This window comes from Vulpes lagopus, chromosome 13, assembly GCF_018345385.1.
Source record: "Vulpes lagopus strain Blue_001 chromosome 13, ASM1834538v1, whole genome shotgun sequence".
Lineage (NCBI taxonomy): Eukaryota > Metazoa > Chordata > Mammalia > Carnivora > Canidae > Vulpes > Vulpes lagopus.
The window spans coordinates 36,232,515-36,303,112 of NC_054836.1; the positions used below are offsets into that span (position 1 = coordinate 36,232,515).

General features: G+C 40.2%; 1 protein-coding gene and 1 pseudogene across 1 annotated transcript; both read left to right on the forward strand.

Annotated features, from left to right (window-relative positions):
• Nucleotides 1-27,618: 27,618 nt before the first annotated feature.
• Nucleotides 27,619-32,584, forward strand: IL6 (interleukin 6). Its single transcript, XM_041728119.1, has 4 exons — nucleotides 27,619-28,006; nucleotides 29,101-29,214; nucleotides 29,911-30,057; nucleotides 31,254-32,584. The coding sequence occupies exons 1-4, from the start codon at nucleotides 27,860-27,862 to the stop codon at nucleotides 31,419-31,421; spliced, it is 576 nt and encodes a 191-aa protein (XP_041584053.1). The 5' UTR covers nucleotides 27,619-27,859; the 3' UTR covers nucleotides 31,422-32,584.
• A 16,120-nt stretch (nucleotides 32,585-48,704) lies between these two features.
• On the forward strand, nucleotides 48,705-50,841 carry LOC121474566 (annotated as a pseudogene).
• The last annotated feature ends 19,757 nt before the right edge of the window (nucleotides 50,842-70,598 follow it).

The window sequence follows — 70,598 nt, forward strand, 5'->3', positions numbered from 1 at the left end:
TTGGACCAGTTACATTTTCAGTGCTAAATAGCTAGTGACTATCATGTTGGATAGCATGGCACTAAAGAAAGACTACTGCTATCTTGATATATGCAAAAGAGTGAAACTGGACCACTCTCTTATACCTGTACAAAAATAAACTCAAAATGGACTGAAGACCTAAATATGAGATCTGAAACCTTAGCAACATTTTTCAAGATATGTCTCCTCAAGCAAAGAAAACAAAAGCAAAAATAAACTATTAGATTACACCAAAATAAAAAGCTTTTGTACCCTACTGAGTGGGAGAAGATGTTTACAAATGATATATCTGATAAGGGGTTAATATTTAAAATATATAGAGAACTTATACAACTCAATGCCCAAATAATCACAATAATCTGATTAAAAATTAGCAGAGGACCTGAATAGACATTTTTCCAAAGACATACAGATGGCCAGTGGGCACATGAAAAGATGCTCAACATCACTTAACACCAGGGAAATGCAAATCAACACAATGAGATATCACCTTACACCTATCAGATTGGTTGATATAAAAAAGACAAGAAATAAGTGTTGACAAGGATGTGGAGAAAAGGGAATCCTCATGCACTGTTGGGGGGAAATGTAAGTACTATGCAACCACTGTGGGAAACACTATGGAGTTTCCTAAAAAAAAAAAACATAAAATAAAAATACCATACAATCCAATAATCCCACTACTGGGTATTTACCAAAAGAAAATTAAAACACTAATTCAAAAAGATATCTGCACTCCTATGTTTATTGCAGCATCATTTATAATAACCAATATATGGTTATATATATATATATATATATGGAATATTGCTCAGCCATAAAAGGAATGAAATCTTGCCCTTTGTGACAACATGGATGGACCTAGAAGGTATTATGCTAGGTGAAATAAGTCAGACAGAGACAGACAAATACCATAAGATTCACTTATATGTAGAATCTAAAAAAACAAAACAAATGAACTAACAAAAAACAGCAGGACAATCATAAATACAGAAAACAAACTGGTGGTTGCCTGAGGGGAGGAGTGGGGGGATGGGTGAAATAGGTGAAGGGGATTAAGAGGTACAAACTTCTAGTTATAAAATAAGTAACTCATAGGGATGCAAAGCACAGCATGGGAAATACAGTCAAATAATATTGTAATAACATTGTATGATGACAGATAGTAACTACACTTACCATGCATGGTGAACATAGTGTAATGTATAAAACTGTTGTACACCTGAAACTAATATAGAATTGTATGTCAACTATGCCTCAATAAAAAAAATTAATTAAAAAATAGAATACTGCTGTCTTTTGATTCATTACCGACTTTGTATTATGGGCAAACAATGGTCTTGCTCTACTAACACAGCTTTCTCTCTCACAACTTTGTATACATTATACTTTTTGGCTAACTCTTCAATATTTACATTATATACCCAGGCAAATGTTAATGACAGCCAAGCACTATAAGGTGCTATAATAGTGTTTCCTTTCTTGTTCTTTTGTTTTCCTTTAATTTAATAATCACCTTATTTTTATTAGCTTAAATATCCTTATATCTATTATACTAACTCTTCCACACTGTCCAATGGCCTTTCAGTAAAGTGTTCCACTGGTCAATCCCATCATGGACTGTGTCTATTCCCACAAGTCTCCCATTCTCTTTCCTTCTTTATATACTCATTTTGATCAAATTCACATTCTAGTAGCTTTATACAGTTAAAAAGATTAGTACTATGTTCAAACTACCCAAAGAAATCTACAGATTCAATGCAATCCCTATCAAATCCCAACAGTATTTTTTGCAGAAATAAAAAAATTCATTGTAAAATCATATGGAATCTCAGGAGACCCCAAAGAGTCAAAACAATTCTGAATAAAAATTTGGAGGACTCACACTTCCTGGGTTCAAAATATATTATACAGCTACTGTAACCAAAAAAAATGATGTTGGCATAAAGACAGACATACAGATCAATGGAATGTAATGGACAGCCCAGAAGTAAACTCATTATAGTCAAACATTCTTCAACAAAGGTGTCAAGACCACTCATTGAAGAAGGGACAGCTTCTTCCACAAATGGTGCTGGGAAAACTTCATATCCACGTGCAAAATAGTGGTTGAACCCCTATAAACATACACTGTACACATGGGCAAAGGACACAAATAGACACTTTCCAAAGATGATCTACAAATGGCCAAAAAGTATATGAAAAGAAGTTTGATGTCACTAATTGCCAGAGATAATGCAAATCAAAACTACAATAAAATATTATCTCCCATTCATTAGGATGGGTACTATAGAAAACCACACACACACACACACACACACAGAAAATAACAAGTGTTAGCAAAGATGTGGAGAAATTAGAACTCTTGTGCACGGTTGATGTGATTGTAAAGTGGTGCAACTGCTATGAAAATAGTATAGTGGTTCCTCAAAAAAATTAAAAATACCATATGATCTAAAAACAATACCATATGATCCAGGAACCCCACTTCTGAGTATATATCAAAAAGAATTGAAAGCAGAGTCTCAAAGAGATTATTTGTATACTTGTCCTTATAGCAACACTATTCATAATAGCCAAGAAGTGGAAGCAACCCAAACATCCATCAACAGGTAAATAAATAAACCAGATGTGGTACATACATTAAATGGAATATTATTGGCCTTAAAAAGGAAATCCTGTTACATGCTTCAACATGGATGAACTTTGAGGACATTATGCTAAAATGACCTAAGTCAATCACAAAACAAATGCTGTATGATTCTAATTACATGAGGTGTCTAAAGTAGTTGAATTCATAGGAACAGAAAGTAGAATAGTGGAGGAATGAGGGAAAGGGTAGTTGTTATTTAATGGCTATAGAATTTCACTCTCAGTTTTGTAAGATGAAAAAGTTCTAGAGATCTATTTCACGACAGCATGAAATACTAACACTACTAAATGGTACACTTAAAATGGTCAAGACGGTCAACTTTATGTTGTGTTTTTATCATAATAATAATAATTTTCTTAAAAAAAAAAAGACTGATACAATGGCATAAGACTTAGTGATGACAGCTTTCAATCCTCTTCCTGAATCATACTGTTCCAATCAGTACTGCTTGCCCTCTACATTTGATGTGCAATTGTTGTCCTGGGATCTCCCTCCACCACTCTCTAGGAGATTCCCTTCCCTTCTCTGCAGTGTATTCCATGCCTTCCTCTTTCTTGGCTTCTTCACTCATCTATATGGGGTGTATCCTCTAGGAACTTCCTGGAAAGGGGGACTTTTTGTAAGATTTTTAGATTTGCCTGTCCAAAAGTATCTTTTTTTTTTTTTTTTCACCTTCTCACTTGACTCAAGGCTTGGCTTGCTATAGACATCTAGGTTGGAAATAAACATCCTTCATATTTTTGTATTGCCCAGTCTTCTAGCTTCCAGTGCTGCTGTTGAGAAGTTCAGAGCTGTTTTAATTGCTGATCACTTGTATGTGACCTGTTTTTATCTGTGGGATCTTGTAAAAACTTCCTTATCCTTAAGGTAATGAAATTTCATGAATATGGTGGACGCATCTTTCATTCATTGTAAAAAGGCAATCATTGGGCCTCTTAAATATCAAAATTCATGTCTTTGCAGTTCTGAAAAATGTTCTCTCCTCCATGTTCTCTGTGTTCTTTTTCCTTCTGAAACTTGTACTATTGGGTTGTTGGGTTTCCTGGACTCATCCTCTAATTTTCTTTTCTTTGTCCCATTTCAACTCTTTCTCCTTTTTGCTCTACTTTCTAGGGATTTCCTCAACTTTTCATTTAAGCCTCCTTTTGGGTTTTTCACTTATATGTTTCTAACATCGGAGGATTATTTCTGTTTCCAAACATTACTTTTTATAGCACCTCATCCTTCTTCAATGAAATATTTTCCCTGAGGACATTAATGTCAGATTTTCTTCCAACTATACAATTTGTTTCTTCTGTTGCTTTTCTGTTTATTTTGGACTTTCTCACGTTAGATGCTGTTCTCACACAGCTGATTGTCTACTCATGTTCAAATGAAAGTGAAAAAAGGGCTGAAGGGAAGCTTTAAGCTTGAAGATGGGGCTTATTGACTTCTAGCTTCACTGTAGAGTGATCTAGCTGATACGGTATCCATATCTTTGTGTCTTTGTTCTTCCACAGGTCAAGTTCCCTATGGTATACTCTTCCAGCCCCTACCGAGGAGATGAAGTCCTGACTGCTGACCTCAGGGAAGCAAATGGGAAAAAATCTTCAGTATGTGCATTATCTATATATAATCCTTCCTTTTCCAGTATAGAGTCTATGCCTTCACCTGTGCCTTGCATTCCAAGCCCCAGACAACCTGATCCCCACATCCCTAACTACACTCTCCTCACAACCCCAAAACTCATGTTCCAGCTGTAAGCTTCTGAGCCTTTGGGCATCCTGAGATAGAACAGGTGGCTCTCAGTTTTCTCCATCGCCAGTATAGGGTTCAGCCTTCCTGGGTCTTTATCAGTTGCCACTCTTCCAACTGCCTTTTTGCTTCCAAAATGTTAATGACTTCTGACTCCTTTTATTTGTACCATGTTTATAAGTTTTCACCTTAAAAGAAATATCTTTCTGTAGTTTTAGTGGTTTTGGAAGGCAGAAAAAATATGTTGTCAATCTACCATATTAGGTTAATACCCAGAAATTGCCAAAATAAATCTATTTTTAAAAAGAAGAAATTTGAAGCAAGATATATATATTCCCACTTATATGAGAGAGATAAAAAAGATAAGACTATATGTAGACTGATAGATGTATAAAAGACTTCTGGATAAGGGTACTCTCACTTTTCACTTTGTGCCCCTCTACATTGGTCAATTTCCTTTTTTAAAAAACATGAGTATAATTTGTAAAGAACTTATATAAATTATATTTTAAAGACCTAGCTCTATGAAATAAATTATCTTAACCAAAGAGAGCATGTCATAGGCCACCATGAGCCTCCTTGAACCCATTACCTGCTCTAGCTTGTCAATGGTATCAGAAAGGGTTAGAATCAGTCCTGCAGCTAGAAAGCACCAAGCTCTAGGTTTGGCCTCAGGAATCTTAGAAAATACACCCCCCACTTAGGTCATTCTGCTTCCAAGTATAGAAACAACCCATATCTTGACTTCTGATCCAGAAAGAGAATAGTGTTAGGAGACAGACCAGGCCAGACAACCTTAGGTCCTGGAGTACTTCTGGCTAGACTTGCCTACTCCACTTACCATGTTCCCCATCTGTTCCCCTTCCCTCCTCACTCCTTCCCCTAGCTTGAGCACACACAGTAGTTCCCAGCTAACTGTATCCTTAACACATCTGTTTGATTCATATATCACACATGCAAAGCTGCTCTAAGTCTGTTCCCATGGAGCCTTCATTCTTTAAGAAAACAAAACAAAAACAACAAAAAACATTTACTGGTGGTAGAAAATCATAATGATTAACTCATCCATACTGATTTGGTTCTACTATAGTTTCCACTCTCAACTAGCAAATTACTTCACCTCTTTGAGCCATAGCTTCTTCCTCTCTGACGAAATGAAGATGATATAAATAGCTGCCTTCGAGGCTCCTGGGAGGATGAAGTGAATTGATCCTTGTGAATGGCTATTACACACCTATCCTGTACCAGAAAGGGATATACACAGAAGTCATTAAAATAGAGATTCCTGCTCCCATGATCTAGTAAGAATGGCACAATTTGGTTAAAAAAAGAAAAAAGACACAAATAATAACACATGGTGCTAAGACTTACAAAGGAAGAGTAAAAATGTAGTATAAGTTACAACGGGGACCAGTCTCTCAACTACTTCTCATAATTAAGGCAGGAATTCAGTGGTTACACAACAAAAGACACTCAGAAAAGCTTCCTCTTAGCCAATACTTGAAGCATGTTATATATTCTTCTACTTAGGATTACCTTTTAAAAGAAAGATCTTGTTTTTTAATCATTGGAGTGTCTCAATTAAACAAGCAGACAAATTCCAATGTACGTATGCCTTGGAGAAAAGGAGAGCAGTGCATGTTATTTCCTCCCCCCACTAAAGCAAAAATGTGCCTATTTGTTCACTACAGCAATAATAGACTTGCTGGCATTGCTAAGTGTAAAGGCACTGCATGCCTCGTCTCGGATAGTCCCTAGTTTCACAATGCCAACTTTCTGGTTCTCGGGGACACTCCCAGATGCCCCAGGGAAGATCTCAGAGCCTCCCCACCCCATCTCTGCCTCAGGCCAGTAGTTTGTTTGGCCTGTTGAACACACACTTGGTGAGGTGCCCTACACCATAGAACCCCAACATCTACCAATTTAAGTCCTGTCCAGGTATAAGTTATAGTTGAAAGCAATTAGCAATAATGATTTATAATAGTATGAAATCCCTGAGACCAAAAAGTCTCAGGGGACAACTTTATACTATTATTCCCACAGGTAAAGGAATTCAATGGACGAGCAATAGCTATATATTTCCATCTTCTTTTCCTGAGTTATCTACTGTTCAAGCCTTGATGAAAACCATGATAGTCTGTGGCCTCCAGCCTATCTCTGTCTCTTGCTTTAATGGTCAAAGGGATTTCCCCAGCAGTTCAGTAAAAGAGAGAGAGGAAGGGTAATTTACTAAATACTTCCCTTCCCTATAGTCATGAGGCCCATGCTATTTCCTATCTGAGACACTCTGCTTAGAAAGTATCGATAAAGATAGCTGAGATGGCATGTAGAAGTTACCCTACAATAAAGAGAATATAAAAGACAAACACACATATACACGTGCCCAGCTAAATGTAAGTATATAAAAGATAGCCTTGGGAGATTGGAGCTAGATGAGGTAGATCAAGGGGAGATTTAAGGAAGAATTGAACCTAAGTTTCATTCATTCATTAAACAAATATTTATTAAGGATATATGTGCTTAATGGTTTATGTGCCAGGCACCTAGCTAGATACTAGGGGAACAACATCGAGCAAAATTAGTCTTTTTATCTATTCTCATGGAGCATATGACAGGGAGGGAAAGACTGAAATTAATGAATTATTTATACAAATGAGTGTAAGAATTCAGACTGTGATAAACATACATAGAGGGGGGAAAATGGTTCTAGGGGCTGCCTGTAATAGGAACTTGACAAACTGGAATCAGTCAGGAAAGGTTTTCATAGGAACATGAAACCTTCAACTAAGATCTAAAGGATGAGTAGGAGTTGACTAGGTAAAGGAAGAAGGGAGAAAAAGAGTGTTTCAGGCCAAAGAGCAACTTGTGCAAAGGCCCTATGGTGAGGAGGAACTGACACATTCAGAGAACTGGAAGAAGGAGCACAAAGAGGAGAAGAATGGTACGAGATAAGACTAAAGAGCCAGACCATGCAGAGCACTGGAGGGTACATCATGTTGTATCTCCAACCTAATAGCCATAGGGTATCATTAAAGGTTTTTAAACCAGATGAGAGAGAGAGAGAGAGAGAGAGAGAGAGAGAGAGAGCAGAATCACATTGTGGAAAGTTCAATCTGAGACCAGACAGAAAGTTACAGTCCAGGTGACAGATGTTGGAAAATTGGACTAGGGTGGTAGCCTTGAAGACAGACAGAGGTAGATAAATTTGAACATGATTTATAAGGGAAAATTGATAGGACTTCCAGAAGATTCCATATGGGATGAGAGAGTGGAAGGTACTTGCAATGACTTCTAGGTTTTTCCCTGGAGCTTGAAGAAGAGGGGAGTAGTACTGGGAAATGTGGGAGGAAGGAGAGGCAAATAAGGTGGTACACCTTGGAACTGAATGGGTGGGTTTGTCTAGGGTCTTTCTGTCTGGAACTGCTTTATGTTTGGAGATCATGCTAGAGGATTCTTATCCCTTCAAACCCTTGTAGGCTGTTGCCTTTATAGGCAAAATGCTTGAATCCAGAAGCAGGAAATTCTGGAACAGTTTTGGACTTTGCCACTGATTAGTTTCATGGTCTTAGGTAGTAAGTCACCCCATACCTCCAGACTTTAGTTCTCTGAAAGGTCCTTACCACCTCCTCCTATATCAGAATCTCCTGAACTCTTATTGAAACGCACATTTATGGACATTTGTCTCCACTGAACTATGAAAAAGCATAAACTGAAAAGAGTTCCCTCAGGTCATACAGGTAGTAAGAGCCAGAAGAAGGGCCCAACTCCAGGTCTGACTCCAGGTTTGACTCTAGGTCTGACTCCAGGCCCAAAACTGTAATAGATGAGTAATAGAGGAGAGATCGAAGAAGGTCCCAAACACCATATCTGCAGTATCGCCAGTGAATGTCATGATGTAATATGGCCAGATTTGGCTGTAACTGTCCTTCCAGCCTCTAGTTAAGCAGAGCCACAGCTAAGTTTCATTATTTCATCATTTCCTCTATTGACCCCAAGCAGGCACCACCGCACCCTTAACCAGAGACACACACAAGACTCTGACATTTTACAAAATAATCCTTAAAAGAAGCCTAAAATTTCCCTTTGCAACCAACTGGAAGAACCAAATCTACCTCAACTCTACTCTGAAGCTACTTTTCAACCCAGATACCAGTAACATTTTTTAAAAAAACTTCAGGATGTTGACTCTATAGAAACCATGACAAATGTGTAACTGAACTTTTAAAAAATGAGGTTGACATATCAGCCCGTCATATGATTTATGAGATGCTTTCAAGAAAGTCATGTGAAATTAAAGGGGGCTCTTTAAAAGCATCAAACTCCCAAGAAGAAATTATTTCACTGGGACAGATTTTTTTTTAAATTATCCACATAAATAATCTCCAAAGTAGATCTGAATTTTTAGAGCACTTAGAGCTTTTGAAGGTCTTCATTTTTTCCTAATGGTTTCTGACAGGCTTGGTGCGTTTTTCCAACTAATCTGGAATAAAGTCTACTGTTTCCTTTTGCATTCCCTTCATTGTCTCACACATTTTAAACATCTAACATAGTACCAGACACATAATAGTGGTTCTGAGAGTAAGCATTTATCAAATACTAAATACTGCACATGTATTATCTATTATCTGATTTGATCTTCACAACAACCCATATAAATGGGGAAACTGAGGTCACAGAGTTAATGAATGGCGGAGCTGGAATTCTCACCCAAGTCTGTATGATTCCATCCATGAACCTTACACTTGGTTCCAAATACACTGGCACTTGCCAAATGACTCATCTCTTCCCTTCCTGTTTCTTCCTCTCTTCCTTCCAAATGTATTCTCATGCTCTCTTAATCGCTTATAACCATTTTATAACATAGGGATAAAAGCCATTATCTTAAGGAAAAACTATGACCTTCTTATCAGTAGATGAGACTGAAAGTGCTAGAACTTTTTTAGATAATCCTAAATTCACAGACCAGTTGGTTCTGCAATTCCACTGCTAGAGATAGAGCCAAAAGATATATTTACACAAATATGCAAGAACACCAAAACTATGTATAGTAATGATCATTACAGCACTATCTGTATAGAAAATTACTGGAAACAACCTAAACATCTTTCAGGAGAATACTGGCTAAGTAAACTATGTTAGTTTTTAAAGACTATTATGTAGCTATGTAGCTCTTTTTTTTTTTTAAGATTTTATTTATTTGAGAGAGAGACACAGACATAGCGAGAGAGAGCACAAGCAGGGGAAAGAGGGAGAAGCAGACTTCCCACTAAGCAGGGAGCCTGATGTGGGGCTCCATCCCAGGACCCCAGGATCATGACCTGAGCCGAAGGCAGACACTTAGTTAACTGAGCCACCTAGGCGACCCTGTTAGGCAGCTCTTTAAAAAGAATAAGATAGATATGTGTTTGTGTGTGAATATGGAACTATCTCCAAGAAATACTAAATTGAAAAAGAAGAAAGAGAGGATTATATGTAGTATCACCTTGCTTTGACTAGTTAAACTAAGATATGCACATGTTATGGGTACCATTTTTTAAAGAATTTCCCAATGTATGTATGTTCCCTTATCAGCAAGCTTATTTATCTCCCTGAATTCTCACCTAGTGTTTAGTCTAAGGCATAGCACTAGAGTTGACATGCAGAAGAATATGCCAGAGGAGAAGTCCCTAGCAACAGGAAGGAGACAGAAAATAAAAGCCCAACCTTCAGCTTAGTGGGCTCTGGAAAGGAAAGAGAGGAGAGGCAGAGGGTCAGACGTATGTTATGAAAATCCTCCCTCCTAAGCCAAAATCCCAGACAGTAAGTGTTAGGTTGAAGGAAAAGTTGAAAGTAAAGGGTCTCTTGTTCCTTTCCACTTGACAGGTGGGAAGATACTGCCTTATACAGTTCTCCATACATTGTATCAGAGATAAAAATCCTTCAAGAGATGTTTAGGCGAAAAAGGGCCTGAATCTAGTGGCCCAGGGCTCTCTTAGCTCCACGTGTTGTGAGAGTTCTGCTGTACTCTGGAAAGGGGCATAGAAGGTACCTGGTAGTGTTGACTGGTCAGCTTACAAAGGAGGTCTTCAGGGAAGTGGTAAGTTGGGAAGGGTGAAAGTGCGGGACTGCCATGCTAAGACCCCTCAGGCCAGTCCCAATGAAATCCTAGACAGGCTGCCAGCAGGGGGATCAGCTGAGGGAGCCTCCCAGCAGCTAAGTGTGGCTTCAGGAGCAGATACTAGCAGCCTGACCACATGGACAAAATATGACCCACACTCCCACCATAGGACCAGTAAGTTCCCAGATAAATTCCCCAAGGTGTCATCTTGGACAGACGGCGGGGAGTGGATTGCCAAAGGGCCAAGTGTTTCTTTGAAAGCAGCCATATCAAAACAACAGGAGACTGTTGAAAGCAGAAGAGACTGAGCTCCCATTACTTGACAGAATTAGGCTTCCCTTCTGCCCATTGAGGAAGGACTTATGAAGGAAAAAGATAACCTGTCAGAGCAACACAGAGGTGCTGCCTTTTGTAAATCCAAGTGCAGGGACTAAGTTTATCTGTGACTACTCACACAAAAATTTTATATATTGCACAAAACTTCCAGAACTCTTGGGGAGTTCTCTGGGGAGTGGGATAGGGGTCAATGGGTATGCAGAAAGGGAAAATTTACTACTTTTATAATAGAAAATTTAAAAACTTTTAAAATAGTTATCACCAGAAGCACTTCTCGTGATAGAAAATTAAATAATCCACTTTCATTTATACTCTATTTCTGCATTTAAAAGGATTAGTATTTTGCTGGAAACAAATTATTTCTTCTATTTTATTGGTCACTGATGAGCTCTCCAGGGCCATATCCAAACCAAAAGGGACTGTAAGACTACATCACATTGAAATCTGATTGAAATAGCAGTATCAGATTAACTCTTATATCATCTATCTCCAAAATAATTCCCCCAAATGAGGAGCTTACAGTCACAAAAGATTCACGTGGTCATTCATTCATTCAATAACTATTTTTGAGAGCTTATTATATACTGTATACTTTCATAAGGACTGGGATACAGTGATAAATTAAACAATGCCCATGCTTTCCAGAAACATCCATTCTGGTGGGAGAGATGAACAATGAACACGCATTCAAATAGATAAGTAATATATCTCAACTAGTGTTAAATACACTACAGTAAAAATAAATGAGGACTGAGCCATCAACCCATCCAAAGATATAGAGGAAACATTATAGCATATTACTATGAAAGAAGCCAATCTAAAAAGGTTAATACTATCTGATTCTAATAATAATGATATCTGGAAAAGACAAAACTGTAGAAACTGTAAAAGGATCAGCAGTTGCCAGGGAATAGGGAAAGGAAGGGATAAATCGGCAGAGTGTAGAGGACTTTTGGGGCAGTAAAACTTCTCTGTATAGTCTAATGGTGAGTACGTGTCATTATACATTTGTCCAAAATGATAGAACATACAAGAGTGAACCCTAATGTAAACTATTGATTTGGGATACTAATGTATCAGTGTGGGTCCACTGGTTGTTTAACAAATGTACCACTCTGGTAGGATATTGCTAAAAGCGAAGGTTATGAGTAGGGGTTATATAGGAAATCTTTGTCCCTTCCACTCAATTTTACTATGAACCAAAAACTGTTCTAAACCCTGAAATATACTTTGTTGTAAGTTTTTTTTTTTTAAGGTAAATTAATCAAGGTAAGGGAAAACTGGAAATTCGTGGGGTTTAATTTGAACTGAATTCTCATAAGACTCTTAGTAAAAATTTTTCACTTAAAAATATTTTTAGAAGGTAAAATTGCTCTACTTCCAGTACTGTGTCTTTAAATGTTCTTTAAACACAAAATAGCAATAGAGAAATAATGCAAGCATGAGTCCTATAGATTAACAAATAGTGCAAATTATGGGATAGGTGTGGTGGTTAATTTTGTGTTGACTTGCCTGGGCCATGGGGTGCCCAGATATTTGGTTAAATGTTGTTCTGGATGTGTCTGTGATGGTGTCTCTGGATTAAATTAGTCTTTGAAGGGATCCCTGGGTGGCGCAGCGGTTTGGCGCCTGCCTTTGGCCCAGGGCGCGATCCTGGAGACCCGGGATCGAATCCCACATCGGGCTCCCAGTGCATGGAGCCTGCTTCTCCCTCTGCCTGTGTCTCTGCTTCTCTCTCTCTCTCTCTGTGACTATCATAAATAAAATAAAAAAAAAAAAATTAAAAAAAAAAATAAATTAGTCTTTGAATAAGTAGACTGAATAAAGCAGGTCATCCTCTCCAGTGTGGATAAGCCTCATCCAATCCATTGAGGGCCTGAATGTAACAAAAAGGCTGAGCAAACTAGTATTCACCCTCTCTCTGCCTTAATGCTTAAGCTGGAACACAGGTCCTCTCCTACCCTCAGATCAAGATTTATGTCAATCTGGTTCACAGGCCTTCAGATTCTGGAACTGTATCACTGGCTCTCCAGGGTCTCTAGCTTGCCAACTACACATCTTGGGACTTCTCAGCCTCCACACTCATGTGAGCCTATATATATATTCCTACTGTACATATATAAAATATATATTCCTATTGTGTATATATATATATATATAATCTCCTGTTGTTTCTGTTTCTCCAGAGAAACAGGATACAGTAGGATACTTACCTGAGGTTCTATTGGAACTTTGAGTCAATGGAGGAAAACATGAGGTAAGTATTCTTATAGTCAGTGTTACTTTGTGAAATAAGGAAAGGGAGGTCAGAGGTCAGAGGTCAGAGGTCCAGCAGTGGGGTGAGGATTTGGCAGAGCTGGGTCTCAAACTCAATTTCAAACCCCAATTCTACAACACTCTGCACCCACACACATTATATGAAATGGGGTTTTATTTAAATTCAAATATATTAAGTGGGGACAGAGGGATATCAGAGCTTATATGTCCTTCAGTTTGGCTGGAGGATGGTTTCTCTTGCCTTGTTTTAAGTATGTACCTGGGAGATCTTGGGTCATAAAGGGCTGCTTTTTGGTTCCCAGAACAACAAAGAGGAATTCCCTTGGTAGATGCATCTTAGACTTGGTACACCCAAGAGACTGTTAGGGTTCTTGGGTCTCTAAAACTGAATTCACCCCCAATGAGTGAACTGTTCATTGCCCCAAACCAGACCTAGGAATCTTAACTTCTTAGAAAGATGAGTTTTGGAATCAGACAGACTTGGGTTTAAATCCAGCTTTGCTAGCTCTCAGCTGTGCAACCATCAGTGAGTTAACTGACCTCTCTGAACTTTAGTATCTCATCTATATAATATGTAGATTATTGATTTGTATGAACTGATTTGGTCAACACATGTTTCTCAGGCATTTCCTATGTGCTAGACTAGTGCCAGCCAGATGCCGGAGAGATAAAGATGAACAAGGTAGAGTTCTCTACTCTCCAGAAGTGCCTACTCTAGTAGAGAAGGCATTACATAAATTATCATTCTAATGCCACATAATAACTTAATAGACACATAAAGAGTGGCAGCATCTCACCTGTAGTAGAAGCTTCTATCACTAATCTGTGTCCTATTATCCTTTCCTTCCAGCCTCATGAGAGACTACACTCCTGCCCCCCTTGTAGTTAAGCAGGGCAGTGTAATAGGGATGGCCAGTGGGCGAAGAATGGGAGGTAACAGTACATTTAAGTGCCAGCATGCCACTGTCTGTATTTTCTACACCTGCCAACTGGACCGGGAGTGCCAAGTGTCACAGGATGGTGAAGCCTCCATCAGCTCCTTCATGCAGGTCACTGAGGGGATCTGCTGGAGAGAATGATGATCCACACCTGAAACACACTTGGGCCAAACAATACGTGTGTGTTAAGCCACTGAGTTCTGGGGGTGATAATTCACTACCACAGGGTCCAGCCTTATTAACTCAAAAAACCAGCCTGCAAAAGCCATTCTGAAGGAGCCAGGGACTGAGTGCTAATTGGTGAGGGAGAGAGGAGCCAGGAGATGAGGGGAGAAAGGACCATCAGAACAGAGAGGAAGGCAGAGCAAAGGCAGAGAGGGTTGCAGCGACTCGGTAAGGTGGGTAACAGCAAGTAGTTGGGGTGTGCTAAGAATGTGGAGTGACTGAGGGAGCATGAGAGAGACAGGAGGAGGAGGCAAATGAGATCCTTGTGGAGAGCTTCGAAGACCATCTTAGTAGCTTGGCCTTTCCCCTACAAGAGGTGGGACCCACACAGGGTTTCCAAGCACAGGGGTGACATGTCCATCTGGGCCATGTACAGGAGAGCCTGGGGCACAACCAGAGGCAGGAGACCAAGATGAGATTAAACAACTTATGGAAAGTACCTTCTGTAGCACCTGGCAGACAGAAGTACATCACTTCCCTTTTCCCTTCCCTGCACGTATATTAATGCTGTTCCAGAAACTAGCCAACTCTGTAGCTTGGAAATCTTATTTGAGAGCTCTTTAGTGATAAATGCTTCATTATGTAAGAATTTATATACAAGGATTCTCTCTCCTGTAACCTTGCCTGTAGAGATGGTAAACTGAAAATAACCTGGGTGTTCATCGAAAGGAAATTGGCCAAATGAATCATGGAACATGCTATATTATGTATTATTAAAAATCATAAAAAGCTATGTTAACTGACCTGGATAGGTATTCATGATTTTAGAGTTAAGTGAGAAAAACAAGTTGCAGAGTAAAATGAATTATATGATTTCATTACCTGAAAAATAAATAACCCAACCCTGTAAGTGTAATTATGGTGCCTGTTTGTATCCATTCGTGTGACCCTGTGGCAGGGTTTGTAAGGTGATACAGCTGTTAATGGTGCCATCTCAAGGGGCTGGCAGTCTTGCTATAGTTACAATTACTATGTGCTACTTTTTTTAAAAAGATTGTATTTATTTATCATGAGAGACAGAGAGGCAGAGGGAGAAGCAGCATCCCCGTGGAACAGAGAGCCTGATCTGTGTATCTCGATCCCAGGACCCTGGGGTCATGACCTGAGCTGAAGGCAGATGCTCAACCGACTGAGCCACCCAGGCACCCGAGTATATGTTACTTTTATAATTTGTTTAAATTAATAGAGAAATGAAAAAGAAAACATCCAGGGCACCTGGGTGGCTCAGTTGGTTAACCATCTGCCTTCTGCTCACGTCGTGATCCCCGAGTCCTGAGATGGAGCCCCGCGTGGGGCTCTCAGCTTAACGAGTAGTCTGCTTTCCCTCTCCTTCTGCCTTTCCCCCCTCTCCTGCTCTTTCTCTCTCTCTCACTCTCACTCTCAAATAAATGAATAAATTCTTTTTAAAAAGAAAACATCCTGGAGAACTGGAATTAGTAATACCCTTCCTATGGTGATATCATCAACTGTAGAAGATCCTTTTTCTGGTTGAAGTTTCTTCCTCCCACTGGAATGTTTTTAACTTAAATGTCCTATCTCCAAGTTCACTGTGATTACTAATTCCAATGAATTGGACCTAGACTCTCAGAGGATTTGAACAGATCCGGGCCTTCAATGCTAATTATTCCATGAGAGGAAGCCCTGCTCATTTTTAGGAAATGAATGGGCCTTCCCATCAGGATAAGCAAATTACTTTGGGCTGTGGGGGAAAAGGAACCAATCTTCCAAATGGGTTTATTGGCATTAAAAGACCAAGGACATGCCAATCACGCTGAATCATTGAAAGTTCTTTGAGGGCTGGGGCCGCAGTCCTAGCAGGTGCAGAATGTTAACCTAAGATATAGGATAATTACGTTTAGATCTCCCAGGTTTTAATTCACCAGCCTTTTCCATTGGGCGCTGTGAAAATAATAACCCCTATCTCTCCAGACACACAATCTTAGGAGATACTGGCATGCTCAACCTAAAGTGTCTATGGGAGATCCAAGTGGAAATGTCCACCAAACACGGAAAATATCTAGACTGTTAGTCAAGAATGCAAGGTGGATCTGAGCCAAGGACATACACTTGGGAGTCATATGTATAGAAGAGAAGGGGTAAGTAAAGCCATAGAAGGATGAGCTGGCCAAGGAAAGCACAGAAGTAGTCCTTGGAACTGTTTAGCATGCTCATAAGATATGCAGTTTAGAGAGGTGGTTAAGAACACTGAGTCCCTTGGCTCTACCCTAATTGGACACTCTTGGGCTTGTTACTCAACTTTTCTAATTCTCCATTTTCTCATCTGAAAACTACAGCTGATAATCACCGCTCCCTTAGAAAACTGTGGTGAGGACTAAGTGAGATGATCTATGCAAAGTATTCAGAGCACCTGGTGCATAGGGAGCCTTCCAAATGTTACCGATCTGAGAGATCAGCTAGGACAGCTGACTGAGAAGCAAGAAAGAGAGAAAGGACCAGCAGGGAGGCCAAGTAGGAAGGCGTGGTCAGGAGCTTCCGGCTCTGACAGTGGAAAAGTAAGGTTAGCACTAAAATGCTCCCTATTTTAGCAACAAAGAAGTCACTAAGACCAGGCCAAAGTTGTTCAGGGTGGAAGCCAAACAGACTGCTTCCAAAGCAAAATAGGCAGCATTACTAGCATTCCAAAAGATCCAGGAAACAAGGGATATCTTTTACAAAGTTTAAAGGAGGTAGAAGTATATTTTAATTTAATCAATACCTTTCTGAGGATCAAAGTAACACAGGACCAATGAAGAAAACCTGCAAAACAGTACAAAAAGATTATTCCGCCTTCCAACAAACCTGCATTTTTCCTGTGTATGCACATTTATATCAGGATGTGGACAGGACTAGTTCATCTTGTATGACAAGCATAGTCTTATTTGCTCAATACTTTGAAATTCTATTATTTATTTATTTATTTATTTATTATTTATGATAGTCACAGAGAGAGAGAGAGAGAGAGAGAGGCAGAGACACAGGCAGAGGGAGAAGCAGGGTCCATGCACCGGGAGCCCGATGTGGGATTCAATCCCGGGTCTCCAGGATCGCGCCCTGGGCCAAAGGCAGGTGCCAAACCCCTGCACCACCCAGGGATCCCCCTGAAATTCTATTATTTAAAGATACTCAAGGAAAACTTAGGATAATATTGTTATTTCAGAGTAGACTAAGACTTTTCAAGTGTGTCACAAAATCCAGAGGCCATAAAAGAAAGGATACAAAGTCTACTTCATCAAAATCTAAACTTTCTCTATGGAAAAAAAAATAAACCAGCCACTATAAACATGAATGATAAACTAAAAATACACATGAAAAACAAAAGTTTACCCTTTGGAGTATATCAAGGGCTCTTTCAAGTCAATATGAAAATGATCAATATGGGATGCCTGGGTGGTTCAGTTAAGTGCCATCTGCTTTGGTCATGATCGTGGGTTCCTGGGATGGAGCCCCATGTCCGGCTCCCTGCTCAGTTTCACCTTCTCTCTCTGCTTCTCCCCGGCCTGCTTGTATTATCTCTCTCTTTCAAATAAATAAATAAAATATTTTTAAAAAATCAATAACCTACAAAAACTCAAAGGATATGACACAGTTTATGGAAAGTGAAATAAAAATTTTTCTCAAATATCTGGCCAGATACTCTATCTTACTAGTATTAAGAGAGATGCAAATTAAAATGACACAGAAATACGGTTTTCTCTTGTTGGTCTGGCAAAGATCAAGACTGAAACTATTATGTGCTGACAAGGGTATGAGAACAAGTGTTCTCACTCCTCACCAGGAGTGTTAACTTGGTACAACTTCAACCTGTCTATCAAAGTTGCCAGTATCCTTTGAGTAAGCAGCTCCATTTCTAGGAAACTATCCCACTGATACATTCACATGTGTGAAATCACAGACAAAATTATTCATTGTAGTTTTATCTGTAATAACAAAAGATTGGAAACAACCTAAAATTCCATCAGTGGGGGACGGGTTAATAAATGGAATACAAGGGCTGAAAGGAAGGAGGCAGTGCTGCATCTCCCAAAAAGAAATGATCACTAAAGCACATTCAGTGGAGGAAGCAAGCTGCAGAACTGTGTCATTGGTGCACCACCACTTATGGAGAAGGATAGAGCTAAATCATAGGAAATAGGGATATCTTGCTTATAAATGTATGGAGTATTTCTGGAAGGAATCACAAGGGAAAAACCAGTAGAAGTACTTGCTCCTAAAGAGATCAACTGGTTGGCTCAGGAAGGGGTAGAAGTGATTAATTTTTCACTGAGTGAAAAATTTAGCACCTTGTGAATTTTGTGCCGTGGGTATGTGTCATCTATGCAAAAACTAAAAAGTACGGTATTTTAAACAAAATGAACTTACAGGCCATTTTATTTGTCCTTATTTTGGGGGGCTGTTTTTAGTTTTTATTTTTTTAGCTTTCTCCTTCATGCTTTGTCTATCTTGACCCTCTTCTATTTCCCTTCTCTTCCCCTCAGTCCCTGGCCCCACCTGTAATAAAGCAACTTTAAAAAAATTAGCATCTGCTGACAATTTTGTCTAAGCCAATAACTGTGCTTTATGGGCGTGATTTCATTCAATTTTCACAACCACCCCCAGAAGGAAAGTTTTCTTTGCCACAGTTTGCAAATGAGGAAACTCAGGCACAGGGGATTGAAACCTTGCCTAAAGCCATACGAGCAGTAAATGATGTGGCTGGCATTTAAATCAAATCTGTCTCTGAAATCCATGCTTCTTTTAGTAAACTATACTGCCTGCAATATGGAATAAATATACATATGTACATATTTTTAAATCATTAAATAAAGCATTGCAATCTTTGTAATTTAAAAATCAAGCAAGCTTAACATTTTATATGACCTATAAAAAGTGCCCATGCAAAGAAAATTATTTGTATTATTTTCTATTTCTAAATTCTTGATGATTATTTTTGACAGATCAATTGAAAGGATATTCCACCTTTCATTCATTCATCAGCCCCAAGCATTTAGCAAGTGCTCAAAACTGTGCTTGTTACTCATTGAGATTAGAAGATGGAGCCCTCAGGCTTTCAGTCAATTGCAGAGAGAGCAATATTAATGTTTATTAGGCTCCTCCTATGTGGCAGGCAGGGTGCTAGGCATTTTTACAGACATTCCAACAACTGTATGATGTAAGGTATAATTGCTACCCCTTATTTTACACTGGAGAAAAATGAAGGTGGAACATTCAGTAACTTCACAGCTGACCACAGCTTGATATTACAGAACAGGGATTTGAACCCAGGCAGTCCGGCTCCAGAGCCTGTGCCATCATGACACTGCCTGGAAACTGATCAGTACAGTACATGACGCAGCAGGAGAGCCCAGAGGAGAACCTTCATTATTCCTGGAAATGGGTCAGCGAAGGCTTCTGGGAAGATGGAGGCACAGTCTGAGGCTTGATGGAAGTTCAGAACTGAGAGATGTCATGGCATCTGTAAGATGTCATTCTATCCTGGTTGAAACTGTTATGAGAAAACTTACATCCTTTGGAGAGGAAAAAAAAAATAGCATAGAGTCTCATGTGGTCTGCCTGGGAGCTGTGCCATGCAAATGGAACCAAGTTTCTAACAGGGAGTTTTACATTTTACTCAATATTCTGAAGTTTGGTTCTGACGCAGACGGTGATCGACCAGGTTCCTGTCATCATGTGGATGCCCTCAAAAGGAGGCAGAGGTTGGATTTAATGGCACTGTTTGTTTTCCTAATGCAATGTCCTAGAAATATGCAACAGAACTGTAACGGAGATGAATCAAAAGGAGGACGCAGTACACTAAGACACAGTGCCAAGAATAACAGCAGGATAAGTGATTCCTTGTGATTTGGGTACAGTTAAGAGCTAAACTTAAGACCCAAAGCAATCCTTTGGGGACCTTAAGAATATTTCAGGGCTCTCCTCATCCTGTCCACTAAAGACCCCAAAGCTGGACTCCTGACTCATCAGTCTGGTTAGAATGGGACAGTGACAAAGCAGAAATTATAAGTCCATGGGATGCTGCCTTGCTGTGTCTGATTCTCTCACTGAGATGAGTCTCCCATCCTTCACTTGGCCATGGTTCAAGAGCTGAGCCTAGCCTCTGCCTTGATCTACTATGGCATGAGCCCATATCTGGGGAAACTTAAGGGCATCTAATTCTGTAGAACAGAAATGCTGACCTGTGCACATCCCAATCTGCGCCACCCCTTCACACCCCAAACTCAGCTGGTAGCATGCTTTGACCATAACACTTCCTTTCCTTAAAAAAGAGAAAAACTTCATGGCCAACTGCCTTTGAAGTGTAAGATCAAATAATGCCTTTGACACGTGCTTTTCCTACATTCCCTAAATAGTACCCTATAATAATTACCAATTCCTAAGTGCATTGATTTTTGCCTCCAAAATATCCCTTTATTCCCTTGGGCCCACTGGTATGATGGAACTTGCTTTCTGGGGAAGCTGGTTTGTAGCATTTGCCAATTTCATAGTGTAAACACTGCCACCTTGTCAAATATGAAGCCACCAATGGGAATCACTAAATGCAGAGTTAGGAAGAAATTAACAGAGTCAACCCCATCACATCTCTGCCTGGGCTCCATCCTGGTCTTATGCTGAGATGGTTGCTCAGCAGCTATTATTTACACCACTTCTACTCAGAGAATTACCCAGAATGTTTATACATAGAAAGCAGTATTGAAAGAAAAAGCAGAAAACACACTACATGTGGTATTTTTCTATTTCCCATACATTCATGTATGATTGCATACAAAGAAATATAACAAGGATGATTACAACCTAACAATAACAAGCATAACCACTCAGTAATAAGATTATTTTGCAGGGACGCCTGGGTGGCTCAGTGGTTGAGCATCTGTCTTCTGCCCAGGGTGTGATCCTGGAGTCCCGGGATTGAGTCCTGCATCGGGCTGCTTGCATGGAGCCTGCTTCTCTCTCTTTCTCCCTTTCTGTGTGTCTCTCATGAGTAAATAAGTAAAATCTTTTTAAAAAATTATTTTGCAATTTTTTCCTTTTTACCTTTCTCCATTTTCTTCATTTTCTACATTGAATATGTACTACTTGTGTAATTCTTTTTGAAGTTAAAAACAAGTTTGAATATTGATCTGTTCCTGCTTGTATGATGACTAATAAATCTGCTACCTCCTTGCATTGAAATGTCTCTGCATCTTCCAAAACATTTTATTCTGCCCATGGCCACCATGAACCTGGGCATGTCAAAATAGGCAGCACTGCAACCAGTCACACTTGGGTTCAAACTGGAAGACAGCATTAGACTTTTGGATTTTCAAGAACTATTTTCCCAGTGTAGAGTCTCCTGGTCTTATAGTTCATGAAAAGTAGGCTCTGGATTATTAGGCATGGCTAATGAAGACCCATAGAATTATTGAATACTGGAGCTAAGAGGAAATGTAGAGAGCATCTCTCTAATGGATCCCTGAGATCGGAGAGTGCTTTGCCCCAAATCCTCCCATCTCAATGCTCATATCTGCCAACAGTAACGCTGAAGAAACATAAGAAACCAAAGATTCAGCAATGCAATGAAATGACAAGCCTAATTCATGGAAATCTTACCTTCAACCAAAAGTTTTTTGCTGGCAGCAAAAAGCCTGAACCTTCTTCTGAATCCTGCAGTCTAAGACAAGTCAGGAAGGCCAAAGAGACTTTCATAAACCTGGCCAATAGAGTGGCCATACAATATCAGACAGAAAAAGCCCAGAATCCAAATTTCTTCTCATACCTGACCTGCCCCAGACTATATTACACACCTGCTGTCTTCAATAGTTTTACTGAGGCCTCAGTCAACAAACTTACCCCAGAGAAAGGAACATATATTACAGCCTCTTTGCTGATTGTCCTGAAGGACAAGAAAATCTGAGGCAGTTAGCAGCAATTTCGTAGGTACTGAGGCCCCAGACAAACCTATCAGAACGCAGTCTTTCCTTTCACAAGCTCATCAGCTCCCAAGAAAATTCTGACCAGAAGACAATGTCAAATCTGAGAGTGGAGGAAACCATTTCTGTGCAACCTGTTCACTTGCCAAGCTGACTAGTACAGCAGGTTGTGCCTTCCCTCCTGCCACTACCTTTCACCTACAGCAAAAGCAACATGGCCTCCAGGATGGGGGACATAGGGCCATCATCCCACAGAGTCCTAGGGGGACACACTACTGCTGCTCAGACCCAGACCACTGTGGAAACCCCGAGGCACAGGAGGAGCTACAGATCCAGCAGAGCAAAGTGACAGTGGACCACCAGCCTGGCTTCCTGGGAACCCTGGGCTCTAAGGCCACCCCTACACAGTGAGGGCAGCACCCCCTAGAGCCATAGCTATGGTCTTCAGGTCAAGGATTCTGCTCTGCCCTGCATACAACTACACCCATACATAGTTATGTAGAATTCAACAGCTCAATAGAAATCACTTCTGATTCTTTTACCTGCTTACCTGGATCTGAATTCTTCTGTAATATTTTTAATTAATCCAGGTGAGCCCTTCTTCAGGAATAATGAACCCCAATGACTCAAAATTACAGAGTGTTCCACATGTCCAAGGTCTATCAAGGACATTATTCCACCATGAGGACTAGAGAGACCTTCCCTGCCTTCATAGATTCAGCTCGTTAAGTAGAACATACATGAGCCTTAGTTTGAAAAGACAAAGACGCTCTCTCTTTAGCAAAAAAATAGACAAAAGGGCAGGGAAAGGGGGTGAAGTGCGTCATAGCCAGCCCAGGAGAATCCCCTGGTCTTACCATTACATGTGATGCTTTCAGATGGGTTCTTAGTACCTAATTTTGAGGGAAAGAGTGGAAGGAACTAGCCAATGCTTTTGCATGCTTAGTTTCTGCCCATGACACTGAACTCAAGAGAACTGAGACCTTTGAAGAAACCAAAGATGGTTCAAATGACTCGCGAGAATAATTTAACTCGGTGCTCCTTGCTGAAGTTTCCTAATTGTAAAGCAGAACCAGCAGCCACTGACACAGAAGGCCTACCCCGCAGATGGAGAAGAGCTGAAGCACTGAAACTGAGCCTGACTGACCTCCCCAGCCCTGGGGGGCAGCGCCTCCTTCAGGACCAGCAAAGCAAGTTCTCATCATCAAATTGGCTTCAGAGCAGAAGGCTTATTAACATCTGGAGATCCAAGGACTCTCTTCCAGGCTTGGAGACCAGAGGAAAGGGGACATAAGAAGGGAGGCGGTCCCCAGGGCAAGGGGAGTCTACATTGTTGCCCCAAGAGAGGCCACTTCCCTCCTAAAATGCTTGGGATTTTCCACATCAGTCGGGGAAAGTAACAAGGCAAAGCACTGACAGCGAAGCTGCAAGGGCCTCCTCATTGACCTCCACGTGCAGGTGGGATCCGGCACTGAACAGGCTGATGTGCCCCTGTCGTGGGATGGGGAGAGCTTGGCACAACCCCAGCACACCTTTGCCCTCAGGAAAGCTCAGGCCAGAAGAAGAAGTCACCAGGAATGATAATCGGGCATCAGAGTTGAGACTGTGCTGGCCAGGACTGGGATAGGGCCAGGCTAGGAACTGTCCAGAGCTCTGGTCTCTAGGCCTGGCTGTCCTCCAAGATCAGTCAGCTCTTTCCAAGTAGACACACCACATGGCCCTCATAGTCTCTCTCCACGTAATACCACTGCTTTTCCCAAAGCAGACATTTCCCAGAGCCTTACAGGCCGGCTGTCAGCTCAGCAGGACTCAATCCCGGAAGAAGCTGTTAAATAATCCACTGTTTCAGTCTGTAAACTTCTTATGACTTAGTGTCAAGTGAAACTACATTCTGACAGCAGTGCAAGTTTCCTAGTACCCAGTGACTTCTCTTTTGTTCTTGGAAACCTCCCTCTCACTAGATCACAGACCCACCTACTCCCAATCCCTGGAATAAAGACAGTACAACACCACATTTGAACCTGTGAGATGCGGAGAACACGTCTTTTCCTGAGAGCCTAAGGCCAAATGGAAGTTACTTTTTCTCCTTCACCTTGAATGCACTGATGAACTCTCTGAATGGGACCCCACCACATGTGGGAGAGCAATCATGGGCAGTATTCTGAGGGGCACAGATAGGACCAGCCAGCCTGAATAAACCAAAGCTACTTGGTTTCTCTTCTTCCTGCCCATATGTTCACATTTGTCCTGCCTCTCTTGGTCTCAGCTGCCAGTCACTTCAAAACAGCTATGGTGCAATCCAGCAATTAAGGTTATTAATTAATAAATGTTGACAACATGGCCTTTCCTGGTCATTTGTATGTATTAAAATATGATGCATGAGTTCTCCAGCTGGATTATTCATTGAGATCCAAAGAAAGGAAGCTATCATGGTGGAGTTGCAGATGTTGCATTAATGCTTGGGAGCAAAAGAGCCCATTTCTCCCATAAGTAAATGCCAGCTTCAAGGCACTGATGCTAATATAGATCCTAGAGGGCTAGTGATATGCAAGATATCTTCTAACCTCCCCAAACTCTGCATTCCCATCTCCACATAACTTGCTCTTTCCTGGCTGCCAGAAGCATAGGATCTGATAAAGTCAGACCCCCTCACCCTGGTGGGGCACTTTTGAGACTTTGAATAATGATGATGACCATGGACAGGGAAGGCTGAGTGCTTGTGTCACAAAAACACTTGGCAGAAAGCCTTGGAAATGGTGTAGGGGAAAAACAAACTGGGCTCAATATCTAAATTTAGAGCCCAGATCTGAGGATCTTTATGTTCTCAAAGAAGAGGAGAATCTATTTTCCCTTCATTTTCCACTTTTGCTGTAAGGCATTTTCAACAAAACACAGAATCTCATTTCTTCAGAGGAAAAATAACTGGGAGACCAGCTGATCTCTGGCACGGTGGCTGCACTCATTCCCAGCGGGCAGGCCCGCATGTGGACCAGCGGAGCTGAGCTCAAGGAGCTCTCCGACGCAGACCCCCAGTCTGCAGCAAGGTCATACAGCAAGGGGCAGCAGTGCTGGGTGTTAAACCCACGCTGTACGACTCAAAAGTCTGTGCTCTACAATGCAGAGAACTGCCTAGGTGGCATCCACACAATGGTGAATTATAGCATGTGTATATTTGTGTACAAATTGTATACATGTGTGTACAGTATATAAACCAGTCATGTATGCAGAGGTACCTAGGTAGCCAAGAAAACCTCACCCAGATCAGGCTAACAGGATTTCGTTGAAAATACTGTGGGTCAGGGGCTACCTTAAGGAGAGGAGCTGGAAAGGAAGATTTACTTTTTCTTTATGCCCTCATGTCCTGTTTGAACATCTTATCATGTACGTATACTTCCTACTTGAAAAACTTTTAATTGAAAAGAAAGATCTGTATGTTGTTGTTGAGGCACCAACACAGGCAGAGGGAGAAGCTGGTTACGTGGAGGGAGCCTGACGCAGGACTTGATCCTAGGTCTCCATGATCACACCCAGAGCTGAAGGCAGTGCTAAACCACTAAGCCACCAGGGCTGCCCCCAAGTCATATTTTCTAAAACATAGATATATATGAGAAAAAGCAATCCCACACGACAGAGGCTTTTTGCAAGCATCACAGTGGGGCTGGAAGAGGTGTCTTCATTCAGCGCAGGAGATAGGACTCGGCCGGTGGTGTCTGAGTTGCTCAAGACCAGAGAACAGTAAAAGCGAAAACATTCAATCATCCTCTCCCATTTTCATTTTCAAAGAAAAAACCCCACTATGGCCACAGGACCTGCCTCTGTTTAGAAAGAAAGTCAGTAAAAGAAAGGATGACCTCACTTTCCCCGGCAGGTGGGTACTAGTGTTGTTCACAAAACAAAACTGGAATAAATCAATTCATATTTTAAATACCCTAGCAGAGGTCCTTGTATTAGCAATCCTGATGAGATCTTCTTTGCAAAGCAAAGAACCTGATTGTGATAACACTGTGTTTTGTATTTCTTTCTTTTTGTTTGTTCTTTTTTTTTTTTTTTTTTTTAATGCTGTACAGAGGTCCTAGTTTCAGTCTGGAGCCAATCTTCTGAGCTTCCTGGATGTCTGAGAGACTGGTAGGTCAGCTTGGTTCTAGAGCCCATTTGCATGAGACCAAGGACTCTCCAGCAAGAGACGTCATTAGAAGGTAGTACAGGCTCAACTGAATAAGAAAACCTAGGGCAAGCGTGATTCAGAGCCTCAGAGCCTTGTCTGTGTTTGGAGATTCCTTCTCAGGCACCTCTGGACTCAAAACAAGCCGTACAGCAGGAGGGAGCTATGAACACAAGCTCTGGAAAATGTCACAAGGTCCTCCTTTGACATCCCATCAAAGAGGTGAGTAATATTCTCTCCATTTCTGCCCCAAACCAAATGGGTATCGCTAACTTGAGGGCTCCAGCAGAGACAATACTCACCTGGGCTTCTCAAGGTTCCCCCCTCAGAAGCAGGATCACCCTCTTGCCAGCAGTGGGACAGCATCAGCAGCACATAGAAGCAGGATCACCCTCTTGCCAGCAGTGGGACAGCATCAGCAGCACATGACACAGAGATCCAAGTCTTCACCAGGGCCCCTGTGCAGAGAGCAGGGCTAACGCTGACCTGGATGGATTGGGCTAGAAGAGGTGAGCAAGAGAGTGGCAGATGCTTCATGGTGGCACAAAGGGGTCATGTACATACATGCACTGCACACTGTGCCTGGAAATGCCTGGAGACAACTGTAGGAGATCTGGGGGCAGTCAGGTAGTCCTGCAACAACAGCTGGTAGCAGAGACAACCAGGGAAGGGAAGTCCCGCAGATGGCTCCTAGTGGCATCTTACTTGTAACCCCAGGCTAGTGGGCTGTGTTGTGGTCTGAGGAAGCTCAGGTCAAAACGTCTTAGGTTTTCACAAATATGAATTAACTGGAATGCTAAATCCTAGCCCGCTAATCTGGTAATTAAAGTATTTTTTTAATCATAGCCTTAGCTTCTTACCCTGCCCCACCCCCCGCCACCAAACTTCGTGCATGACTTCAGCTTTCCTTTCCTTCTTAAGACGTGCCAAAATGCTGAGTCACTAATAAATAAATAAATGAAAAAAAATTAAAAAGCAGAAAAGAAAGTAAAGGAAGAGAGTGATCCTGCTTCTTAGCACTAGCCTTCGTAATGACCTAAGCGGCACTTCTTCCCCCCCGGTTGTGATTCCTGTGATGCTAAAGGACGTCACATTGCACAATCTTAATAAGGTTTCCAATCAGCCCCACCCGCCCTGGCCCCACCCCCAACAAAGATTTATCAAAGTGGGTTTTTCCCGAGTCTCAATATTAGAGTCTCAACCCCCAATAAATATGAGACTGGAGATGTCTGAGGCTCATTCTGCCCTCGAGCCCACCAGGAACGAAAGAGAGCTCCATCTGCCCTCCAGGACCCCAGCTATGAACTCCCTCTCCACAAGTAAGTGAAGGAAATCCCTAGCCCTAGCCTGCTTGGCAGCCGGGCCTGACTGAGGGAGGGGTGTGTGTCCGCTGGGAGGGCTGGCTGGCGGCCAGCAGCCAGGAGCACAGCTCCCCCAGCTGTTCAGTCGGCTCACTGGCTGCTCTCCCTTGCCTCCGGCACAGGCGCCTTCTCCCTGGGGCTGCTCCTGGTGATGGCTACTGCTTTCCCTACCCCGGGACCCCTGGCAGGAGATTCCAAGGATGATGCCACTTCAAATAGTCTACCACTCACCTCTGCAAACAAAGTGGAAGAACTCATTAAGTACATCCTCGGCAAAATCTCTGCACTGAGAAAGGAGGTGGGTAGGCTCAAATGAGGGTGATAAAGGGCCTGTGTGGGCATTCATCTCCTGGCCCCTGGATGTGGACCAGGGCTTCTGCACTGGGAGGTCTTTGCTAGATTCCGGGGCAGTTCAGATTTCAGGCCACAGAAATCTGAACAGACAGGGCCAGACTGTCTGTTGTACTTCTTTTCTACTGCTGGTCTCAGGGAGCTCCTTTCCCTCCTGGAAAATACACAGTTGGGCTGAAATCCATGCCCCCTGGCCCATTCCCAGCTCCATACTTGGCATGAGCTGGGCGGCACTGACTCTCAGGACTTCCTTTTCCCTAGCCAAAAAATAAGGTCTATCAATCTTCTTTGTGTCTTTTGGACTTTGGAAGGGTTAGCAAATTGCCACCTGAAATAAATGGTGAGCTTCTCAGGACATTCACAGGACTTTTAGGTTATGGAGGTTCAGTGGTTAGGGACTCCCCAGAGTCATCCCAGATGCGTATCTGATAGCCTACCGAAGTGGCAAAGTCATGGGTAGGTTAAAGCAGCTCCAAAGTTTTAAAGGTAGTTTTAAGGTAGTTTGGCTCTGTTTGGTGGAAAGGAGAGAACATAGGAGAGAGTTCTGGGAACCCTGAACCAGCTTTGTGATTTTTGGCAAATTCCCTACCATCTCTGGGCTCCCCTCTGTAAAACTGTGGAATTGGGCTAGATGATCTCATAGGTCCTTCTAGCTGGAACATGATATAGTTCAAATTATATTCACCTAGTTATCATCAAAAATGCTGTCATTTATCAAGTACCTACTATGTGCCACATACTTTATGTAAATATTATGTCTCATCTTCACAAAAAAAACTTACAAGGAAGGAGTTTCATTGAAGAGATATTTGAAGAGATAGGGACACCAAGACTGAGGAGAAGTAACAAGTGTGAAGTCTTGATGAGCCCAGAATTGAACCCAAGTGTGCCCATCTTCACTAGACCATGCTTGCCTAGGTGTTAATGTGCCGTGACTTCATTTTCTTAGAGAACCTTGAGTCCTGGTAAAACATGACTTGGCCCCCTAGTGGTGTTTGTTTTAGGGGCACTTATGTGATAACTGCTGGTATTCCTTCCCAGATGTGTGACAAGTTTAACAAGTGTGAAGACAGCAAGGAGGCACTGGCAGAAAATAACCTACATCTTCCCAAACTGGAGGGAAAAGATGGATGCTTCCAATCTGGGTTCAATCAGGTATGAACACATAACACTCACTTTTAGCTATTCCTTAGTCAAAAGTTTTCCCTTTTACCTGCGGTATCTGTATGCATATAGACCAAGGCAGACAACAAAGAAGGGGATAAATGTACATTTCATGAGGAGGCCAACTTAAATCTCTCTAAAGGCAACTGATTTTGGAATGGCATGGTTAGAGGATAGCCCCTCTGTGTTGGGATTTTCACACCTGCAAATGTTAGAAACCCTAGCAGGTTCAACTAATTCATCCTGAACAATGAATTCTCTTCCTAAGGCTGCCCTTAGCGGGATCCAGGTCTGCCCTCCCTGGAGAGGTCATTCTCTCCACCCTTCTCCCTTCAGACAGTGGGATATCCTGAACTGACTTCTGATTAGTCCACAAAAGGAGGTTTCAGCCCAATATTGACAAGGGCAAGAGTATAGCCAGAAGGAAGAGTATTAAGGAGAGAATCAGAGAAGGACCTCCTCTTCCAGCATCTATCAGGCTTTGGGTAAAACTGATTAAATGATATCTCTGTCCAGATAGTTAAAATGAGGCATCTGATGCTGTCTGACATCTCAAAATATGATGCTCGAAGTATTTGAACTTCCCTGGAGGGGCAGAGGGAGAAGTTGCTGAATTATAGCAATTTTAACTTTTAAAATGGATTCTGTCTTCCTAGCAATAATCAATTTCCCTATCTTTCCTCTTAGGAGACCTGCTTGACAAGAATCACTACCGGTCTTACGGAGTTTCAGCTACACCTGAATATCCTCCAGAACAACTATGAGGGTGATAAGGAAAATGCCAAGTCTGTGCACACGAGTACCAAGATCCTGGTCCAGATGCTAAAGAGCAAGGTAAGCATTTCCTTGTGCCCTCCCTTGATGTGAGGAAGACAAGCTCAAAGACCAGAGCCTAGACAACTTGGAGATGCAAAGCCAATTCAAAAGAGATGGCCACACGTAGAGGAAAGGAGGAAAGGATCTAAGAAATATTTCCTGATAAAATCTTTTTTTTTTCCTTTTGGCTCTCTTCTGCAAAAGAACATCAACAATTATGCTTAAAACTATATTAAATGATTTTAACAACAACCTCTACTAGAGCAGCTTAAGAAATAGGAAAAAAATCTATAGAGGCAGAAGGAAGCACATCCAATCCTGCTCAGTGATCCATAACAAAGAACAGAGGGAACAAAAATTATTTTAATTATTACCAACTGATATTCTTGTCATTGTGGTAGCTTCAACTCTTTCCCCTTACTTTTTGCCAGAAGAGTCAATACTGAGAAACGGTGAAAGGCTAGAACAGCAGGTACCAAAAGCTTTGAGCACTGCCAGCTAGCCATTCAAATGCCACAGAATGGAGGCTTGAGGGTACAGTGGGTGGATGTGTCAAACATAACACAGTGAGAAGGGCCCTAGATGGAGAAGCAGGCACTTGGGTATTGACACTTCCACTCACTACCTTTTCTAGCTGTTTCCCTTAAACCACTGCTTCTCCCACTTTAAAATGCATACCAAACCCCTGGGGATCTTGTCACAGTGTTAGAGTCTGATCTAGCAGGTCTGGAGTGAGACCTGAGATTTGCATCTCTCACAAGCTCCAGGTAATGCCAATCCTGCAGTGCATGAGAAGCACACTTTGGAGGTGCAAGGCCTCCCACAACTATCTAGACTCATGTCAGTGGGTCTGTGGAAAGGTATTTCCCGGTCCTCCTTACACCATTAGATCCTCAGATCCAACTGGATGGGCTATGTGCCACACTATTTAGCATAAGGGAAGACAAGATACCGTGGCTGCCCTCAAGATGCTCATGGTCTAACAGAGATAGAGCAGTGAAGGGTGATTAGAATTCAGTTGCCATGAAAAGGCTTCACGTAGGGTGGGCTCTGAGGAGAGGTACCTCACCCTACCTGGGTGAATCGGGGCAGACCGCCCCAAGTAGTCTCCTTCATCCCAAATTTGAATGTCTTCCCTCAGCCCTGAGCACCCCTCCACTGCAAAGAATTTGCTCAATATTTAAATAGTTCTTTTTGCTACCTTTTCCTTTCAGGTAAAGAATCAGGATGAAGTGACCACTCCGGACCCAACCAGAGACGCCAGCCTGCAGGCTATCTTGCAGTCGCAGAATGAGTGGCTGAAGCACACAACAATTCACCTCATCCTGCGGAGTCTGGAGGATTTCCTGCAGTTCAGCCTGAGGGCTGTTCGGATAATGTAGCCTGGGCATCTAAGATTGCTGTAGTTCATGGGCATTCCTTTCTCCAGTCAGAAACCTGTGCAGTGGGCACAAAACTTATGTTGTTCTCTGTGAGGAACTAAAAGTATGAGCGTTAGGACACTATTTTAATTATTTTTAATTTATTGATATTTAAATATGTGATATTGAGTTAATTTATATAAGTAATAGATATTTATATTTTTTATGAAGTGCCACTTGAAATATTTTATGTATTCATTTTGAAAAAGTTAACATAAAATGCTATGCGGCTTGAATATCCTCGATGTTTCGGAGCCAGGTCATTTCTTGGAATGTGTAGGTTTACCTCAAATACATGGCTAACTTATGCATATTTTTAAAAGAAATATTTATACTGTGTTTATATAATGTTTAAATTGTTTTTATACCAATAAACACCTTTTTAAAAAAAAATCAGCAGCTAAGCCTCTATGTGTCCTGTGAAGCTTAATATGAACAAATTTCTGTCACGAGCACCACTACCAGCCAGAAAGAGCTACAGTCACCTGGAGAAAGGTAGAAAGGAGCACCTCCTGCATGGCGGGCACGTGCTGTATATGCTACATCTATGATGCTCAATCCCAGCCCCTGTACACACTTTTATGGACGTAGGAGAAGGGACTTCCCAAAGTCACCCAGCTAGAAGGTAAGGCACAGATTTTAAATCCAGGTCTAATTGCCTCCGGGCATCCTACTCTTAACCTTTAGGGTCCCACAGCTTCCCGGGGAACATTTTCAAAGATGTAGAAAATCCCAAGACATGTTAATATAGGGAATGCATGTAAAGATGCAATCAAAAGCCTTTGAAATGACAACCACTGTGTAAGACCTAGCAGTGTGCACTTCCAAACATTAACTAAAAGTTCTATCTCCCCCCTCTGGGTTCCTTAAACATTACACCTCTCTGCCTATCAAAGCACCTACCACATTGTGTAGTCTAGGTCTTGTTAGAGGAGGCTATAAAGGTCTTGCCAGTGTAAGTCATGTACCATCAAACATCAGGACATGACATTTTCTCTGCTAGATTTAAAAACGTCTTAAAACTGATGGGTTTTTCTTTCCAGCCAGGCTTCTTTCTTCAAGAAGGCAGACCATTGTGTTTATCTTTGCATCCTGAGCCCATGGCTCAGAACTTGAACATAGGAGGCCCCAATAAACATTTGTTAAATGAAGAAACCATACACAGGTGATCAAACTCTAAGACATCTCAATTTGGGGGGACATGAACTGTTGGTCAATGAGTGAAGAAATTATAAGTACGGTGTCCTTATGTACCTTCACTTTCAAGAAAAAAATGCAAGAATTTGGAAGAAATAGTCTAAGAACTTCTAGAACAGGCAATGAATAGTCAGTATGTATATATCTACATCCATTTCCTTTCCCACCAGCAGTATTCTTCATAGTAAGAGAGGAAATCTGAGTAATTGCACCAGAGCCCCTCTATCCCATCTCAAGGTTGTGCTGGGAATTTAGTAAAGATTCCCCCTTTTCAGCCCCAGCAGTATGAAGATTCTGTCTTCTTTTTTTTTTTTTTTTTTTAATTTTTTTTATTTATGATAGTCAGAGAGAGAGAGAGAGAGGCAGAGACACAGGCAGAGGGAGAAGCAGGCTCCATGCACCGGGAGCCCGACGTGGGACTCGATCCCGGGTCTCCAGGATCGCGCCCTGGGCCAAAGGCAAGCGCCAAACCACTGCGCCACCCAGGGATCCCCAAGATTCTGTCTTCTAATAAAGCTTTCCTCACTCTGGCTACCATATACTTCTTCCTCCATGAGAAGAATCTGCTGAGCAAGGAAAGGTCCATAGAGGCAAGAGCTGAGAGGGGCCAAGCAAGCAGGACAAACCAGGAATGCCTGGGTGGTTAAGTGTCTGCCTTCAGCTCAGGTCATAATCCCAGGGTCCTGGGACGGAGCCTGCATCTGGCTCCCTGCTCAGCAGGGAGTCTGCTTCTCCATCTCCCTCTGCCTCTTTCCTGACTTGTGCTCTCTCTCTCTTTCTCACTTACTCTCCCTCTCTCAAATAAATAAAATCTTAAAACAAAAAGGATAAACCAACTCACATGCTCTAAGAATAGACTATTAATAATGATAATAGCAATATAAGCATCATTGAGTACTTACCATGTGCCACACATGGTTCAATGTATGTATTACTTCAGGCACATTTATTAACCAAAGGAGCAGGAAGTCTAAGCAACTTGTATAAAATCACAAAGTGTGTAAATTCCATAGCACACTTCCTGTTATCCTTTCAAATCTGTTCTCCACTTCTTCAGAGTAATAGAGTTTGAATTGGACCTGTGGTTCCCCATCTAGAGGCTCATTTCCCATTCTCTTTTGCAGGTAGATATGACTATGCTGGAAAAAAAATAGCTCATTAGAAAAGTCTGCTTGTAAGCTTAGCCCTTAACTGGCATCTGGCAACTTGACTGGCAAATACTTACCTACATCAATCTAAAACTTTCCACAATGGTAAGAGTGCCTAAACTGTACAAACCATTCATATTAATCATCTGCTTTCCTTCTCAGAATATGAAATTTTAATATGTGCAAAGCAGAGGATGTTCCACTAAAAACTATGGGCATGGAGTTGCTAGTGAATTTCCCTGGTAGACAGGTGTTATCACAACTTGTTGCTGGAGGAATTAAGTGCATCCTGTGTGACTCCCCTGGAAGAAGATTCTTGTAAGTTTGTGCCTGATTTCCTCCAGAATTCAACCCATGTGTCTCTTCCTTTTGCTGAGTTGCACCTCATCCTTTTGCTGTAATAAATCATAGCCATGTGTATGAGTCCTGTGACTCATTTACACTGAGTCCTGTGAGCCCTCCCTAGTAAATCACTGAAGCTGAGGGTGGTGCTGGGAACCCCCAACAGAGTGGCTAAGTTTTCATCAATGAAACGTGAGTAGAATTGATGTAATTTTACTCTCACTTGCCAAAAAAGATATTAGTTGCCCTTCATTTCAAATGTTTCACCTTTCTGTGGATTAGAAACAAATGTTGTGAATCAGCTTCAATCACGCCGAACAGAGTAATACTCATACATTCATTGTCCAATGTGGTAGACAGTAACCACCAGTGTGCATTTAATTTTAATTTTCAATTCACTAAAATTATGTAAAATTTAAAATTCAGTCCTCCAATTTCACACATGCTAGGGGTTATCATATTGGGCAATGCGAATACATTTCCATCATTGCAGACATTTCTACTGGACAACCCTGCCTTAGAAATTAGTGCAGCAAAGAGATGAATGGAACCATGATCACTAAATGACCTCATGGAGTTGAATAAGCTCACCACCCTGGACCACCAATTACTGGACTGTTAGATGATAAGGAAACATACTTCTACCTTATTTAAGCAACCATATTTGAGGATATCCTTGTTAAAGCAGCTTACCCTGTACTCTAACATAGCTCATGATTTATTCTTAACCAAAGATGAAAAACATGCATGAAGCAAAGTAACTGTGTAGGACAGGAGCAGATTCAGAATATCTAAGTAGCACAGCTTCCCTTAGTACCCAGGTCTTTAATCAGGGAACATGCCAGTTGGTAACATTGTCCGTATGGGCAGAGTCTAAATCCCAAAAGCTCAATTCTTGCTCTTTCATGCCCTTTTGTATTATCATTCAGGAAGAATTTACACAAACAATCCATGTAGTTCCTTCTAATTTAAGCATTTGGTGCTATACATTTCCTTGTCAGTGCTGCTATAGTTTGTTTCACAAAGTTTCATATACTGTATTTCCATTTTCACTCAGTTCAGTATATTTTTTTATTTCTCTTGAGACTTCTTTGACTCATGGATTATTCAGATAATTTTTAAATCATCTTTCTGATACCCATTTCTAATTTGATTACATTGTGCTCAGAGAACATACTTTATATTATTTCAATTCTTTAAAATATGTTGAGGTTTGTTTTATGGCCCAGGATATGGTCTATCTTGGTATGTCCCATGGCTTCTTGAAAATAATATATATTCTGTTGCTGTTAGGTGAAGTGTTTTATATGTCAGTTAGCACCTGTTAGTTGAATTCTTCTATCTTTGACTTTCTCTCTACTTGTTCTATTGACTGTTGAAAGGAGTACTGATGTTGCCAACTAGAATTGTGAATTTGTCTATTTTTCCTTTTAGTTTACTTAGTTTTTGCTTCATATATTTTGCAGTTCTGTGATAAAGTGAACACAGAGTTGGGATTACTAGGTTTTCCTCGTAGCTTGGCCCTTTTGTTATTATGTAATAATTCTGCTTTGGTAATTTTCTTTGCTCTAAGTCTGCTTTATCTGCTATTAATACACCTACTTCTGCTCTCTTTTGTTTAAGATATGCATGGTATATATTTTTCCATCCTTTTACTTTTAACCTACATACATCATTTGAACTACTTGAAGTGAGTTTCTTGTTTGGGTCATATTTTAAAAAACACAGTGTGAATCTCTGTCTTTAATTGGTATGTTTAAATCATTTATATTTAATGTAATTGTTGATACATTAAGCCTCAAATCTGCCATTTTATTTTTTTACTTTGTGTTTGCTATTTTCTTTTTCTTGTCTTCCAGTAGTTACTTGAACATTTTTAGAATTCCATTTGATTTACCTGTAGTGTTTTTGAGTGTATATCTTTGTAGAGCTCTTTTAGCGTTTCCTCTAGGCATTCATTACATTATTTTTAAGTTACTGATCAGAAACCACTGGTTAACATTTTACCAATTTGAGTCAAAGACAGAAACTTTATTTCTCTTTATATGATCCCTCATTTTATAATTGCCTTCATTATTTTCTCTCCATACATTGAGAACTACATTAGACAGTTATCATTTTTGCTTCAATAATCAAACATAATTTTTGAAATTCTAGAAGGAAAATCTATTGTATTCAACTATTTCTTTCTTTTCTTTTGATGTTCTAAGATTCTTTCACCATTCTGTTTTGTTTTTTGGTTAGCCATTCTTTTAGGCTTTACGTATACTGACAACAAATTTTCTTAGCTATCATCTGAGAATATCTTCATTTCCTCTTCATTCCTGAAGGATATTTTCACTGAATATAGAATTCTGGGTTGACAGTTATTTTCTTTCAGCACTTAAAAAATGTCTGCCACTCCCTTCCAGTGTTTTATGGTTTCTGATGAAAAATCTGCTTGTCATTTAAATTGAGGGTTTTTCCCCCCCTATAGGCAATGGTAATGTGTCATTTCTTTCTGGCTGCTTTCATGAGTCTTTCTTTGTCTCTAGTTTTCAGGAGGGAAAAAAGCCTAAGTCCTTTATTTATCCTTGACTGACACCAAGGGTGGAAAGTGCCCTTTGTTACTACTGTCAGGGATGGGAGTTCAGCTTTCCTTCTATGCCTTCACTGATGCCATGCTGGCTGAAAAGGAGTGCCTTATTACTGCTGCTCATTTTGATACCACTAACATGGTAAGAGGAGGAGGTGGCCTCATTACTGAGGGTTGATAAAAGTTCTGACTCTCCATTAGCCCCTTCTTATATCATGCTAGTGGGGCAGAGAAGATCCACTTCCTTACCATCTGGTGGGAGAAGTCCAGGCTCTGCATGTGGTCCACTGACACCACAAGGGCTGAAAGGGGAGGAAGATGAGGGATTCATTACTGCCAGCAGGGATGTTAGTCCCAAATCCCTATATAGCCTTCTATATAGGACGATACCATCCCTGTGGGGGTGTTGTAGTGCCTCATTACAGTCTCATGCTCCTCACTTGCTCTCAGCTAGAGAAGGTATAGTGGGACCATAGATATTTCTGTGGTATTTGAGTAGAGTCCTGTGGCCATTATCTAAAAGTTTTCTGCATTATGAGACTGTCCCTTCCCTAGTCCTTTGGCTAGAAAGATTAAACTTTTCTCAAGGCATTTTTTTTTTAATTTGCATCCATTGGCATTTTCTGAGTTGCTATTTACTTTAGTATTGAGTCTGAAAAATATGAGACAGAAAGAAAACCCAAGGAATTCACCATCATATCATTCCTCAGGTCCTAAGGTCCCTCGCAGATCTGCCACTTCTCTCTACAGACTCTTCTTATATTTTATACATAATATCCAGGGTTTTAGTTATACTTAGTGGAAGGAACAGGGGAAGTATGTCTTTTCCATCTTCCTGGAAGCAGAACACATGTACTTATATCAGGTACTCCCAGTTCTTAACCCAGAATCAAATTTCCAAGGCCACATCTTCATCATGCAGCATCCATGCCAGTAAGCCATCTCTCACTGATGAAGAAAACCTTCCCTTTCTTCACAGGAACACATAGAAATAATATCAATAAATTAAAAACAATACCAAACTAAAATTAAAAATCTATAGTGCACAATAGGTATTGATCATATATTATAAGTTCCAATATAATTATTGTGGATAATATTTCATATATTAAACTGAATTCTTTTCATTTCTAGTAATTCCCTTTTGTCCCATGACATTTATCCCACTCAAACTGGAGATTAGGGCCCCTACTACTTCCAAAGAGAAGAGAAGATGTATGTAAAAGTAGGGTTTTTTTTTTTTCAGTTGTAATAGCCTGATCTTTTGAGTATGTGGCAAAAAGTATGCATTACCAAATGGATTGGAGAAAATGCATGATATAAAATCCAGTTTTTCCTATCCTAGAGGAGATACAGACTCTCTGTATCTTAGCTGTGGAAGATAGGGAGTCATAAGGTGGAAAAACAAGAGAGTTACTTGTTAATAAATACCTCTGAGAAGGGCATCCAAATGTTTTGTATGTGTCTGAAGGTCACAAATAAGAATGGCTTGGAGAGGTCTTGGGATAGGACAGAGCAGAAACAAGGGTAAAGTTGTCTGATCAATGAAGACCAATTTATATTCAACGCCTTGGGTGCAGGGGACAACCACTTGGAAGGCAGATGGCTTATCCCCACCCCCATTTTACCCACTAGGAAGTCTTGGCATTCCTGTGACTGACTTTCAATCCTGAAGGTATGTAAGCAGTAGGGGAAGCAAGAGCCTGAATTGACTGAAGAAACCTTGATTAGGGTGAAGTAAATTTCTATAAAATGAGGGTTTGACATAGAACTTAAGTTCAATTAAAAAAAAAAAAAAGACAGGGCTTACCTATCTATGTTGAGAGCCTAAGATTCATGCCTATTATAGAATAATAAAATAATAGAGAAATGTTGGCAAATTACCAGAAATATTCAAATAAGAGAGTTTAGTTTTCTAGTAGGGTTGGTAGACTAAGTACATTTGAATAAATAAATTAATGAAACTTGTTTAGAATATCCACAAACATTTCAATTGTTTTTTTTTTTAACATTTCAATTGTTAATGAAGCTTTATTCCATTGCAATAATAATTAACTACAAAGTGCCATAAAGAATAAGAGGTAGGGGATCCCTGGGTGGCGCAGCGGTTTAGCGCCTGCCTTTGGCCTAGGGCGCGATCCTGGAGACCCGGGATCGAATCCCACATCGGGCTCCCGGTGCATGGAGCCTGCTTCTCCCTCTGCCTGTGTCTCTGCCCCTCTCTCTCTCTCTCTGTGACTATCATAAATAAATAAAATTTAAAAAAAAAAAAAAAGAATAAGAGGTAGTTCTGGCATGGCAACAATTCAGGTTTTAGAAATCTCCATCCTTTGAAAAAGAACCCCAAAGAAAAGTGAAAATCAAGGGTTTTATAGTAAGAGTCAAAAAAGCAGTAATAACTGTCAAAGGCCCAATACATGATTCGTTTTATGCTTAAAGGCATTGATTAAATTTAATTAGGTAGCGGTTGAACTACTGCAGATAAAGTGGTTACAGGAATTTTTACATTTCTCTGTAAAATGCTATAGACCAAGAAAAGGAACTACAGACATACCTCATTTTATTGTACTTCCCAGACACTGAATTGTTTACTACTTGAAGATTCATAACAACCTTGCACTGAGCAAGTCTATGGGCACTATTTTTCCAACAGCGTTTGCTCACTTTGTGTCTCTGCATCCTATCAACAAATGTTGTATGTTCTAACAGCTCCACCAACCAGCCATTCCTCTGTTTCTCTCTCTTCTCTAGCCTCCTGTTCCCAGAGATACAACAATATTGAAATTAGGCCAATTAATAACCCTATAATGGCCTCTTAAGTGTTCAAGTGAAAGGAAATGCTCCATGTCTCTCCTGTTAAATCAAAAGCTAGAAATGATTATGCTTAGTGAGGAAGGCAGGTCAAAAGCCAAGATAAGCTAAACCTAAGCTTCTTGTGTCAAACTGTTAGCTAAGTTGTAAATGCAAGGAAAAGTTTTTGAAGGAAATTAAAAGTGCTACTCCAGTGAACATACAAATGATAAGAAAGTGAAACAGCCTTGTTGCTAGTATGGAGGAAGTTTTAATGGTCTACATGGCAGATCATACCAGCCACAACATTCTCTAAACCAAAGCCTAATCCAGAGCAAAACTTTAACTCTCTTCAATTCTGTGAAGGCTGAGTGAGGTGAGGAAGCTGCAGAAGAAAAGTTTGAAGCTAGTGGAGGTTGGTTCATGAGGTTTAACGACACAGGTCATCACCATAATATAAAAGTGAAAGGTGAAGCAGCCAGTGCTAATGTGGAAGCTGCAAGTTATCCAGAGATCTAGCTAAGTTAATCAGTGAAGGTGGTTACCCTAAATAACAGATTTTCTTTTCTTTTCTTTTAAGATTTTATTTATTTATTTGACAGAGAAAGAGAAAGCTTATAAGCAGGGAGAGAGGCAGAGGGAGAGGGAGAAGCAGACTCCCCACTGAGCAGGGAGTCCAATGCAGGGCTTGATGCCAGGACTCCAAGATCATGACCTGAACCAAAGGCTTAGCTTACCAAACTAAGCCACCCAGGTCCCCCAAAAGATTTTCAACATAGATGAAATAGCCTTATATTGGGAGAAGATGCCATTTAGGACTTTTGTAGCTGGAAAGGAGAAATCAATGCCTGGCCTCAAAGCTTCAAAGGACAGGCTGACCCTCTTATTAGGGGGCCAATGCAGCTGGTGACTTTTAAGGTGAAGCAAATGTTATTCTAAAAATCACAGGGCCCTTAAGAATTATGCTAAATACTCTCCCTGAGCTCTAAGAATGGTATAACAAAGCCTGGCTGACAGCACATCTATCTACAACATAGTTTACTGAATATTGTAAGCCACTGTTGAGACCTACTGCTTAGAGAAAAACACTCCTTTCAAAATATGACTGTTCATGGGCCACCCTGGTGGCTCAGTCAGTTGAACATCTGACTCTTGATTTGGACTCAGGTCATGATGTCATGGTCATGAAATCTGGCCCCAAGTAGGGCTCTGTGCTCAGCAGGGGGTCTGCTTGAGATCGTCTCTCTCCCTCTGCTCCTCTACCCCATGCTCTTTCTCTCTCCCTCTTTCTAAAGTAAATAAATAAAATCTTTAAATGGCTGTGGAGTTGCTTTTTATGGATGAGCAGAGAAAGTGGTTTCTTTCTTTTTTTTTCCCAATACTTTATTTATTTATTCAGGAGAGACAGAGAGAGAGAGATAGAGGCAGAGACAGGCAGAGGGAGAAGCAGGCTCCATGCAGGGAGCCCACGTGAGACTCGATCCCAGGTCTCCAGGATCATACCCTGGGCTGAAGGCGGTGCTAAACTGCTGAGCCACCAGGGCTGTCCGATAAAGTGGTTTCTTGACATGGAATCTATACCTAGAGAAGATGCTGTGAAGATTGCTGACAAGACAACAAAGGATTTAGAATATTCCATAAACTTAGTTGGTAATGCAGTAGCAGGTTTTGCAAGGACTGACTCTAATTTTGAAAGAAGTTCTACTGTGGGTAAAATGCTCTCAAGTATCACTACTCCACTGCCCTTTCACAAATTTTCCTGAAAACAACAAAAATGAAAAAATGATGGGGAAAAAAAACTCAGTATCATCAGTGAAGCAGAGAAGACGACAGCAGTCCAGATTGAAACAGTGTCACCAAAAGAAGCCAAGTTGAGGGCTGTCATCCCCACAAATACCAGCTGCCTTGTATTATCTTTTTAATCCAGGATAGAATACCTAGTGATCCTGGCTTATATTGTTTTCTATACCCAGCCTATCTTGACCATATGCTAATTAACTGAGTTCCTTCCTTCCTTTCTATACCCTACACCCTGGATCAACTGAGGATATTTGCAGAGTATATGCTTTTATCCAGTGCATCTCAGTCTTTAGCATGTATCAAATCACTGGTGGGATTGTTAAAACACGGACTGTTGGGCTCCAACCCCAGAGATGTCTATTCTGTAGGTCTGTGCTGGGACCTAGGAATTTCTAACAGGTTCTCAGGCAATACTGATACTGCTGGCCAAGGAACCATACTTTGAGAAAGCATACCATATGCTTTCACCTACCTTTTTATCAACCTTAGGGTTGATCATGGTGATCTGGGAAACAACAAACAAAAGAATCCCACTTTCTCTACCCATTTTGCTTCTGGACACCCCTGGCCCATACTCCTGGCCTGCCAGATGTTTAAGACTTCCTCAGAAGAGTCTTTTATAAACTATGTCCAAAAAACTCTGTTCAGTATATTTTCTCCCAGGAGACTTTTTCAAATGATAGCATTATAATTATTTTCCTATTCAGCTAGGTTTGTATTGACAAATCATGTTTTTACATATGCTTAGGCATACATACATACATACATAGGTGATTTAAAAAATGTTTTCAAGTGAGGAAGTAATGAACACAAAAGTCAGCAAATGGTTACCATCAGGGGAAGAATAGTGTGATCAGGGCAGGACACACAGAAGATTTCTAAGACATTGGAATGTTCTATTTATATGTAAATGTTCCTTTTCTTGTTAGCCTTTACAGTCTAATAATCATATATCTTATTTATTCTTCTGTATGAATTATATAGTCCATAACTTTTTAGAAAGAGGAAATGGTACCTTCCTATTGAACAGTCTAACTCAATAAAAAGGCTAGGGGGAGAAAAGACAACTGAGGGAAAATGTTCCTTTAAAATGAAGACAGTAACAAATTTGATGAGGATGTTTGAGACAATAAACCCAAGATGGGGTACAGACTACCATAGTTCACTACCCCATCTACTCTCTTCATCCGGTGGCCAGCCCATTCAAAGATGTGTAAAAGTCAGATATTGATCAACACAGAACCATATAGATAAAAACTGCAAAAACATCAATATAGGAAAAAAGAAATGTAAGCAAAGAATTCATGAAGAACAAATGTCACAAAAGGAACTATCCAAACACTGCTGTTACTGAATTGAGTAAGTAGAATTGCTGACACTGATAGAACTTCTTGAAATTCATTGGCCAAGTGTCCAGGAATAGGGGCAGGGACTCATGTAACTTTCCCAAGCAAAGAGTGTAACAAAAAAATCACCAATGTCTTTAAAGGTAGAAGGAAAAAGAAAGTAGTTCAAAAGTGAAACACCCTGTGGGGTCTGCCTGCCTCACTTCTCCAGGGGCTGCCAGGGTTGTATAAATTGGGTGCTCAGCTCTGGATTTGAAGATGCCACCACTGGTCATAGTTGCTTGGTCCAAGGATAAACTCAAACAATGGCTCAATCCAGGTCTATGCAATTCTCCAGAAATAAACTCAGACTGTGGTTTACTGAAGCAGAGCACATAGATAGCAAGATTCTACAAACTCCTGCTACTGAACCCTCAGTCCCTGTTCTCCCCAAGGTTTGCCCAGTCAGTGACTCCTTAGATGAGTAAAAGAATTTTGTGTCTGTCCAGTGTATTTCCTTCTTGCTTAAGCTAGCCAGAGTCTATTTTCCATTTCTTGCAACCCAAAGAATCTTAACTCATGCAGCCTTGTAACTATTTTCAGGAGAAGACCCCCAACGCGTGGCTTCTGAATACTTGTGTTCATTTATTATTTTTTTAAATATTGTAAACCAAACACTTGAGATTCCTGGAAGCTGTATGATACATACTGTTCTCTTTGTAATGAACTCATTTTCCCCTAAAGAGAAAGCAAGTCAGCCTGCACAGTAGGCCTCCTGGTTAATGGACTGATAACTCAGCTTGGACGACCTCACTAGAGTCTGACCACCTGAATCACTCAGAGGCACCCTGGAAATGGCATCCAAACAGTATCATTATTTATAACATGAAAATATTCCCTGAAAATTGGTGAACCACTCAATCCAACTTGCTTGTTTTGTCAATTTTATCTTCATTGTTAATATTTTTTTTATTATGGGGTTAAGTAATGGGTTAAGTTATTAAGTTATTATGGTGTTTTATTAATGGGTTAAGTAAGATACAGAAGTGTTCATAATTAGCTAGTTGAATAATCTGTTTTTTGGATGTTATAGTCTATTGATATATTCATATAACTCACAAATGAACCATATCTAAATAAGAAGCAGCAATTCAATACTTGATAGAGTAGTCCTTAGTAATTCAAAATTTCAGCAGTTTGGACGCCTTACTCTAAGAAACATTCTCTCTAAACCCTGAAGCCCTCAGTCTACATGGATTCAGGGGTTAATGTGTATTAAACCTCACCCCATCACCCCCACAACACATACCATACCCTCCATGCACGCAAACACCTTTCTCCCTACTGGAATTTGAGGGCACTTCAAATGTAGATCAGGTTACAGATCAAACATAAATGGAAAAAAAGTATTTCACACACATAAATCACAGTTGCAGCTCACTCTCCTGTTACACCTCTCAAAATGGGAACCCAGAAGAGGAAGCTAAAGACAATATACACTCCATTAATGATTAATGATAACAGATATGCTTCCTGAGGGCTCATTCTAAAGTCCAGCACCATGCTAAGCATTTCTCATGCTTACTTTAGTCTTTCAAGCACTCTATGAGGTAAATATTACCACTCATGGTGAGAGAAACTGAAACTTCAAGGTCAGTAACTTGCCCAAGGCCACACAGCTTGTCAGTGGTGAAGCTGGACCTCAAGCCTAGGCCCCACGGCTAGTAAGCCTCAGCGCTAGAATTCTCTGACTTTCTTCTTGTTCCAAGGTCACCTCTTTTCCTGCCATAGGATTAACTACTCCCATGACTGAGGAAGAATTATAGCTGCCTTCAGAGAAAATGCCACTCTATCACCTGAAAACCCCATCTAAATTCTTTTCTTGTTTTTTTTTAAAGTTAAAAATCTTCATTCTTGATGTTAGAAATTAGAATAATGTTATTGTTCGCAAAAACTTAGCAAAGCCTACATTGTTATAAAAGATACAAAAATTTACAACCATGGAGGCTTTTGTCAGCTTTTCCAACTCCCCATGGCCCATGTGGCCATTAAGCAGTTAAACAGGATTGGCACACTCAGAATTACCCTCTAGGGGCTGGTGGAGGGCTCTGTCATCCAGCACATCCAGAGATCACACTGAACTAGCCAGGTGTGAAGACTTAACATGGTATTTATTTCAGGGAGAGACACAGCTTTCACTCCACAGATCCATCTCAAAAATAAAATTTCCTACAGTTTTCATGTCATTTTACAGAAATATAAATATGATATTTTATATATACAAAGAGAGAGACAGACTTATTAAGTGCAGTGCCCCAACCTCAGCAAGGGCACTTGAAACATGATATATGGAAGCCTTGCTTTATTCCTGCTGCCCCAGCTAGGAACTGGAGCACAAATCAGCAGTCTAAGATAACCTACATTCCTAGTACCATTCATGCTCCAAAACTATATTACAACTGGCTCAGAAAGTTACAAACACAGAAATGAAATATATATGTGCAGTTGGAAGGATGAGGTTGCCACTGAATGAGATGGGAAACCTACAGGAAAAATAATTTTCAGGGAAAGATCAGGAGTCTGGTGTTGAACATGATAAATCTGAAATGCCCATTAGATACCCCTCTGGGGATACCATAGAGCTAAGTGGTATGTACTCTGTATTTCAATATAGAAAACCAGAATACGGGAAGCCCCTGTGGCACAGCGTTTTAGCGCCGCCTGCAGCCCAGGGCGTGATCCTGGAGACCCTGGATTGAGTCCCACGTCAGGCTCTCTGTATGATGCCTGCTTCTCCCTCTGCCTGTGTCTCTGCCTCTCTCTCTCTCTCTCTCTCTCTCTTTCTCTGTGTGTGTGTGTGTGTGTGTGTGTGTCTATGAATAAATAAATAAAAAATCTTAAAAAAAAGAAAGAAAACCAGAATACATACATATGAGCATTTTAAGTCCTACAGATGGTGAGCAAAGCCATGAGGATGGAACAGATCACCAATAGAGAAAGAAAACAAAGAGCTGGACTTCAGGGCTCTCCAACACTAAGTATCACTAAGGAGAAAAGAAGGAACCAGCAGAAACTGAGATGGAGCAGCCAGTGTTGCAGGATGAAAACACAGTGATGCATAGAAGCCATGAGAAGAACATGTTTCTAAAGGGAAGGACTGATCAGCTGAGCCAGGAGCTGCTTGGAGGTCTAGCAGGAACCTGTCTGAGAAATGATACTGTACTTAGCAATGGAGAGGTTTAGGAGCATTCTTTTTTGTTGTTTTAATTTTTTTTATTGGAGTTCAATTTGCCAACATATAGCATATCACCCAGTGTTCATCCTGTCAAGTGCCCCCCTCAGTGCCCGTCACCCAGTCACCCCCACTCCCCACCCACCTCCCTTTCCACCACCCCTTGTTCATTTCCCAGATTAGGAGTCTCTCAAGTTCTGTCACCCTCTCTGATATTTCCCACTCATTTTCTCTCCTTTCCCTTCATTCCCTTTCACTATTTTTATATTCCCCAAATGAATGAGACCATATAATGTTTGTCCTTCTCCAACTGACTTACTTCACTCAGCATAATACCCTCCAGGTCCATCCACGTTGAAGCAAATGATGGGTATTTGTCATTTTTAATACCTGAGTAATATTCCATTGTATACATAGACCACATCTTCTTTATCCATTCATCCTTCGATGGACACCGAGGCTCCTTCCACAGTTTGGCTATTGTGGACATTGCTGCTATAAACATTGGGGTGCAGGTGTCCCGGCATTTCATTGCATCTGTATCTTTAGGGTAAATCCCCAGCAGTGCAATTGCTGGGTGGTAGGGCAGTTCTATTTTTAACTCTTTGAGGAACCTCCACACAGTTTTCCAGAGTGGCTGCATCAGTTCACATTCTCACCAATAGTGCAAGAAAGTTCTCCTTTCTCCACATTCTCTCCAACATTTGTTGTTTCCTGTTTTGTTAATTTTCACCATTCTCACTGGTATGAGGTGGTATCTCATTGTGGTTTTGATTTGTATTTCGTTTAGGAGCATTCTAATAAAAACATTCTTAACCTGAAAACCTTTATTTCAAAGAAATATTTAAAAACAAGCATTCAACTTAAGAAGTTAGAAAAAATAGGGATCCCTGGGTGGCGCAGCGGTTTGGCGCCTGCCTTTGGCTCAGGGCGCGATCCTGGAGACCCGGGATCGAATCCCACATCAGGCTCCCGGTGCATGGAGCCTGCTTCTCCCTCCGCCTGTGTCTCTGCCTCTCTCTCTCTCTCTCTGTGACTATCATAAATAATAAATTAAAAAAAAATTTTTTAAAAAAGAAGTTAGAAAAAATAAATTTTTTTATATAGGAACTTTTTTTCTGAAATCATAAATTAATCAAAAAGGTAGAGAAAACCCTACAATTCTAGCACTAATAGTACTAGAAGAGATAGTTCTGTAAAGACATAAATGAGTAAATAAATCTCTGGCAAGATAGAATAAGAAAGAGAAAACATGCACACATACATACACATGCATGTACACAGTGCTGAGAATGTAAACATCAACCTAGTTTCAAGGATTTAAAAATTAAAAAAACAAAAACAAAAACAAAAGGGGGGGGAGTGTGGTGGTGCTCAGGTGGCTCAGTCAGTTAAGCAATGGCCTTCAGCTCAGGTCATGATTTCAGGGCCCTGGGAATGAGCCCTGAGTGAGGGCTCCCTGCTCAATGAGGAGTCTGCTTCTCCCTCTCCCCTACCCCTGCTCATGTTCTCTCACTCTCAAATAAATTTAAAAATATTAAAAAAAAAAAAAAACTTGTAAGAAAACATGTCATCTACAACTTCAGGCCAATGATGTTTTTATTGATTAAATGGATTCTATTTCAGGAAATCACACATGACCAAAATAACTTGAAAAAAGGAGGAGAACAGCTCAATAACCACTTAATAGTTTTAAGAGGTAATGTTAAAGACATGTGTCTTGAAATACACCAAGTCTAGATAGTCTTAAAGGAAAGTTCTTTTATCTAAACTGAAAGAACACATAGTTCCTAAGTTATTTAACTTGTTTCAAAAAACAGAAAAATATGGAGGCTAGTATAATCTTGATAACAAAGCTTGACAAAGAATAAAAGAGAAAAATGCATTTTCACTTAAGAATAAAGATTAAACCTTAACAAAATAAATTTAGCTGATTATCAAATGTAATAATGCATTATAAATAAGTAGCATTTATTCCAGGAATGCAAAGATGAAATATTAAGAAGCCTATCAATTAAACACTTTGCATTAATAGGTTAAAGAAATATCATAGATTCCAAGAAGGACTTTTGATAAAATTTAACATTCATTCCTAAAAAAAAGAAAAAGAAAGAAAGAAACTCTTAAGAAATTATAAACAAAAAATAAAGGGGGGGTACACCTGAGTGATTCAGTCAGTTAAGTGTCCAACTCTTGATTTTAGCTCATGTCATGATCTCAGGGTCCTGAGACTGAGCCCCATGCCCAGCACGGAGCCTGCTTAAGAGTCTCTCTCTCCTCTCCCACTGCCCCTCCAGCCCCCACCACTCTCCTCACCCACCCCCCAAAAAAGAAAGAAATTATAAATGAAAAAATTCACATACCTTTAATGTTATTTTTTAGCAAAAAAAAATTATATAACCTTTTAAAAGAGCAATTTAGCAACAGCTATCTACATTTAACACTGGGATATTAGTTATTGATGAATCTATTGCCATAAAATTCTTCAGTAATATCTGCGTACGTTTTCAAAGATATATATTTAGAGAAAGTCGCTCACTACAACATTCTTTACCATAGCACAAATATCTACCAATTAGGGGAATACTAAATAGACTACAGGGCAGCTATTCAATGAAATCTTGTATCATCAATATAGAGTAGGATAGCTCTATGTATTCTCACCTGGCCAAATGTATCAAATAAGAGTAAGAGAAAAAATGAAATTGCAGAATAATATGTATTGCATGATGCCATTTTTGTTTAAAATGTGTATGCTCAGATATTTAGAGAAAAAAAAAAAAGTTTAAAAGGCCATACAGAAGACTTTTTGTCAACCTTGACTTCTCTTTGGATATGGAGAAAGCAAAAGGCAAAAAGGGCTCCACGAAGTCGGGGGAAGACTACCTGGCTGGCCAATCCCAACCTGTATCCGAAGAAGCCAAAGAGAAACAGCAGGCGTATGGTGAACCAAAGTTACCAGGAACCTCAGCAAGTGGGACCAAACGGAAGAGATCTATGAAAGAAGGCAAAGCTTCCTGTTCAGAAAAAACGGCACAAGAGAGTACAAGAGTAAGAATTCGGAAGAAAATCCCAGTTCCTCCATTACCTTCGAAACTGCCACCGGCCAACTTGCTTCACCGAGACATCCTGCGGGCCTGGTGCCAAGAACTCAAGCTGAGCACCAAAGGCCAGAAATTAGATGTATATAAGCGAATCTGCGAATATGCTTACCCAGATCAAAAGACGAACATTCCTGTCACCGCAGAGGAGGCCAAGATTCTCACTCAGACACAAGAAGGTTGATGATGGACAAGGGGGAAATATCTCTGGAAAGTCCTGGAACGAAGATACCTTCTGATGGAACCTACTCTCCTGAAGTGGCTGCTCCCCCTGAGGGGTCTGATGCTCTCCTGGAGGGGGTCAATACTGTTGTTGTGACCACTTCGGCCCCAGATTCCGTGTTTGCCTCCTGGTCCAGAATTGCAGCCAGGGCTGGGAAGATGGAGACAGTGGCATCGCCACAGGAGGCCCACGGTGCCAAGTGGTGTGTGGTCCATGGGAGAAGTATGCCTGCAGACACAGAAGGTTGGGTTCACCTGCAATTTCATGCAGGACAAGCCTGGGTGCCTGAAAAGCGGGGGAGAGTATGCGCCCTCTTCTTGCTCCCCGCTTGTAACTTTCCACCCCCACAGCTGGAGGACAATATGCTGTGCCCCAAATGTGTTCGCAGGAATAAGGTGTTAATGAAAAGCCTCCAATGAGCTTTCGATAGCAGGAAAAGGGACACAGCTGTGATTACAACCAATGGTACAAAGAGAACTACAATCAACTCCGTGGTGACACTGATGGCCGGACTGTAGGCTGCTCACACCCTCCATGCTTCCTGCTTACAGGGACACAGGCTAGTGCATTGCAGATGTTACCCTCCAACCTCCATGGGGCCTGTGGCTTCATGGGTTGAGAAGCAGGAGCTCTTAGATTTTAAATTGGAAGAGCATTTCAGAAATTACCATTCATTCTACTTAATAAGAATAAAAAGTCATTCATAATAACAAACGTTTGCCCTTCTGAAATAGAAGTGACCTTAACTTCTTTTAAAGTGGGAACCTGAGCCCCGCCTGGCAGAGGATTTGGGGGTGGGAGGTGGAGTGGAAAGTACAGGTGTGCTTCCACGCTGGATTTCTCTGCAATTCCAACTCCTCCAGAGACGGCTACACCCTCTTAGGTTCGTGACTTCAGGCTGTTGAGTATTTTAAACCAAAGGGAAAGCTGTTATTCTTTCCCACTCCCAAAAGCATACTCTTAATATAGAAAACATTTTTTGATGTTTTCTTAATAACCTGAGACCTCTATGGTATGTCTCTGGGATAATCATATGGAACACTTTGCGGGTATTATTTCTACTTGTAACTACCTTGTGTGTTTCTCCTGCTTAAAAATATTTAAGGGTACTTCTGAATCATAAATTCATAATGTATTAGATTTTTTAAATTGTATATAAAATCATCTATTGTATATAGGAGGCCATATGCATTGTGGGCAAATTCTTTTTTTTTTTTTTTTGTGGGCAAATTCTTAATATTAACTCAGGATTAAGCTAAAAATCATGAATTTCTTTGGTATGATTCTTTTTTAAAACCACTCAATGAAGTATGAGTAACTTTAAAAAAAAAAGCTATACATTTAATGTATATAATTTGATGAGTTTGATTCATTTAGAATTTTTTGTGTCCTTCCTAGATTTATAGTCCTGTGGTTCTTAGAAAATATTTTTTTTCACTTGTGTTCTTATGGCAGATTCCAACATTGTTTTATTGTTGTGGATTTGGAGATTATGAAAATTTTTTCCCCCTCTAATGTACTGGAAGGAGTAGTAGAGTTAGAAAGTTTGTAACCATTAGGATATGGACAGATTTGGGCAAGAATCCTCAATAAATGTTAAAAATGTTAAAAAAAATAAAATAAAAAAAAATAAAAGGCCATACAACAAGTCATCACCATGGTTACCTCTGAGGAATGGGAGTGAGGAATATATTTTCTCTGTTGTATTCATTTACTCGACAAATATTTATTGAAAGCTTACCTTGGGCCACATAACAAATGACAATTTTAAATTATCTGATTTCTTTTGTATGCATTATTTTAGGGCTAGAGGGAAGTATTTTATTTTATACCTTTTTTTTTTTTTTGAAAAGTAACACAAGCACATGGTACAAAATTCAAGACACAAAAGGGTGAAAAGTGAAAAGCCTCTCTCAGATCAGGCCCGAAGTCATGAATTCCCCCCACCCAGAGGCATCCACCGAATGCCAACTTCTTATACATTCTCCCAGAGATATTCCACATAAACAGGAGCATGTGTGGGTTGACAAGAGGATTCCCCTTACCTGAGGCAGGTTTGTCTTTTTTCTGTATGTCAGTTTGTAAAGACTAGAAAGGTCTTGCTAAGGTGAACAGGAAGCACCAGACTTTGATGGAATCACTCTTAAGAAACACACCACATTGGCTCATTAGTCAGGCTCAGCCACACATTGTCATTGATGTGAATTCGTCATTTAAAATGATCTTTCTGCAGATCCCTTAACCTCTAAGCTCCTGCTAGGGTGGGGTGGGCAGATGCCAAGCAGCATGGAGTGGAAGAGAGAATGCAACTTTTCAAATAGCTCTTACCCACTCCTCCACAACTCCTAGAGCGAGAGGCTTCTCAGTGCTGCCAGTTAACACCTGTGTACCTCAGGGATCTTTTTTTTTTTTTTTTAAGATTTTATTTATTTACACATGAGAAACAAAGAGAGAGAGAGAGAGAGAGAGAGAGAGAAAGAGAGAGGTAGAGACACAGGCAGAGGGAGAAGCAGGCTCCATGCAGGAAGCCCAAGGTGGGACTCCATCCCAGGTCTCCAGGATCATGCCCTGGGCCGAAGGTGGCGCTAAACGATGGAGCCACCTGGGCTGCCCTGGGATCTTATCAATTTTCCTCACTTCCAGCTCAAAGTTCCACTGTCATGAGTTATTCATTCAGTTACCACTCATCTACCTGCTTTCTAGCTTCTGAAATATGATTGTTGCTTTCCCTCTCCCTGTTCTTCTTGCCCTTGTGGGTTTATGACTACGTTTAAATACCTTTATGTTAGATCTAATGAGGTTTTAGGAGGGAGAAAAAATAAATCGATGTGGTGAATGTATTAAGGCTGCTATCATAACCCTAAAGTTCTCATTCTTTTCTTTTTACATGAAATAGAGTTATTTTAAAATAGGATACAGTAAAACAAACTCCTACAACTCAATGACAACAAAAAATGCATAATCCAATTTAAAAATGGGCAAAGGAGGGATCCCTGGGTGGCGCAGCGGTTTGGCGCCTGCCTTTGGCCCAGGGCGCGATCCTGGAGACCCGGGATCGAATCCCACGTCAGGCTCCCGGTGCATGGAGCCTGCTTCTCCCTCTGCCTGTGTCTCTGCCTCTCTCTCTATCTCTCTGTGACTATCATAAATTAAAAAAAAAATTTTTAAAAAATGGGCAAAGGAAGGGTACCTGGGTGGCTCAGTCAGTTAAGCATCTGACTCTTCTTGATTTCAGCTCAAATCATGATCTCAGGGTCTTGAGCAAGGAGTCTGCTTCTCTCCCTCTCCCCCGCTGCCCCTCACCCCACTTTGCATGTGCTCTCTTTCTCTCTCAAATAAATAATTAAATAATAATTAAATAATAAAATTATAAATTATATTAAATAAATTATAAATTATATTAATAATTATAATTATATTATTATATATTATATTATATTATTATATAATAAATTATAAAATAAATAAATTATAAAATAAATTAAATAATAAAATTATTTAAAAATAATAAAAATATAAATAAAATGCTGAGTAACCAAGACACCAATAAATTATACTGGTTATACTGATTAGGGCAGGGACAGGGTAATTAACACATTTTGGGTTCAAAATGTCTAATACACAATTTTTAAGCTAAAAAGAAATAAATCCTCAAATCTTCAAAGAATTCAACTATTTGGATAACTTTATCCCATATGGATTAAAGAATTTCTACATGACAACAAAGCATAAAATCAACAGGATTTAGATACCAGACCATGTGTTATTTAAGACAACACACACATGCACACACCAACACATTCTCTCATACAAAACCCTAAGTAGAGCATTAATCACAATTAGCAGTTTTCCTTCTGTTAGATTCAGCTTCCAGGAAGACCAGAACTTTAAATTGGCAAAATTCTAAATAATTGTCTCATTAGGTCCTGGTTAAGTCTGCTTAAGATGGTCAGACTGTAGCCTTCTTGCACATCCATTCATCCATTTATAACTCCCTTACTATGTCCTTGATATGAAAAGACATGATGAAGTTTGTTATAATTGAAAATAATCTGGGGGCCTGGGTAATTCAGTTGGGTTGAACATTGGACTCTTCATTTTGGCTCAGGTCATGACCTCAGGATAGGGAAATCAGTCCCCACTTGGGGGTCCTCACTGGGCATGGAACCTGCTTAGGTTCTCTCTCTCCCTCTGTCCCTCCTTGCCCAATAGCTCTGTCTCCCTCTTTCTGTCTCAAAAAGAAGGAGGGAGAGGGGAGAGGGGAGAAAGAAAGAAAGAAGAAAGAGAAGAAAGAAAGAAAGAAAGAAAGAAAGAAAGAAAGAAAGAAAGAAAGAAAGAAAGAAAGAGGGATCCCTGGGTGGCGCAGCGGTTTGGCGCCTGCCTTTGGCCCAGGGCGCGATCCTGGAGACCCGGGATCGAATCCCACATTGGGCTCCCGGTGCATGGAGCCTGCTTCTCCCTCTGCCTGTGTCTCTGCCTCTCTCTCTCTCTCTCTATGTGACTATTATAAATAAATAAAAATTTAAAAAAAGAAAGAAAGAAAGAAAGAAAAGAAAGAAAAAGAAAGAAAGAAAGAAAGAAAGAAAGAAAGAAAGAAAGAAAGAAAGAAAGAAAGAAAGAAAACAAACTGAATCTTGGGATGCCTGGTTGGCTCAGTGGCCAACTGAGATGTACTCTACCCAAACCCCAATATAGTGGCACATGCTACTGGCCTAGCACCAAGTCTTTCTGGATGCTGCATGAGGAAAAATGGGACTAGATTGGAAACCAGATTGGAGAGGGAGATCACATTGGGTAACTTCTAAAATTCAGGAAAGAGACTATAATATAGTGGTATAAACTAAGGTAGGTAATAGAGTAGAAAGTTCTTAGAAGGTAAAACCACAGAGTATGAGGAATAGGTGAAAGAGGAAAAGAGCTAAAATGATCTGTGTTTCTGGCTTAAGCAAATGGAAAAGTGGTAGAGACATTTATGGACATTTTGAAGAAATAGGATTTAGGAAGAAAAATAAGTTTCATTTTTGGCATGTTCTTTTAATGATATACTTGTACAATATCAAAATATTCAAATTTGAGGAATGTTCAGAATTGCAGTATTTCACAGCTCACCTTTAAATTAGTTTTATCTAGTGGAAAAAACTGGAATTTGCATATCCTGTATTTTAGCACCAAATATGTTGCAAACTAGCTGTATAACTAACGATATAACCCAATCTTTCTCAGCTTCCAGTTCCTCATGGAGATAGAAATCCAATCTCATTCAAAGGGTAGGTAATTCACCAATGAGTATTTTAAAACTGGAAGAGGCAAACCAATGTCTAGAGTTTCTATTGTCTTTTATGCTTTTGAATAACAAAAACAAGCCATTTATTTTGTTTCCATAAGAATATCATTCTTAAAACTGAAGGAGGCAGAAGATTTTTTTATTTTTAAAAGAATCTTAAAAAAAGCAACAAATGTTTAAAGCAGCAATTTTATTGCCATCATTTAAAAGGACTATCAATTTTTAGAAGTCTACAAATTACAGATTTTAAATGAAAAGACTAAGCTCTCCTGTGTTGTAGGTTTTATTAAAGGTTTTTTACACATATTAAAAAATAAACCACTCACCACAGATTTTTCTGTTAGTATTTTGCAAGATGTGGGAAGTATTAAATATAAAAGCTGTCATCACTTATGAGAGAGTAGCATTAGAGTTATCTGCACGTACTTTTTAAGTCATAGAGTCAGAGTTCTAATTATGTCTCTGCCAGTTAATAGCTGCCAGAACTTGGACACATTATTTAAATATTCTGAGCCCTAGTTTCTTAATATGTAAAATGTGAATAACAAGAATATCATCCTAAGGAAGTGGCTAAGAGGATAATATGAAAAATGTAAAGCACTTAGCACTGTGCAAAAGGGCTTGAAACCAATTAGATGGATATGTAATGAAATTAGAATGAAAAATAGGATATATATGTAAAGTTGACCAGCCTCAATAGTAATCAAATTAACAGAGTTTTTTGTTTCATTTTGTAGTTAATAGCATTCAGCCATGGTAAGGACAGAGAGGAAAGGATTCTGTTATTACTAACATGAGAATAAATGGATAAAAACTTTCTGGAAAACAATTCATAATTATGGGGTCAAAAGTCTTAAAAATATTGATACTTTTTGACTCATCATCCAATGTTTAAGAATTGCTCCTTATAAAATATTAGATACAGAGAGATGCAGAATTATATTTAAAAATCAGAAACTACCTCAGAGTGCTTGGGTGGCTTAGTCGGTAAGCGTCTGACTTCTGCCTAGGTCATGATCCCAGAGTCTTGGGATCGAGCCCCTAGTCCAGGGCTCTCTGGTAGGGAGGAGTCTGCTTTTCCCTCTGTCTCCCCCACCCCTGGCTTGTGCTCCTGTTCTCTCTTGATAGATAGATAGATAGATAGATAGATCGCTCGCTCTTTAAAAAAAAAAATCAGAAACTACCTAAGTGTTCAACTATAGATGAGTAACATCATAAATTATGGTATCTCACCTTAATGAACACGTGCACTAAGAAAGTCATATCACTCTACAGTATTTTTGCCCAATTGCATAATCTGAAGAGGGAACTTCACCAATCTTCCCAGACGAAAGGCGCTTGCAGGGAGTGGGAACAGGACTCCAGGAGGGGCAGGGGAGCCCCCAGGTTCCCGCGTCACTACAGAGGAAGTGCCCCCTGGGGGAGAGCGTGACACACCCTGCAGGCCCAGCTCCCTAAAGGGCTGCAGCGCGTGCCCGGTGGGACCCCAGGAGCATCTCAGGCGGTGGCTCGGCACAGAGGAGGCTGCACCGTCCCAGGAGCGTGATTCCAGCAGCGCAGGCCCCAGCAGCGCAGGGCACCGGGGGACACAGCCCAGGATCCGGCGCTTGCCCCGGGACAGGCGGAGGCCGGGAGGACACAGGACAGCAAGGACACTCCTGCCGCTGGGGGCCCTCCCGAGCTGTGCAGATCGGCGACCCCGCCCCCAGAGCATCCAGACCCCTGTGGACAGGGAGACTAGTTGCTGCTGGAGCTGACCCCAGGGCTGGAGAGCTGGCCGCCGCCACTGATGTTGTTCCTCCTGGTGTCACCTTGTGCCTGGGACTGAGCGGGGCCCCCAGGGAGCAGAGGCTTCACAGGATAAACAGTTCCCACTGAGCCGTGCACCTGGCAGGGGGCGGAGCAGCTCCCCCAGCAGGTGCACACACCTGAGAATCAGCACAGCAGGCCCCTCCCATGCCAGAAGACCAGCTGGAAGGACAAGGGAAGAGAGCAAGTTCTTGACCAAGCAGCACTGTTAAGTTCCAGGGGAAGTCAAGGGACTTACAGTACATAGAATCAGAGGATACCCCTCCTTGTTTTTTGTTTTTTGTTTGATCCCCCCCCCTTTTTTTTTCTTTTTCCTTCCTTTTTCCAGTACAACTTGTTTTTAGCCACTCTGCACTGAGCAAAATGACTAGAAGGAAGAACTCACCACAAAAGAATGAATCAGAAACAGTACTCTGCCACAGAGCTACAGAATTTGGATTACAATTCGATGTCAGAAAGCCAATTCAGAAGCACAATTATAAAGCTACTGGTGGTTCTGGAATAAAGCATAAAGGAATCAAGAGACTTTATGACTGCAGAATTTAGATCTAATCAGGCTGAAATTAAAAATCAGTTAAATGAGATGCAATCCAAACTGGAGGTCCTAACAACGAGGGTTAATGAGGTAGAAGAACGAGTGAGTGACATAGAAGACAAGTTGATAGGAAGGAAGGAAGCTGAGGAAAAAAGAGAAAAACAAGAGATCATGAAGAAAGGTTAAGGGAAATAAATGACAGCCTCAGATGGAAAAATCTACGTTTAATTGAGGTTCCAGAGGGCGCCAAAAGGGACAGAGGATCAGAATGTGTATTTGAATAAATCATAGAGAACTTCCCTAATTTGGGGAGGGAAACAGGCATTCAGATCCAGGAGATAGAGAGATCCCCCTCTAAAATCAATAAAAACCATTCAATACCCTAACATTTAATAGTGAAACTTGCAAATTCCAAAGAGAAGATCCTTAAAGCAGCAAGAGACAAGAAATCCCTAAGCTTTATGGGGAGAAGTATTAGGTTAACAGCACACCTCTCCACAGAGACTTGGCAGGCCAGAAAAGGCTGGCAGGATATATTCAGGGTCCTAAATGAGAAGAACATGCAGCCAAAAATACTTTATCCAGCAAGGCTCTCATTCAGAATAGAAGGAGAGATAAAGAGCTTCCAAGATAGGCAAAAATTGAAAGGATATGTGACCAGCAAATCAGCTCTGCAAGAAATATTAAGGGGGATTCTGTAAAAGAAAGAGGAAGTCCAAGGAAACAATCCACAAAAACAGGGACTGAAAAGATATTATGATGACACTAAATTCATATCTTTCAATAGTAACTCTGAACGTGAATGGGCTTAATGACCCCATCAAAAGGCGCAGGGTTTCAGATTGGATAAAAAAACAAGACCCATCTATTTGCTGTCTACAAGAGACTCATTTTAGACCTAAGGATACCTACAGCCTGAAAATAAAAGGTTGGAGAACCATTTACCATTCAAATGGTCCTCAAAAGAAAGCAGGGGTAGCCATCCTCCTATCAGATAAATTAAAGTTTATCCCAAAGACTGTAGTAAGAGATGAAGAGGGACACTATATCATACTTAAAGGATCTATCCAATAGAGGACCTAACAATCATGAATATTTATGCCTCTAATGTGGGAGCTGCCAAGTATATCAATCAATTAATAACCAAAGTTAAGACATACTTAGATAATACACTTACACTGGGAGACTTGAACATGGTGCTTTCTGCAATTGATAGATATTCTAAGCACAACATCTCCAAAGAAACAAGAGCTTTAAATGATACACTGGACCAGATGGATTTCACAGATATTCACAGAACTTTACATCCAAACGTAATTGAATACACATTCTTCTCAAGTGCACACAGAACTTTCTCCAGAATGTAGACCACATACTGGGTCACAAATCAGGTCTTAACTGATACCAAAAGACTGGGACTGTCCCCTGCATATTTTCACACCATAATGCTTTGAAACTAGAACTAAACCACAAGAATAAGTTTGGAAGGAATTCAAACACATGGAAGTCAAAGACCATCCTGCTAAAGGATGAAAGGGTCAACCAGGAAATTAGAGAAGAATTAAAGAGACTCATGGAAACTAATGAGAATGAAGACACAACTGTTCAAAATCTCTGGGATACAGCAAAAGTAGTCTTGAGGGGGAAATACATCACAATACTAGCATCCATCCAAAAACTGGAAAGAACTCAAATACAAAAGCTAACCTGACACCTAAAGGATCTGGAGAAAGAACAGCAAATAGATCCTACACCCAGCAGAAGAAGAGAGTTAATAAAGATTCAAGCAGATAGAACTCAATGAAATAGAGACCAGAAGAACTGTGGAACAGATAAACAAAACCAGGAGTTGGTTCTTTGAAAGAATTAATAAGCTAGATAAACCATTAGCCAGCCTTATTAAAAACAAAAGAGAAAAGACTCTAATTAATAAAATCACAAATTAAAAAGAAGAGATCACCACCAATGCCAAGGAAATACAAGCGATTTTAAAAACTTATGAGCAGCTATATGCCAATAAACTAGGCAATCTAGAAGAAATGGACACATTTCTGAAAAACCACAAACTACCAAAACTGGAACAGGCAGAAATAGAATACCTAAACAGGCCAATAACCAAGGAGGAAATAGAAGCAGTCATCAAATACCTCCCAAGACACGAAAGTCCAGGGCCAGATGGCTTCCCAGGGGAATTCTGTCAAACATTTAAAGAAGAAACAATACCTATTCTACTAAAGCTATTTGGAAAGATAGAAAGAGATGGAATATTCTAAACTTGTCCTGTGAGGCCAGGATCACCTTAGTTCAGAAAGACCAATTAAAGACTCCGCCAAAAAGGAGAATTATAGACCAACATCCCTGATGAACAGATGCAAAAATTCTCAAAAGATACTAGCCAATAGGATCCAACAATACATTAAGAAGATTATTCATGCCAAGTGGGATTTATCCCCGGGATGCAAGGCTGGTCCAACACTCGTAAAGCAATCAATGTGATAGATCATATCAACAAGAGAAAAAATAAGAACCATATCATCCTCTCAATAGATGCAGAGAAAGCATTTGACAAAATACAGCATCCATTCCTCATCAAAACTCTTCAGAGTGTAGAGATAGAGGGAACATTCCTCAGCATCTTAAAAGCCACCTATGAAAAGCCCACAGCAAATATCATTCTCAATTGGGAAACACTGGGAGCCTTTCCCCTAAGATCAGGAACACAACACGGATGTCTATTCTCACCACTGCCATTCGACATAGTACTAGAAGTCCTAGCCTCAGCAATCAGACAACAAAAAGAAATAAAAGGCATTCAAACTGGAAAAAAGAAGTCAAACTCTCCCTCTTCACAGATGACATGATACTGTACGTAGAAAACCCAAAAGACTCCACCCCAAGATTGCTAGAACTCATCCAGCAATTTGGCAGTGTGGCAGGATACAAAATCAATGCCCAGAAATCAGTGGCATTTCTATACGCTAACAATGAGACTGAAGAAAGAGAAATTAAGGAGTCAATCCCATTTACAATTGCACCCAAAAGCATAAGATACCTAGGAATAAACCTAACCAAAGAGGTAATGGATCCCTACCCTAAAAACTACAGACCACTTCTGAAAGAAATTGAGGAAGACACAAAGAGATGGAAAAATATTCCATGCTCATGGATTGGAAGAATTAATATTGTGAAAATGTCAATGTTACCCAGGGCAATTTACACATGTAATGCAATACCTATCAAAATACTATGGACTTTCCTCACAGAGTTGGAACAAATCATCTTAAGATTTGTGTGGAATCAGAAAAAAACCCGAATAGCCAGGGGAATATTAAAAAAGAAAACCAGAGCTGGGGGCATCATAATGCCAGATTTCAGGTTGTACTACAAAGCTGTGGTTATCAGACAGTGTGGTATTGGCACAAAAAACAGACACATCGATAAATGGAACAGAATAGAGAATCCAGAAGTGGACTCTCAACTCTATGGTCAACTAATATTCGACAAAGCCGGAAAAACTATCCACTGGAAAAAAGACAGTCCCTTCAATAAATGGTGCTGGGAAAATTGGACAGCCACATGCAGAAGAATGAAACTAGACCATTCTCTTACACCATACACAAAGATAAACTCAAAGTGGACGAAAGATCTAAATGTGAGACAAGAATCCATCAGAATCCTAGAGAAGAACACAGACAACACCCTTTTGAACTTGGCCACAGCAACTTCTTGCAGGATACATCCATAAAGGCAAGGGAAACAAAAGCAAAAATGAATTATTGGGACGTCATCAAGATAAAAAGCTTCTGTACAGCAAAAGAAACAGTCAACAAAACTAAAAGCCTACAGAATGAGAGAATATATTTGTAAATGACCTATCAGATAAAGGGCTAGTATCCAAGATCTAGAAAGAAGTTATTAAACTCAACAGCAAAGAAACAAACAATCCAATCATGAAGTGGGTAAAAGACATGAACAGAAATTTCACAGAGGAAGACATAGACATGGTCAACAAGCACATGAGAAATGCTCTGCATCACTGGCCATCAGGGAAATACAAATCAAAACCACAATGAGATACCACCTCACACCAGTGAGAATGGTGAAAAGCAGCAAGACAGGAAACAACAAATGTTGGAGAGGATGCGGAGAAAAGGGAACCCTCTTGCGCTGTTGGTGGGAATGTGAACTGGTGCAGCCACTCTGGAAAACTGTGTGGAGGTCCCCAAAGAGTTAAAAATAGAACTGCCCTACAACCCAGCAATCACACTGCTGAGGATTTACCCCAAAGATAGAGATGCAGTGAAATGGCAGGACACCTGCACCCCAATGTTTATAGCAGCAATGTCCACAATAGCCAAACTGTGGAAGGAGCCTCAGTGTCCATCGAAGGATGAATGGATAAAGAAGATGTGGTCTATGTATACAATGGAATATTACTCAGGCATTAGAAACGACAAATACCCACCATTTGCTTCAATGTCAATGGAACTGGAGGGTATTATGCTAAGTGAAATAAGTCAGTCAGAGAAGGACAAACATTATACAGTCTCATTAATTTGGGGAATATAAAAAATAGTGAAAGGGAATAAAGGGGAAAGGAGAGAAAATGAGTGAAAATATCAGTGAGGGTGACAAACATGAGAGACACCTAACTCTGGGAAACGAACAAGGGGTAGTGGAAAGGGAAGTGGGCAGGGGGTTGGGTTGACTGGGTGACAGACACTGAGGCGGGCACTTGGCAGGATGAGCACTGGGTGTTTTGCTATATGTTGGCAAATTGAACTCCAATTAAAAAAAAAAGAATACTTGGTGAAACTGAATAAGGCCTGAAGATTAATAATATTGTATTATGTTAATTGTCTAATTTGGACCATTGTATACGATTATGTAAGATGTTAACATTTGCAAAAGCCAGGTGAAAAGTATAATGAAAACCTCTGTACAATTTTTGCAACTTTTGGTAAGACAAATTACTTCAAGATGAAAAATTTATAAATAAACAATTAAATAATGTTATATTCATACAGTGATTATGCAACAATAAAAATATTTATAAATCTTAATGATATTTGAAAATCCTCATCATACAGCATTGTGGGAGAGAAAAAAAACAAAAACAAAGACCAGAATGTGAATTTGATTATGAAGTATAAATTCAAATATGTAAATTATACAGTACATGCATTATATTAAGCCCAAAAAGAGTCGACTAAAATGTTAAAAGTGGTCATCTCTCATGATATTTTATGTGGAAACCCCAAAAGACTCCACCGCAAAATTGCTAGACCTCATACAGGAATTCATCAAAGTGGCAGGATATAAAATCAATGCACAGAAAGCAGTTGTAGTTCTATGCACTCACAATGAGACAGAAGAAAGAGAAATTAAGGAGTTGATCCCATTTACAATTGCACCAAAAATCATAAGATATCTAGGAATAAACCTAACCAAAGAGGCAAAGGACCTGTACTCAGAAAACTGTAGAACACTCATGAAAGAAATTGAGGAATAAACAAATGGAAAAACATTCCATGCTCATGGATTAGGAGAACAAATATTGCTAAAAAGAGAAAGAATATTGTTCCACATCTGGAACAATCTACACATTCAATGCAATCCCTAATAAAATACCGTCAACTTTTTTCACAGAGCTGAAACAAATAATTCTAAAATGTGTATGGAAGCAGAAAATAATCCAAATAGAGGAATGTTGAAAAAGAAAACCAAAGCTGGAGACATCACAATCCTAGACTTCAAGCTCTGTTACAAAGCTGTAATCAAGGGGATCCCTGGGTGGCGCAGCGGTTTGGCGCCTGCCTTTGGCCCAGGGCACGATCCTGGAGACCCGGGATCGAATCCCACGTTGGGCTCGTGGTGCATGAAGCCTGCTTCTCCCTCTGCCTGTGTCTCTGCCTCTCTCTCTCACTCTCTCTGTGACTATCATAAATAGTAAATAAAAATTAAAAAAAAAAAACAAAGCTGTAATCAAGAGAGTATGGTACTGACACAAAAACAGACACATGGATCAATAAAACAGAATAGAGAACCCAGAAATGGACCCTAACTCTATGGCCAACTAATCTTCAACAAAGCAGGAAAGAATATCCAATGGAAAAAAGACAATCTCCTCAACAAATGGTGTTGGGAAAATTGGACAGCCACATGTATAAGAATGAAACCAGACTATTTCTTTATACCATACATAAAAATAAACTCAAAATGGATGAAAGACCTAAATGTGAGACAGGAATCCATCAAAATCCTAGAGGAGAACACAGGGGCAACCTCTTGGACCACAGTGGTAGTAATTTCTTGCTAGACATGTCTCTGAAGGCAAGGGAAACAAAGGCAAAAATGAACTACAGGGATTTCATCAAGATAAAAAAACTTCTGCAAAGGAAAGAAAACAGTCTACAAAACCAAAAGACAACCAACAGAATGGGAGAAGATATTTGCAAGTAACATATCAGATAAAGGACTAGTATCCAAAATCTATAAAGAACTTACCAAATTTAACACCCAATGAACAAATAATCCAATCAAGAAATGAGCAGAAGGGGGCACCTAGGTGGCTCAGTCAGTTAAACATCTGCCTTCAGCTTAGGTCATGATTCCAGGGTTCTGGGATTGAGCCCTGCATTGTACTCCCTGCTTAGTGGGGAGCCTGCTTCTCCCTCTCCCACTCCCCTGGCTTGTCCCCTCTCTCATTCTCTCTCTCTCTCTCTCTAATAAATAAAATCTTTTTTAAAAAATGGGCAGAAGACACCAACAGACATTTCTCCAAAGAAGACATACAAATGGCCAAAAGACACAGTGAAAAAAATGCTTGACATCATTCAGCTTCAGGGAAACACAAATCAAAACCATAATGAGATACCACCTCACACCTGTCAGAATGGCTAAAATTAACAACTGAGGGAATGACATGTTGGTGAGGATGGGAAGAAAAAGGAACCATCTTAGACTGCCATGGGAATACAAACTGGTGTAGCCACTCTGGAAAACAGTATGGAAGTTCCTCAAAAAGTTGAAATAGAGCTACCCTATGACCTAACAATTGCAGTAAGTATTTACCCCAAAGATACAAATGCAATGATCTGAAGGGACACCTGCACTCCAATGTCTATAGCAGCAATGTCCACAATAGACAAACTATGGCTATGGAAAGAGCTCAGATGTCCATCAACAGATGAATGGATAAAGAAGTTGTGGTATACACCCCATACACACACACACACACACACACACACACACACACACACACACACACACTGGAATACTACTCAGCCCTCGAAAAGAATGAAGTCTTGCCATTTGCAACAACATGGATGGAATAGAGGGTATTATGCTAAGTAAAGTAAGTCAATCAGAGAAAGACAAGTATTATATGATTTCACTCATACGTGGAATTTAAGAAAGCAAACAGAGGATCATAGGAGAAGAGAGGGAAAAATAAAATAAGACAAAATCAGATAGGGAGACAAACCATGAGAGATTCTTAATCACAGGAAACAAACTGAGGGTTGTTAGAGGAGAGTAGGGTGGGAAAATGGGGTAACAAGGTGATGGATGTTAAGGAGGGAACGTGATATAATGAGCACCAAGTATTCTATGCAACTGATGAATTACTGACCTCTACCTCCGAAACTAGTAATACATTATATGTTAGTTAAAAATTAGTTAATTAATTATTTAAAAAGTGATCATCTCTAAGTAGAAGATTACAGGTGATATTTTATCTTTTTTTTCTCACTTTTATGTTTCCCAGGAGTTTTTTTTCCTTCAATAAGCATCTACCACTTTTAAAATTAGAAACATAATATTTTAAAAAAACATACCATGAATTTTGTAACACAAAAACTTTTAGATGTATTTTTTCAGCTTTGCTTTAATAAAAAAATGTTTTCAATACTTTGAATTTTTAAACTATAATTTAAACTATAATTTTGATGAGCCAATAATGATGAATCTTGACTTATGTAAGTTCTGAATTTAACATCCCACGCTGAAAGTACTTAATGGTTTCACTAGCCATTTGGAGATGAATTCTTGGCACTATGCCTCACCCTCCCTCCACCTTAAATCCCGTAGAACTCATAAGTTGAAATGGTTGTTTCCTTTCCACTAATTAGCTGGAACCATTCCCCAGGTCATCAGAAAGGCTCTAATCTATGCCTGAATCCCAACTAAGAATATAACAGAAATCTAATCATTTCTCCTCAGCCTGACACAAATCAAAAGAAGAATGTATGTGTGCCAAAGACTGGAGAACAAAACAAAACAAAACAAACAAACAAACAAAATCTTCCTGAGAAACAATTCATGGTGGTCACCAGCTGTTTTGGATGCCTTTGTTTCATATGACAGCCTTCTAAGGATATTTAGCAATGTGCACTGTATAAAGAATGGCTTCCTAAGATGCCTGGGTGGCTTGGTGGTTGAGAATCTGCCTTGGGCTCAGGGCATGATCCCAGGGTCCTGGGATCTAGTCCCACATCAAGCTCCCTGTGAGGAGCCTGCTTCTCCTTCTGCCTATGTCTCTGCCTCTCTGTGTCTCTCATGAATGAATAAATAAAATCTTAAAAAAAAAAAGAAAAAAAGAATGGCTCCTATCCCCAAATACTTCCAATTGAGATAATGTATATGACTGCTCCCTGTATCCAGGCACTGGGCATTCCATAAATATCCCATAATATTCCATAAATATTCCATCCTTACCCTGGCAAGTTTAAGACCAGACCTCAGTTCATCTCTCCAGACTTCACATTTCCTATCTGATAGCCAACTATAACCACATTTCTGAGCTTGGTTCACCTCTGCATCCTTATCCAGCTACTCTTTGCTTTCAACTGCAACTGCATCACTGCTATCTCTGTTCCAACATCATCTCTGTAGACCAAACCTGATCTATATTTTGCTCCCACGACATGCAGTCCAGCTCCCATGACATGCAGTCCAGCTCCCACGACATGCAGTCCAGCTCCCATGACATGCAGCCCACTGTTACCCTCTTGGATCCTCTTGGCTTCATCAACCTGTCTCTTAACCCTTCAGTGTGGATCCTCTGGCCTATTTCTACCATTTACTTCCTACACTCTGCCTCTGCCTCAGAGGGGCCCAGTCTTCCTACATATAACATTCCAGGACATGACTATTTTATATTATCTCCTATTTTCTGTTTTTATTTATTTATTATTGGCCTTGTTCTAGAAATGACTTAAGATAACATATACTCTAGTCCTATCAAGTTTTGTCAGATGGATTCTTAATCCATTTGGCTTTTCATTAAGTTTCTATATATGCCCCACCAAGCATATCATGGGGTCCAAAGACACAGTTTTTCTGATATCGATTCTCACTCCCTTCTTAGACAAGCCAACAATAGTGACAGAGACAATTCTCTCAACAAAAAGGAAACAAAGGCAAAGCACTGATCATGAATTCCAAGCCAGGAGCCAAGTAGAACACTAAAACCGCCAAAGCAACAACACCGTGACCTTATAGTGTATAGCTCAGACCTTCCCGCCAGGCAGATGTTGCTCTCCCACTCCCCCTGCTGGACACCCAGGTCCTGCTGCAACTTATCCAAAGTCCCAGGCTGATCTGATACCATTTATGCCTCAAATTGTAAAAGAATTCTTTTTTAAAGCCATACTGGCCAATCATATTTCATTAACTTCAATGCCATATTACAGAAAGGGAGTATCCCACAGTGAAAAAAAGGCATGAACCACTTGTTAGACAGACTGGCATCTAAATGTCTATTCTGTTACTTTCTAATTATCTGCTATTAAGAAAGTTATTCAGAGTTTCCCTGGGCTTTCAGTTTCCTCATCTCCAAAATATGGCTGATAATATCCACACCATATGGTTTCCTATGCTTTTTAAAGCAGCATATTAAGATTATATTGTGTGTGTGTGTGTGTGTGTGTGTGTGTGTGTGTATGGATAGATAGATAAACACATAATCCTGCTATTTTATTTTGCTTATCATTATAACAAATATTTTCCCATTCTTGAAAATTGTAAGAGTCCACTCAGAATCCATATTGCTTAAGAACATAACCAGAAGCTAAGGTTAAAAATAGTAAACACAAGGACATCTGGGTAGCTCAGTCAGTTAAGTGTCCAATTGATTTTGGCTCAGGTCATGAGCCATGAAGCCCTACTGGGCCTGCTTAAGTTTCTCTCTCTCCCACTGCCCCTATGTACCCCCCCCCCAACTCTCCCACTCTTAAAAAAAAAAAAGGCAAATACAGCCTAACTCCTAGCTAGATAAACAAACTAATATCCTAATAACTTCAGTTCTTTTTATCTGATATGTCATGCCCAACTATCAACAAATAATTATAAGACATACTAAATGGTAAAACACACAGTCTTAAAAGACAAAACAAACATCAGGATCAGACTCAGATATGACAGAGATTATAGATAACTTTAGAATTATCAAATATGAAATTTTAAGTAACTATGATTAATATGCTAAGGGCATTAATGGAAAAAATAGACAACACGCAAGAACAAATGGGTAATATTAGTAAAGAGATGGAAACTCTAGGGCAGAAGCTGTAAATCAAAACCACTGTAACAGAAATGAAGAGTGCCTTTGATGGCCACATCAGTGAACTGAAGAATGAAGAAGGAATTATTGAGCTTGAAGATGTGTCAATAGAAACCCCTCATACTGAAAATCAATGAGAAAAAAAGAAAGGAACAGATTACCTAAGAACTGTGGGACTATTAAAAAAGGCATAACATACATATAATGGGAATACCACAGAAGCTTCAAAGCCCAGGCAAGGTGTTGAGTAGAACAAAAGAAAAAAGGCATAACATACATATAATTCAGAAATATCTGAATTAATAATGGCTGAGAGATTTTTCAAACTGAATGAGAGGCACCAAACTCCAGATCCAAGAAGCTCAGAGAACCACAGGGTAAATACAAAAACCCTACAGGTAAGCATATCATATTCAGACTGCAGAAAATCAAAGACAAAGAGAAAATCTTGAAAGAAGTCAGAGGAAAAGAATATCATATAAGCAAATAATATAATGGGGACACCCAAACTCAACAGAGGGATTTACATGACCCAGAAAAGTTGTTATGTTAATGGTTATGGTTTATTACAGTGAAAGTATAGGGACTAAAATCAGCAAAGGAAAAAGTCACACAGGACAGAGTCCAAGAGAAACCAATACAAACTTCCAGATGTTTACTCCCAGTGGAGTGGGACACTTCTTGATTCTCTCAGAAATGATGTGTGACATGTGTGAAGTATTGCCTACCAGGGAAGCTCACCCAAGGGTTAGTATCTAGAATTGTTATGAAGTACTCACATGACTGACCTTAGCTACTCAGTTTTCAGTTCCCTCCAGAGGTCAAGCTGATACAGTGTAGGCCAGGGTCCCAGGTAAAAAAAAATAAATTAATTAAATAAATTAAAAAAAAAAAAAAACAGATCCTAAATCACATTGTTAGTATAAATTATCTGGCCTGGCCCAAGACCCCAAGTATACAAATACACTCTTATCAGGTAGGATATCCCAAGGGCTTAGAGACTAACTCTCCGGTGATAGTCAAGGATCAGTCCTAAAGACCTTTGGCATGTATAAGGTTTGGACAACCCAGGACTGATGAGTTAACCCTTTACTACACAAGAAGCCACCAAGGAAACAGTTGCCTAAATAGGAAGAAACTCACCATATAGTATTGGAATTGGGCACAGAACTCCTTGGTTCTGTGTGCTCCCTTCCCATTCAGGCAATACGCCCCCAGTAGAATATATACTAGAATATGGTCAGTCAAGCAGGAACAGCATCAGTGTTCCTCTCATCCTTGGTGAAGAGTCCATCAGTGGGAAGAAAACTTCACAGAAGCTTCAAAGCCCAGGCAAGGTGTTGAGTAGAACACAAGATTACTGCTCTAAGAAGGCAATGTGGTATAGAGAAGGGAACTACAGTCTGAGAATGTGGATATCTGATTCTATGTCATTTTGTCTCACTGGCTTCAGAGTGCTTATCTAGAATATTTTCCTACTTAGTGGTGGGAAGCAATATTGTCATACTAGGTTAAGAGTGTAAGCCAGGGCAGGCTTAATGGCAAACATCCTGTGTAGCCACCCAGAACCCTATACTCAAAAAAGCCCTGAACTTGGTTTCATGCTCTACAGTTAACATCTTAAAATTCCTAACAATTTTTAAACAGGAGCCCCACATTTTTGCTTTTCACAGGGCTACACAAATTATGGAGCCTGTGTTGGTGCCAGGTCTAGAGTAGGCCTATGGGTTCAGATCCCCATTTATCACCTTTTAGGAATATGACCCAAGGCATTTATCTAACCCATTTTCTGTTCTGTAAACTGAGGATGAAACAGGTTGTAATGAGAATTAAAGAAGATAATAATGGAAAGAAACAGCATTGTAGTACACATGGATAGTCCATAAGTGGTAACTTATTCTCAACATAAGAGTATATTAGGTGCTCTCATTGTATAGAGTTTATAGAGAGTATAGCAAAATATATTATACATTATTTTATATTATGATTATAACGAAACTAGTGGCTTAAAAAAACATTTATCAGTTCACAGTTACTATGAGTCAGAAATCCAGTGCAGTTTAGCTGGGTCCTCTGGCTCAGTCTCACCAAATTGCAGTCAAGGTGTTACCCGAAACTAGTCCTCTCAAGGCTCAAATGGGAAAGAATCTGCTTCCAAGTTCACTCATGTGGCTATTGGCAGGATACAGTTCCTACTGGATTATTGGAAAGGGGGCCACAATTCCTTGCTAGATGCTAGCCATAAGATATCTTCTGTTCCTTGCCAACTGGGACTCTCCACAAGGCAACTCTCAATTTGATAGCTTGCTTCCATCAGAACAAGCAAGCAAGCAAAGCCAGAGAGATTGAGCAAGACAGAAGCAATAGTCTTTTGAAGCCTAATAGGAAAAATGACATATCATCACTTTTGCCATATTTGATTTATTAAAAGCAAGTCACAAGGTCCATCCCACACTCAAGGAGAAGGAATTATACAAGGGTATTGTCAGGGACTGAACTGAGTCATCCTAAAATTTGGTCCTAATTCTCATTAGAATGTGACTGTATTAAGAGACCGAACCTTTAGAGAGGTATTAAGGTTAAGAGATATGGTCAGGGCCCTAATCCAATAGGCCTAGTATCCTTATAAGAAGAGGAAAAGACACTGGGGACATGTGAGCTGAAGATAGTGCTTATGAAAACACTGAGAAGACAGCCATCTACAAGGCAAGAAAGACCATAGGAGAAACAAAGCCTGTCAAGACCTTGATCTTGGACTGTTAGCTTCCAGAACTGTGAGAAAATGCATTTTTGTGTTTGAGTCACCCAGTCTGGTATTTTGTTATGGCAGCCTTAAGCAAACTAATATAGGTATGAATACCATGAGGCCGGGATCACTGGAAGCCACTTCAGAAGCTGCCACAAATGATACTGAACTAGTTTATAGTCAAAGCTCTTTTATGCAATAATCTTTTAGGAGAATCCTCCACTTCTGCAGAAAGCAACACATTTGACATTCTCCAATATGCAATAGTAGCCTGACAGCCAATAAAACAATCTTAACCTGTACTCTGGAAACTGTAAGCTCTGTGATTTACACAAGTCATTTGTAGAGATGTCAATTGCTAGAATTAACATTCTTAAACATGCAGAACTTTAGTCTCAAAGAACAGAATATTAAAAAGACTTTTAGCTCCCCCCCCCCCCCCGCCACGTGTCCTGATTTGTTAGAGT

Excerpts from the sequence above, each read along its gene's own strand:
- IL6 (XM_041728119.1), top strand. The coding sequence starts at position 27,860 with ATGGCTACTGCTTTCCCTACCCCGGGACCCCTGGCAGGAGATTCCAAG. Across the intron at positions 28,007-29,100 it reads TCTCTGCACTGAGAAAGGAG|ATGTGTGACAAGTTTAACAA; the intron begins GTGGGTAGGCTC and ends ATTCCTTCCCAG. Across the intron at positions 29,215-29,910 it reads TCCAATCTGGGTTCAATCAG|GAGACCTGCTTGACAAGAAT; the intron begins GTATGAACACAT and ends CTTTCCTCTTAG.